We start from the raw sequence: 72089 nt of genomic DNA, 5'->3' as shown, positions 1-72089 counted from the left end.
ATCCCAGGGCCAGATTCTGCTTTGATTAAATGGAATAAAGCATGGTCATGGTGATTTGAGCTAATTATTGACTTAGAAAGTCATTATGTAAATAATTATTAAGTGTATTCAGCCATTTAATGCTATGATTTTGAAGACCAAAATGCAGCATAGTCAATCTTATGCTATAATGAAAAGTAAATACAGTCAAATGAAAAAATGGTATATATACTGTGATTGCTAATATATAAAATAAACATAAAAAAGACTATACAGAGAAAGTAACCAAAATTAACACCATAATAGTAGAATTATGGGTGATTTTTTAAAATATGAATTTTCTCTGATAACATTTTAAAACTTAAAAATGTAAATAGAGGAATGAATATTCAAGTAAAAGTCAAAGCATAGTAAAAATTTAATATCAGATATTAAAAACTAATTTTCTCCTGCTGACAGTATGTAATGCATTTGTTTGTCAACATTTTGCAAAATTTTTTATAAATTAGACATATAGTTATACACAAAGCCCTTACCTCTGTAAGTCCAATTCTTCAGCTTTGGACTTCTAAAACCTTACATGTTTTATTTTTAATTTTCTATGTAATACTTTTAGAAAGAATTATGATTAATAGTATCATTCCAAGGATTTTTTGAAACGCTATTCAATCTATAAAGCATTGTATAATTTTTAAGATTTCATATGTATTAATAAACACATATGTATATATATATCTGTATATATGAACAGATATATGTGACCAAGGGTATATATGAAAATCTATATTTATACTTAAAATGGTCTGAACTATCCTTTGATGTTTCTCCAAGTATTTTATTTAGTATTATTAGCTGATTGTATGAGATACCTGCTCCTGCATATTTTTCAACTATTCAGTTACAGTACATATACTTGATGGTGAAGTGAAATGCCTTGACAAAAACATTAGCAACTTCATGGAATCAATAGAGGAAAAACTGGAAATCCATGTATGTTCTGAATAAGGTATTAGATTGTACAATACTTTGCTCTCAAGTAAAACATTCTGTAAAGGAATGACAAGTAGTGAAAAGTAATTTTAAGGATAACATTAAATACTTCTATTATTAGTCCTCTATTTCTACGTTGCTTACCCAACTACCAAGTATTTATGGATTTTAATCATGCTGAACTTTCATTACATGTGGTTAGAAGATCATTCAACTCTTGTTCTCATATCCTTTATTTATTTATTTATAAAAATTGGTCTGCTTCTCAAATCCTTTTTAAATCTCATTCTAGCCACTGCCAAAATAATCTTAACAAGCCAACTTATTCAATATGTCAATATGGGGCTTCCCTGCTGGCGCAGTGGTTGAGAATCCGCCTGCCGATGCAGGGGACACGGGTTCGTGCCCCGGTCCGGGAAGATCCCACATGCCGCGGAGCAGCTGGGCCTATGAGCCATGGCCACTGAGCCGGTGCGTCCGGAGCCTGTGCTCCGCAACGGGAGAGGCCACAACAGTGAGAGGTCCGTGTACCACAAAAACCAAAAAAAAAAAAAAAATGTCAATATGCCCTCCATATATTTACCATGCTTAATGTAACATCCTTTGAAAATAAAGAGGAAAATTGGTAAAGATTATAGCGTTTCCATCACCAATATTTATTATAAAGAAGCAGCTTAAATATGATATATATATATCTCATAAATATGTTATAGTCTATGTATCATATCATATCATACATTAAAAATTTCATCTCTGAATTCCCTACTCATTTCACCATTTTAAAGAAGACAAGGTCATGTTATCTGGACTTTTGTATATTTCCAAACTTTTGAAGTTAGCTCCATTTCCATTCATTGTTTACACCTGGTCAGCCTATATTAAACACCCACAGGAGAGTATATGGTTCCTTGAGGACAAGTCTACTGTATACTGCTATGGAACATTCATTCACAGTCTTCAGCAGAGACATGGAGTAGGCATATCATAAATACTCACTGATAACTGATCCTTTCCTGTTAAAACATTTCTCAGAACTACATCATTAGCATATTGAAACAGAAGCAGAGGTGTTACGAGTACCTAAAAATCTTAAAATCTGTTGACAGTGTACAGAGATATGTCTGCCCTCTATAAGTATTGGTAGTGAATGTTTCTGAGGATGTTCAAAGTTATATTAAGTTTTTCATTATTTGGTTTTATTTCATGTTTTGATTTGGGAATCCAGTCAATCTGGTCTCCTCTGTGGAGGACTAGGGAAATGGCTATGTTTCAGTAATAAAGAAAAGGTCTTGGGAGGGTTTAGAAGGTCAGAGCTTCTTGATCCCTGACAAACAGATTACTGAAAGTGAATTTTCAAACTCCACCACTTTGGGAACAATTAGGCAAATAAATCTAGAGGCTGAGGGAAAAATAAGATAATATGAAAATTAAAATAGTATTTATCTTTCTATTCCCCTATTTTCTTTCCCTTGTATCTAATTTTTAGTTTGGCATCATGTAGTTTCATATATAGATCTTTATTCTGGATAAATGTAATCTCAAAATGTATTGATATTTTATAAAATATCAGTAATCATACTTTCAGGAAATCTATTTTCCAGAATATTTGATCAGTAAGACAGTGCATAAAGAAAGAGACTGAGTGGACAATTAAAGTGATTATGTAGATCATCTAAAGAGGAAAGAAGGTGCAGAACTGTAGCAGGACTAGTGACTCAGAGGCCTCAATTGTCCAGTGTTGCAGTTATGCTGTGCAAATTTTCCAGTTAAAACCTACATTCTACATTGAGTGTGCGGGTACCACCAAAATGCCACTTCAGTTTTGGGGTTTTTTGAAACGGAAAATAGTTTACTAAATTTCATTGTTACTCATTTGTAGAAGTGTAAGACCACTGTTACCAGGAAATTATCTAAAATAAATTATTAGATCATATTTATAATTTCCAAACAATTGACAATGTTAAAAGGAATACTGATGAAAATGTGAGAAAGTACTATAAATTCCTAAGACAAATAATTTTATTGCAAATTATCTTCCAGTTCTGTCCATACAATTGTATGTTTGATAATATTACAGTCATATAATATATTATGCTTATTCTGTACATTTTTAATTGTCTTAAAACATGTTTGCATGATTTTTATTATCTTGATAATGATTTTTAACAGCTTAAATTTTCTGTCCTACACATTTAAAAATGAGATGCTGAACATGAAGAGCTAAACACTAAAGATCACTATTTTTAGAGTATGTTGATACAACATGAGTACACCATCAAGCCTCTTACTTTATATATATATTAAACAAGCATTGAATATTTGCTGATGTTCATGGTGGTATCAAACTCTGGGAGCCAGTGAGTGTGTATGTACATGTAGACATGTGTTTGCATATCTCTATTGTAGGGGGTACAAAATAAATATTTGTACAGCAATGTAACTGAATATCAAATTAAAAGCCATTAGTACACATTAGACACATTTTCATATTCTATTCTGTTAATGGACCTGGCTCAAGTGTCAATGCTGAACTACACATTAGATTATTTCTTTAAGCCTCACTTTTATCATCTGTAAAATGGGAATGAAAATGCCAAACTCAATTTAAAAAATAGCAAACTCACATGATAAACCAAAATAACAATAAGACACAATATATCCTGTATATATCAGTTAAATCTAAATGCTGATGGTTACCAATCGACAAAAGTAGATACTATATTACCTGGCTAATTGCAGCATAAAAAATAGAGAATAGTGTTGATTTACTTATTTCAAACATTTGTGATCCTCTAGGAAAATTGATATCAAATTCTAAACCTTAGGTTAAACCCAAGAATAAATGAAGAAACTCCAAATGATAGGGATAGTTTTGATATTTGAATAAGATATTTATTCTAAAGAGAAAAAAATGGCAGAAGCTATTAAAGCTTGGACCTTTATATCAGCTCAGCTGCCTTCAATCACAAATAATAGGCCATCAATTCAAATTGGCTTAAACTATTAGCACATTTTCACATAACGAGAAAAAAAAAAGGATAGGAGTGCTCTTTGATTGGTTAACTTAGTTGGTCAGAGACATTATCAGGGATCCAGATTCTTCCCATCTCCGTAGTCTGATATCCTCAGCATGAAACTATAGGCCTCAGGATAGCTCTCTGCAACAACGCAAGGTGGCTCTAGCACTTCTAATTATCATGTCTGTATATGACAACATCCAGTAAAATCCAAGTGCACCTCTTCCTTCAATTCATGAGGAACAAAAATACACACACACACACACACACACACACACACACACACATATATATAAAATAGGGATCTGATTTGATACCACCATATATAGTGGATCTAATTTAATCTTGGACTAATTTGCCATACTTTTGTGTCCATTCCTAATCAATATTAACAGAGGAAGTGAGATGACCATGACTGGCTTAATACAATTGAAGATCTGTTTAAAAGAAGTATGGGACTTCCTAGGGTGTTATATACACAACTCAGACAGCTTTATCCAACCTGAAAGCAGTATTTAAAACCGATTCATTCCTTTGTACAGCCAGTTCCAAAGAGCAATAGAAAAAAGATTATGGGTAAAGTGGTATGCCAAAATTACTCTATGCAAACGAATTAAAAAAAGAGGCTCCAGACTTTCACGTATTTTAAGTTATAAAATATCATAATTGGCTTGATTAATTAGAAGACCTGATTTATAACATTTGCTGATTCCCTATGTATAAATGCTCCCCCTAGGGTCCATTTCAAGCTACTGAAATGAAGGCAGCTCCCCAGTGAGCTGGTTCCAGGACCCCACTGCCTCCATTAATAGGTTGCCCAGCCTCCACCATTGCCTGCTTGTCATACACCCTCAATGCAACTGCCAGAGTGGTCCTTTTAAAGTTTGTCAGATCATTTCAGTCCAGAGCTCAAAATGTTCCACTGGCTCTCTGTATCATCAGAGACTAGAATTCTTACAATGGTTTACAAAGTTCTACCTGGTCTTACCCCTGTAATCTCTCTAAATGTCTCTCCCATCATTCTCCCCTATGTTCGCTCCATTCTAGCTACATGACCTTCTTGCTGTTCCTTGTTTACTCTTGACTGGCTCCTCATTTAAGGCTTCTGTATGAACTTAGCTGACATTTTCACCCCCTTTAAGTCCTTGTTCAAATAATAGCTTCTCCATGAAGCTGACCTAATCCAAGGTCCTATTTATAACTTATTGAAAATTACAAATTTCTCCCTTTGTAACCTCATCTTTATCCTGCTCTCTTCTCCTATCCTTGCTGTAACATCATTTTACATACTATAAGATTTGCAAACATGCTTTTTTTTTTTTTTTTTTTGCCTCTCTGCTGTAAGCATTAAGAGAATGGAGGTGGGAGTGGGAGTTTGTTTTTTTGCTTCTCTAACATATCTCAATTTCATAGACCATGGTTTGGCAGACGGTAGATATTTAATAATTATTTTTTCATTGAGTGAACAATAATTGATTTCTAATAATGCAAATAATGTTTAAAGAATACTTATCTTTGACTCTTGACAACTGCTGTTCTTCCCAATGGTCTTTTCTGTATAAGTGCAGTGTATCCTAGAAACCATTTGGATCTCTGATTCACATTTTCACATGTTCCACCATACTCATTTCAGATGTGAAATTAAACAAACAGTGTTATGATTTTCTTCTTAGAAGGCACCTATGAAATACCTGCTTTGATACAAATAAGTGAACTTTTTATCCTTCTTGTATATGTAGCCAAACTCAATCTTCAGAATTTTTTTTAGGTGTTTGTGTGGGGAGTGGGTTGTCTTGCAGTGAAAATCAAACACATTATGAAAGCTTCCTTCCTTTTCTCAAAATACATAAAAATCATGGGAAACAAACACAATTTAATTTCATTCTTGCAACAATTATTTTAATTTCAATAGTTTCTCCTTTAGAGTATATATTTTTACTAACTTGGATAGTGTCTTTCAAAAAATAATCAGCAAATTTTGTTGTGTCTTTGTTACTTAATTTTTTCCATACATAAGCTTTTGACTTGTATATATCATGTATGCTATCAATGAAATTTCGAAGAAAAAATTGGAAATTTCTAGATTTAAAATTAATTTTCAAAGATGTTTTTCCTCTTAAATTCAGGTTTTAGGAATGAAAATCTGAAACTAGTATCTCACATATCTGGAATATGATGTTACAATCTAGGAGGGTGGGGAAAAACTGATGTTATATTCATAGAGAAAGAATTGGTTATGAACAGAAGCCATGAATATAATTTGATGATATTTGTCCTTATTCTTAAGATCTCTTGTTGAATTCTTCAACTATTTATCCCTGTCTGACTTACTCTAGAGACAAATTAATTATTTTGTCAAGTAAAAAGAAAATTGCATTATCCTTTAAATATGCTTCGTGGTGGATCAGTCACAGCCATTTTACTTTGACTCAGGCATCTAAATACACAAAGTAGATCAAAATGTATTTCCCACTAAGTTGTCTCTAAAATACTTTCAGTTTTTATTTTTGTTTTTTTCCCTAAAGAATTAACACTTTAGACTTCCAGTTGTCAGTTTCACATGTTAAGAGTTTGGAAGTTGTCACTGTCCTAACAATAGTAAAAAGCTGAACACATTGAAAAATCAACTCTTCTTGGATCCATGAGAGATGGACATAGGACAGACCACTGCCCTCAAGACTGAAGATACAGACAGGCAAATACAAGAAGTCACTCCGACAACCCTGCGAATCAGCGCCAGATGGGGTAGGAAAACCTAAACTATAATTGACATATTGCTGGAAGTTCAGTGTGGACAACTCTGAGAGTTAAAAATGCCAGGAGAACCTAATCATAAAATGGTCTCCCACAATATTGTGAAATTTACCTCAAGGAGCTTGACCAGGATCCAACAGTAAATATCTGACATAAGTTCTTTGTACTGCCAACAGGGAAGGGGGAAAGGAACCAAACTGAAATATACCAAAGTTCTCTGTTCTTCTTAACAAAGACTGATCTCAAGGGAAACTAGTTTACTAGAGTCTAAACCCTGCTGGGGTATTATCAGGGCCTAACTGATCTGGGGCAAGAGAATTATCCACTCCACCTCAATCTAACCATGCTGTCCCATCTAAATGGAAAGAAAAAAATATGAAACGCTTGTAAAGTTCACAGTCCAGAGGCAAAGGCTCAATAAAAGACTGAGCCCTAAACATAGGACTATTGAATGCTTCCCCTCTCTTCATAACTTATCACCACATTACTAAAGGACTATTTACAGTATTTTTTAAAAATTTTACACAGCACATCATGTCCAGCTATCAAGAAAAAATTATAACACATACCAAAAGGCAAAAAACATGGGCTTCCCTGGTGGCACAGTGGTAGAGAGTCTGCCTGCTGATGCAGGGGACAGAGGTTCGTGCCCCGGTCTGGGAAGATCCCACATGCTACAGAGCGGCTAGGCCCGTGAGCCATGGCCACTGAGCCTGTGCGTCCAGAGCCTGTGCTCTGCAACGAGAGAGGCTAGAACAGTGAGAGGCCCGCGTAACGCAAAAAAAAAAAAAAAAAAAAGGCAAAAAACATGATGTGAAGAGATAGAACAATCATCAAAACCAGACATGGCAGGGATATTGCAGTTATAAGATGGGGGATTTATTTATTTTTTTTTAAAATAAATTTATTTATTTTTGGCTGCCTTGGGTCTTTTTTGTTGTGCACAGTCTTTCTCTAGTTGCAGCGAGCGGGGCTACTCTTTGCTGTGGTTCATTGGCTTCTCATTGCAGTTGTTTCTCTTTTTGCAGAGCATGGGCTCTAGGCACACGGGCTTCAGTAGTTTCATTCAGTCTCAGTAGATGTGGCTCACCGACTCTAGAGTGCAGGCTCAGTAGTTGTGGCGCACAGGCTTAGCTGCTCCACAGCATGTGGGATCTTCCTGTACCAGGGCTCAAACCCATGTCCCAAGCATTGGCAGGTGGATTCCCAACCACTGCACCAGCAGGGAAACCCCAGGTGGGAGACTTAAAACAACTATGATTAATATACTCAAGGCACTGTGGATAATTCTGAATTATTGCCACAGCTCTTCCAGATGGAGCTGGTTTATATATATATTATATATATATACATACATATATATAATATATATATAGTATTATATATATCTTTCAAAATTGTTCAGTAAAACATCACATTATGACAAACTTTTAGTTTATGGAATTTCATGTAATTGCCTCAGAACAATGATTAGTTGTTATAATTATTTAGTAATATAGCAATTCTACTTTCATAAATAAATTAAATTATTTTTGTTTTGTCTAACAGTAGTAGTAAATCAGTTACTACACTAGGAAGGGAATAAACTATTATGCTGATTTTTTTAAATTGATGATAGCATTCATCAACTTAATTTCCTTCAGCTTCTTCATTTATTGTTAGAATTGGTCTTCTACTAGAAATTTTTTTTTCAATTAGTTTACCAATCCTTCGTTTTTCCTCAGTCTTCAGATTGAGGTTTCTTCAGAGGTTTGATGTATATAAGGAAGATATTTTAAAAGAGAAAAATATAAAAGATTGCTTTAATGCCATAGATTGATTCCTAATATGAATTTTAAACAATATCAGTGTTCAAATTCAATTGCTATTCTGATTTCACTCATTTCATAATAATGCTCTACACTGATACTCTCAGAGAAAAATATTCCATAGTGTGATGTTTCTAATTTTTATCCTATGATAGCCACATTTAAATTGACAGCCTGCTGACATTTAACCAATTGCTTTTTATTCAAATAGAAAGTTCTCAAATCAACTGTGCTTTATCCTAAAGAGTCACATTGGAATGCAACTCTAATATCTGGGTTACCTTTGAGACCATTTGATCTGCTATTTGTGGATGAATCTCAGTTAGGAAAGAAAATGTGATGTGATTAGAAAGGTTGCTTTTAGATTTTAATTCTGTCACTTTTTAGCTGGGTATACTGGTTATTTTATCAGTTCATCAGTAAAATTATTACATTACTTCTTGCTGCAGTTATAAATAAGGATGCCATAGCTACAAAAGCAGAAAGATACAATCAAATGAATGAATCAAACAATATGATTTTCCAACGTGGTTTAAAGAAAAAAGAGACCTGAAGAAATTGTATCCGTAGTTAATAATTTTCTTTTGTTTAAAAAGAAAAGCTCAGATTATTTTATCCACAAGTAGTACTAAACAATTGAAAACCAAGCATTTCTCATTTTTTTCATGAATATATCAAAAAGGAACAACTCTCCAACTCATTTAATAAGGTGAGCATAATTTTTAAAAACAAAACCTAACAGAGAGTAAAAATAAAATGAAAATTAGGCTCATTCATCCATAAACATAGTTGCAGAATACCATAAGCAAAGTGAATCAAGTAAAGTATGAAAAAACAGTGTATTATAACAAAGTTGGGTTCATGCCAGGATTACAAGAATTTACTTTCCTAGATAGATATAAGAATGGAAAATATAATAATGGCAGATCAATAATCCTGCACAAAACAACTATACATGCTGGGTAAAATATAGAAATTATTTGATTGAAAGCAGCAGAGAGGTACTCCAGCAATAAGAACTAGGGGAGCTAAGCCTTTTGAGAGGGAAGAACTTCAAGAAGGGAGCTGACTTTTGTAGTTGATATTACTCTGGGGGCATTCAGTGATTCTAGGCATAGTAGGGAAGCTAATAATCTGAGGTTTACATCCTTAGTGGGTCACTGCTGAGGGAAGAAGAAACAAGCCAATATTTTGAAAAAGACTTGGAAGGCTTCAAGCCATAGTCCATTTTAACCTAAAGACACTTGCAAAATTCTGGAGATGCTTGAGGTAGGAGAATTAAAACCTAAGCAGAAAACCAATAAAATGTAGAGAAGATCTTTGCTCAGTCTAATGTGAAAAACCATACAATTTGGGACCCACCAAGGGAGAAGACTCCAAAGAACACATTAAGATATCAGCTGAAAAGTACTAGGAACAAAATACAAATCACATTAGCGAGACTGTAAACAAACTTAACATAAGGCATTCCTTGGAGACATTAGGTAATCAGCCATTATGTTCCCTGCCTAGAAGAGACTAGAGCAAACCATTTCTGGGGCAGCTTTTATTATTTATTTATTTATTTTTGATTTTTTTTTTTTTTGAGATATAGTTTATAAACAATACTATATCAATATAAGTTACAGCTATACAACATAGTGATTCACAACTTTTAAAGGTTATGCTCCATTTCTAATTATTATAAAATATTGGCTATATTCCCCGTGCTGTACAATATATCCTTGTAGCTTATTTATTTTATACATAGCAGTTTCTATCTCTTAATCCTCTACTGCTATTTTGCTCCTTGATAAAGCATTAGTTTGTTCTCTGTATCTGCAAGTCTGTTTATTTTTTTTTGTTACACTCACTAGTTTAGTTTTTAGATTCCACATATAAATGATGTCACACAGTAGTTCTTTCTCCGTCTGACTTATTTCACTTAGCATAAAACTCTCCAAGGCCATCTATGTTGTTGCAAATGGCAAAATTTCATTCTTTTTATGGTTGAGTGAGATCTAATTGTGTGTGTGCATGTGTGTGTGTGTGTTGAGTGCATGTGTGTATCACATCACATTCATTTGTTGATGGACACTTAGATTGCTCCCATACCTTGACAACTGTATGTAATACTGCTGTGAATATTGGGGTGCATGTATCTTTTTAAATTAATGTTTTCATTTTTTTCAAATACATACCCAGGAGTGGAATTGCTAGGTCATATAGTAGTTATTTATTTATTTATTTATTTATTTTGAGAAACTGCCATACTGTTTTCCACAGTGGCTACACCAATTTACATTCCCTCCGACTGTGTATGAGGGTTCCTTTTACTCCACATCCTCGCCAACGTTTGTTATTTGTGGTCTTTTTGATGGTAGCCATTCTGACAGGTGTGAGGTGATACCTCTTTGTGGTTTTGATTTGCATTTCATTGATGATTAAAGATGTTGAGCATCTTTTCATGTGTTTGTTGGCCACCTATATACTGTCTTTGGGAAATTGTCTATTCAAGTCTTCTGCCCATTTTTTAATCTTTTCTTTTTATTTTGAGATGTTTGAGCTGTATAAATTTTGGATATTAACCACCTATCTGTAATATCCTTTGCAAATATTTTCTCCCATTTGACAGGTTGTCTTTTCATTTTGTTGATGAATTCTTTTGCTGTGCAAAAGCTTTTAAGTTTAATTAGGAGCATTTGTTTATTTTTGCTTTTATTTTCTTTGCTTTAGGAGACAGATAACAAAAAGCATTGTCATGATTTATGTCAAAGAGTATTCTGTCTATGTTTACTTTTATGAGTTCTATTGATTCTGGTCTTACATTTAAGTGTTTAATCCATGTTTTTTTTTTTTTTTTTTTTTTTTTGTATATGGTGTTGGAGTGTGTTCTAATTTTACTTTTTTACATGTAGCTGTCTAGTTTTCCAAGCACCACTTATTAAAGAGACTGACTGTTCTCCATTGTATATTTTTGCCTTCTTTCTCATAGATTAATTGACCATAAGTATGTGGGTTTATTTTTTGGCTCTCTATTCTGTTCCATTGATCTATGTGTCTCTTTTTTTTTTTTTTTTTGCCAATACCATACTGTTTTGATTACTGTAGCTTTGTAGTATAGTCTGACATCAGGCTATTCTGACATCAGGTGATTCCTCCAGCTCTATTTTTCATTCTTGAGAATCCCAATGCTATTTGGGATCTTTTGTGTTTCCATACAATTTTTTTTTTTTTTTTTTTTTTTCGGTATGCGGGCCTCACACTGTTGTGGCCTCTCCCGTTGCGGAGCGCAGGCTCCAGAAGCCCAGGCTCAGTGGCCATGGCTCACGGGCCCAGCTGCTCTGCGGCATGTGGGATCTTCCCGGACCGGGGCACGAACCGGTGTCCCCTGCATTGGCAAGTGGATTCTCAACCACTGCGCCACCAGGGAAGCCTTTTTTTTTTTTTTTTTTTTTTTTTTTTTCCATACAAATTTTTAAATTATTTGTTCTTGTTCTGTAAAACATGCCCTTGGTATTTTGACAGGAATTGCACTGAATCTGTAGATTGCCTTAGAGAGTATGGTGATTTTAACAATATCAATTCTTCCATTCCATGAACATGGTGTAGCTTTTCATCTGTTTGTGTCATCTTCAATTTTTTTTTTTTTTATAAGTGTCTTATAGTTTTTAAAATACAGATCTTTACCTCCTTAGGTGGGTTTATTCCTAGGTATTTAATTCTTTTTGATGCAATTGTAAATGAGATGATTTTCTTCATTTCTTTCTGGTAGCTCATCATTAGTATATAGAAGTGAAACAGATTTCTGTATTTTAATTTTGTATCCTGAAATCTTGCCATATTCATTGATGAGCTGTAGCAGTTTTCTGGTGACATCTTTAGGATTTTCTATGTATAGTATCACGTCATCTGCAAACAGTTTAACTTTTTCCTTTCCAATTTCGATTCCTGTTGTTTCTTTTTCTTGTCTGAGTGCTATGGTTGGGATTTCTAATACTGTGTTGAATAAAAGTGGCAAGAGTGGGCATCCTTGTCTTATTCCTTATCTTAGAGAAAATGCTTTGGGCTTTTCACCATTGAGTATAATGTTAACTGTGGGTTTGTCACATATAGCTTTTACTATGTTGAAGTATGTTCCCTTTATGCCCTCTTTCTGGAGAGTTGTTATCATAAAGGGATGTTGAGTTTTGTCAAATGCTTCTGCATATGGGGGAGCTTTACATGGAGCATTTACAATTTTACAAATAATTTTTGAATTTCAATCTAAATTTATTAAACATGTCAAAGAAAAGAATGTATGGCTAAAATCCAACCAAAAAAAATACAATTTAGTAAAAGGATGTGATATAATCTAGATTTTAGAGTCAGTTTGGAAGTTATTAAATAACTATGGTTAATATATTTTTAACAAGGTGAAATATTAGACAAAATGAATAAAAGATGGGGAATTTTACTCAAATAACAAATTAATAAAAATGATTATATAATAACTTTATAAATGAAAATGATATTAACAGGAATTAAAATTCACTAGACAGGTTGAAAAGCACATTAGAAACAACCTAAGATGTTATTAGAGACCTGGAAAAAAGACAAATAAAAATATACATAAATTTATAAAAACAGAGAGAAGAGACTACAGGAAGGTGGCAGAATAGAAAGACACTGAGCTCACTTCCTCAAATGGGTACACAAAAATTACAACCATTTACAGAGCAAGTATTGATGAGAGATTGGAATCTAGCAGAAAAGATCATCTGCAACTAAAGATATAAAATAGGAACCACAAGGAGACAGACCATAGGACATCTCCTACAAAAGAGCACTTCTCCAATGTTGGGAAACATACCCAACCTAACAGACACATAGAAATAAAAACAGCAAATTAGGCAAAATGAGGCAACAGAAGAACATGTTTTAGAAAAAGAAACAAGATAAAACCCTAGAAAAACTAAGTGAAGAGGAAATAGGCAATCTACCCACTAAAGAGGTCAAGGTAATGACTGTAAAGGTGATCAAAGAACTTGGGAAAAGAATAAATAAACAAAGTGAGAAGTTAGACATTTTTAACAAAGAGTTAGAATATATAAAAAGTAACCAAAGAGAGATGAACAACACAGTAACTGAAATGAAAATACACTAGAAGGAATTAACTGTAGATTAGATGACACAGAGGAATAAATCAGTGAGCTGGAAGGAAGAGTAGTGGAAATCACTGAAGTGGAACAGAAAAAAAGAATAAAGAATAAAAAGAAATGACGGCAGTTTAAAAGACCTTGAGAACAATATCAAGCATACTAACATTTACAATGTAGGGGTCCCAGAAAGAGATGAAAGAGGGAAAGGGGCAGAGAACATATTTGAAGACATAATAGCTGAAAACTCCCCTAACCTGAGAAAGGAAACAGACACCTAGATCCTGGGAGCACAGAGTCCCAAACCAGATCAACCCAAAGAGGTCCACACCAAGACATATTGTAATTAAAATGGCAAAAATTAAAATTAAACAGAGAATATTAAAAGCAGCATGGGAAAAGCAATAAGTACAAGAAGATTCCCATAAGGCTATCAGCTAACTTTTCAGCAGCAACCCTGCAGGCCATAGGGGAGTGGCACAATATATTTAAAGTGATGAAAGGGAAAAACCTATGACCAAGAATTCTCTACCTGGCAAAGCTTTCACTCATATTTGATGGAGAGTTCAAAAGTTTTACAGAAAAACAAAAATTAAAAGTTTCATGACCACCAAGCCAGCTTTAAAATAAATGTTAAAGGAACTTCTCTAAGTGAAAAAGAAAAGGCCACAACTAGAAACATGAGAACTATGAAAGGAAAAAGCTCATTGGTAAAGGCAGATATACAGTAAAGTAGTAAATCAACCACATAAAAAGTTAGTACAAAGGTTAAAAGACAAAGGTTTTAAAATCATTTATATCATCAATAAATAGTTAAGTAATACACAGAACAACAAGATGTAAAATATGATGTCAAAAACAGTAATCGTGAGAGGAGTGTAGTAAAAATGACAGATGGTTAAAATCTGTTTGAACTTAAGAGTTAAGTAACTTAAAATTATATATGTATGTATATATATATTATATATATATAATATATATATGTCATGGTCATCACAAACCACAATTCTGTAAGGGATACACACTCAACATGAGAAAGGAATTCATACATAATACTAAAGGTAGTCATCAAATCATGAGAGAAGAGAACAAAAAGAGAAAGAAAATAGAACTACAAAAACAACATAAAAAACATTTTTTAAATGGCAATAAGAACATACATATCAATAATTACTTTAAAGGTACTAAATGTTCCAATCAAAAGATAGAGTAACTGAATAGATACAAAAACAGCACCCATATATATGTTTTCTACAAGAGACTCACTTCAGATCTAAAGACACACACAGACTGAAAGTGAGGAGTTGGAAACATGTATTACATGCAAATGGAAATCAAAAGAAAACCAGAGAGCAATACTTATATCAGACCAAATAGACGTTAAAATAAAGACTATATCAAGAGATAAAGAAGGATATTACATAATGATCAAAGGATCAATCCAAGGAGAAGATATAATCATTATAAATAAATATACATCCAACATAGGAGAAACTAAATACATAAAGCAGGTATTGACAGAAAAAAGGGAGAAATTGACAGTAACACAAAAATAGTAGGGGACTTTAACACCCCACTTACATCAATGGACAGATCATCCAGACAGAAAATAAATAAAAATATATTGGTCTTAAAATGATGCCTTAGATCAGGTGGACTTTCCATCCAAAAGCAGCAGAATACAATTTTTTTAAATTGCACATGGAAAATTCTCCAGAATAGATGACATGCTTGGCCACAAAACAAGTCTCAGTAAATTTAATAAAATTGAAATCATATCAAGCAAACTTTCCAACCACAGAACCGTGAGACTGGAAATCAAGAAAAAAAAAAAAAAAAAAAAAACCTGCAAACAAGTGAAAGCTAAACAATATGCTACTAAACAACCAATGGATCACTGATGAAATCAAAACATATGTGTTCCAGCAGCCTACGCCCCTCTGGTCATCAGCGCTATGTGCTCTAAGGGTACCCCCTACATGGACTGTGTACGTCTATCTGTTGTGGTGGGCTGACTACTGTGGGTGGTCTGGTAGATATGGATGGCCCCTGGTCTGGTTGATTGCCAGACTCTGCCTTGTGGAGAGGCTCTTGGCCACTGGTGCATGGGGTCAGGTCTAGTGGCAGCTGGCTATAGAGCCCAGGGGCATCCTGGGTTTAGTGTGGGCACACTGGTGGGTGAAGCCTAGTCCTGTGGCCAGTACCTGTCCAGTGGCATGCAGAGCTGGGTACTATGGTCTCTGGCTGCAGGGTCCAAGGGTTCCAGTTTTGTAGCCCATTGGTGGGTGGAGCCAGTTCCTGACATAGCTAGTTGCAGGTTCTGGGGTGTCCTAAAGCTTTTATCAGTCCACTGATGTGCATGGCTGTATCCCAAGGTGGTTAGCTGAGAGGCTGAAAGTATCTCAGAGCTGGTATGGCCCTGCTGGTAGCTGAGGCTGGGGCCCAGGAATTCCCAGAGCTAGTGCTAGCCTGTTGGTGAGTGCACTGGGTCTTGCGCTGGATCCTGTGACTCATTCTTTTCAGTGGCAGGCAGAGCTGAGTCCTGGGATCTCTACTTGCAGGGCCCTGCTGTTTCAGAGCCTGTGTTGGCCCGAGTCTGGGTGGGGTTGGTTCCTAACACAGATGATGGTGTGATTTGGAGTGTCCCAAAGTTTCTGTCTGCCTGCTGGAAGTAGGACTGTATCACAGGGTGGCTGGCTGAGGGGCTCAATGTGTCTTATGGCTGGTTTTGTCCAGCTCGTGGGATGGTGCCTGCCCACTGGTGGGCAGAACTCTGTCCCAGGGGACCTGGATGCAAATCCCTGCGGTTTCAGAGTTAGCACTCATGCATTGGTGTGTGGGGTCAGGTCCTGCTCCTCTTGGTGGACATGGCCTTGACCTGGCATGGCTGTGTACTCAGGAAGCCTTAAAGCAGTCTGCCTGCTCATGGGTGGGACTTTCCCCACCTAGGTAGTTGCTTGGCCTGAGGTGTCCCAGGACTGGTTCTGACAGGCTGGTGAGTGGGGCCAGGTGCTGTGCTAATAAGCTAGAGGAAGGATTCCAAAATACTACTTACCAACACCAGTATCCATGTGATAAAATGAGCTCTCCAAAATGGCTACTACCAGTATCTACGTCCCCAGGGTGAGCTCCAGTTGCCTAATCCCTCTCTGGGAGACACTCTAAGACCACCAGGTGGGTATGACCTAGGCTCCTTTCAAATTACTGCTTCTGCCCTGTGTCCTGCAGCATGTGAGATTTTGTGTGCACCCTCTAAGAGAGGAGTCTCTATTTCCCACAGCCCTCTGGGTCTCCCCAAAGTAAGCCCCACTTGCCTTCAAAGTCAAACAATCTGGTAGCCAGTCTTCCATGTTTAGGGCCCCCAGGGTTGGGGAGGCTGATGTAATACTCAGACACCTAGCAACTTGGGGAGAATCTCTGCAAGTGTAAAAAAAAAAAAAAAGTAAAAATTATTCTACTGTTTGTGGTTCACCCATACCTGGAGACAAATGAAAACAAAACCACAGTGATCCAACATCTATGGAGCAAAAGCAGCTTTAAGAGAAGTTTATAGCAATACAAGCCTACCTCAGGAAACAAGAAAAATCTCAAATTAACAACCTAACCTTACACCAAAAGAAACTAGAAAAAGAAGAATAAACAAACCTCAGAATTAGTGAAATGAAAGAGATCATAAAGATCAGAGCAGAAATAAATGACTAAAAAAATAAAAAGAAAGAAAAGATCAATTAAACTAAGAATTGGTTCCCTGAAGAGATTAACAAAATTGATAAGCCTTTAGCCAGACTCATCAAGAAAACAACAGAGAAAGCTCAAATCAATAAAATCAGAAATGAAAAAGAAGTTACAACCGACACCACAGAAATACAAAAAATAATGAGATTACTACAAACAACTACACAGCAATAAGATAGACAACCTAGAAAAAATGGACAGTTTTCTTGAAATTTACAATCTTCTAAGACTGAACCAGAAAGAAATAGAAAATATGAACTGACAAATTACTAGTAATGAAATTGAATCAGTAATTTAAAAAAATCCTAAAAAACAAAAGTCAAGGACAAAATGGTTACAAGGGTTAGTTCTTCCAAATATCTAGAGAAGAGTTAGCACCTATCCTTCTCAATCTATTCCAAAAAATTGTAGAGAAAGGGATGCTTCCAAACTCATTGTCTGAGTCCAGCATCATCCTGATACTAAAACCAGACAAAGATATCACAAAAAAGGAAAAATACATGCCAATATCACTGATTTACATAATTGCAAAAATTCTCAATAAAATATTAGTAAATTGAATTCAATAATACACTGAAAGAATCATACACCATGATCAAGTGGGATTTATCTAAAGGATGAAAGGATGGCTCAACATCTGCAAATCAATTAATGTGATACATCACATTAACAAATTGAAGAACAAAAACCATATGATCATCTCAATAGAGGCAGAAAAATCTTTTGACAAAATTCAACATCAATTTATGATAAAATCTATCCACAAAGTGAGTATAGAGGGAATATACTTCAATATAATAAAGGCCATATATAATAAGCCCACAGGTAATGTCATACTCAACAGCAAAATTCTGAAATCATTTCCTCTAAGAGCAAGAACAAGACAAGAATGCCCACTCTTGCTATTTTTATTCAAGATAGTGTTGGAAGTCCTAGCCATGGAAATCAGTCAATAAAGGAAATAAAATGAATCTAAATTGGAAAGGAAGAAGTAAAACTGTCACTGTTTGCAGATGACATGATACTATACAAAGAAAATCCCAAAGCTGCCACCAGAAAACTACTACAACAGCTCATCAATGAATTTGGTAATGTTGCACAATACAAAATTAATATACAGATGACTGTTGCATTTATACTAACAACAAAGTATCAGAAAGAGAAATTAAGAAAATAATCCCATTTACCATCACATCAAAAAGAATAAAATACCTAGGAATGAATCTAACTAAAGAGGTAGAAGATCTGTACTTGGAAAACTATAAGACAGTTATGAAAGAAATTGAAGACATTGCAAACAGATGGAAAGACATACCATGTTCACAGTTCGGAAGCGTCAATATTAAAATGACCATATTACCCAGAGGAATCAGCAGATTCAGTGTAATGCCTATTAAAATAACAAAGAAATTTTTCACAGTACTAGAACAAATTATTCTAAAATTTGTATGGAAACACAAAAACAATCTTGAGAAAGAAGAACAGAAGTGGAGATATCACGCTCTATGACTTGACTATACTACAAAGCTACAGTCATCAAAACTATGTGACACTGGCAGAAAAACAGACACATAGATCAAAGGAACAGAATAGAGAACCCAGAAAAAAATATATGTTAAATTAGTCCATGACAATTATGGCAAGATTATACAATGGGGAAAAGACAGTCTTTTTAATAAGTGGTCCTGGCAAAATTGGACAGCTACATATAATACAATGACATTAGAACATATTCTCATACTGTAAATAAAAATAAACCCAAAATGGATTAAAGATCTAAATGTAAAAACTGAAACCATAAAATTCTTAGAAGAAAATATATACTATTACATCATAGCAATATTTTTTGGATCTGTTTCTTAAGGCAAAGAAACAAAATAAAGAAATGGGACCTAATTAAGCTTAAAACCTTTTGCATAGCAAAAGAAACCATTGAGAAAACAAAAGACAACCCACTCAATGAGAGGAAATATTTGCAAAAGATATTACTGTTAAGAGGTTAAAATCCAAAAATATATAAACAGGTCATATATAACTCAATATCAAGGAAACAAACAACACAATTAAAAAATGAGCAAGGCTTCCCTGGTGGTGCAGTGGTTGAGAATCTGCCTGCTAATGCAGGGGACACAGGTTCGAGCCCTGGTCTGGGAGGATCCCACAAGCCACAGAGCAACTAGGCCCGTGAGCCACAACTACTGAGCCTGCGTGTCTGGAGCCTGTGCTCCACAACAAGAGAGGCTGTGATAATGAGAGGCCCACTCACCGTGATGAAGAGTGGCCCCTGCTTGCCACAACTAGAGAAAGCCCTCACTCAGAAATGAAGACCCAACACAGCAAAAATAAATAAATTAATTAATAAACTCCTACCCCCAACATCTTCTTAAAAAAAAAAAAAAGAGCAGAAAACCTGTATAGAATTTTTTTCCAAAAATGACATGCAGAAGGCCAACAGGCACATGAAATCATGCTCAGTATCACTAATCATCAGTGAAATGCAAATCAAAATCAAAATGAGATATCATTTCAAACCTGTCAGAATGGCTGTCATCAAAAAGAACAGAAATAACAAATGTTGGCAAGGATGTGGAGTAAAGAGAACACTTGTAAATTGTTGGTGTGAGTGTAAATTGGTGCATCCACTATGGAAAACAGTAATGAGGTTCATCAAAAAACTAAAAATAGAAGTGTCATATGACCCAGCAATTCCACTCCTGGTTATATATCCCAAAAGACCCCAAAATACTAATTCAAAAGGTTATGTGTACTCCAGTGTTCATAGCATTATTTACAATTGTCAAGATACGGAAGCAACCTAAATGTCATCAACAGATAAATGGATAAAGAATATGTAGTACGTACATACAATGGAATACTACTCAGACATGAAAGAAAATGTAATTTTGCTATTTGTAACTTGGATGGACCTGGAGGGTATTATTCTTAGTGAAACAAGTCAGGTACAGAAAAAAAAAAAGTACTGTATGATATCATTTATATGTAAAATCTAAAAAATAAAACAAATGAATATAAAAAAACAGAAAGAGACTCAAAAATAGAGAGAACAAACTAGTGGTTACTAGTAGGGGGAGGCCAAAGGGGAGGGACAAGATTGGGGCAGAGAATTAAGTGGTACAAACTACTATGTATAAAATAAGCATGCTACAAGGATATATTGTACAGCAGAAGGAATATAACCAATATTTTATAATAACTTTTTATGGAATATGTAAAAATGTTAAATGACCATTTTGTATACTTGAAACTATTACGGTATTATAAATCAACAATACATCAATTAAAAAATGGAGAGGAAAACAAGTGACCATAATATTTAAACAAGACCATTAAAAGTATAGAATATAATGAATAGATTTAATGTACACATATAATTGGAATCCCGGGAAGAGAGGCTAGAATATTTGAACAGCAATGACTAAAAAGTTTTAAAAACTGATAAAAGCCATCAATCAACAGTTTAAAGAAGCTTTGTAAGCCCAAGTAAAATAAATACAAAGAAAATCACATCTAGGAATATCAGTAAAATTACTCAAAACTAAAAACCAAGAGAAATCTGAAACTTAATCAGGGGTGGGGGGTGGGGATATATATATTAACTTCAATGAGAAATATTAAAAGTGAAAAACAATTTCTCAAAACAACAAAAATAATGGAAGCCTAAAAACAGTGAAATAATTTTTAAATGTTGAATGAAAATAAATGTTAAATAGAAAATATTGGACACAGACATAGAGAACAAATGTATGGATACCAAGGGGGAAAGGGGTGGGGTGGAAGGAATTCGGAGGCTGAGATTGACACATATACATTATTGATACTATGTATAAAATAGACAACTGATGGGAACATACTGTATAGCACAGGGAACTCTACCTAATGCACTGTGGTAACCTAAATGGGAGAGAAGTCCAAAAGCGAGAGGATATCTGTATGTGTATGGCTGATTCATTTTGTTGTGCAGTGGAGGCTAACACAACATTGTAAAGCAACCATACTCCAATAAAAAATAATTTATAAAAAGAAAATATTGGACAAAAATACCCTTCTAAATTAAATTTACATAAAGCATCTTCAAATGAACAAAAGCTTTTAGAATTGTTTTCAGAAAAACTTCATTAGAAAAGGAAGTTATAGATTAATTTCTCTCATTAATATAATCATCAAATTCTTAAACAAAAGATTTGTAAATTATATATACAAACATCAATTTGTTAAAACAACATAGAAGTTTATATCAGTAATGTGAGGCTTGTTTCAACATTTTAAAAAATCAATTAGTAGACTTCAATAATTTCTGATCCATCCTGTAAGGATCTTAGAAGTCACCAATCTGTCCTAACTAGAAGCAAAGAGTTGGACAATCTGAAAAATTGATAACTCTTCTTAGATCTGTCAGATAAGTCAAGTCACAGGAGAAACCACTGGCCCAAAATTGGAAAGACAGGCACATACAGAGAATCACAACATACTAGAGCAGAAATCCATGAGCAGAAACCTTCATGGGAACTAGTACCTGAGTAGGATGATCTGAACTGTAAGTAAATGCATAGCTGGTGGCTCAGTGTGGAAAATCCTGAGAGGTCAAAAGCCTAGGGGGACCCAGTCATCAGTTACCAGGGACCAGGGTGGGAGGGTGGTCATGCACACTTTCGGGAATTTGTCTCATGGAGATCTATCAGGTTCTCACAGTGAAGATTAAAGAAAATTCCCCTCAGACTTTCAGCAAGGGGAGGGAAAAACTAACCATTATGAAATATATAAAAGCATTCTGTTCCAATTATCAAGACCTGGATTCAAGAGAAACTATTTTGCCAGAACCTAAACTCTTGAAGTTTTATCAGAGCCTCATCAACCAGTAGAGAAAGAAATATCCAAATCCAGCTCCCTCTAGTCATCTGTATCACCTAAGGGAGTGAAAAAAAAATTTGAGAAGAACCTGAGAATTTCACTGTCAAGGGGCAAGGGCTTACCAAAAAACTGAGGCCTAATGATAGAAGTATTGAATGCTTCTTTTCCCTTAAACCTGACCACTACATAGCTAAAGGCCTACTTATCACAGTTCCTTCTATCCAGTATGTCATGTCTTGCTTCCATAAAAAAATTACAACACATATCAAAAGGCAAATAACTCAGTTTGAGAAAACAAAGCAATCATCAAAACCAGACTCAGGTATGACAAAGATGTTGGAATTATCAGACCACAAATGTAACAAAACTATGAATAATATGCTTGCACTCAAATGGATAAAGTAGCTTACATGGGGGAAAAAAGGGTAATGTAAGAAGAGAGATAGAAATTCTAAGAAAGAATCAAAAGGAACACTAGAGATTGAAAACACTGTAACAGAAATAAAGAATGATTTTGATGGGATCCTTAGTAGATTAGACACTGCTGAAGAAAAAATTCCTGAGTCTGACGATTTGTCAGTAGAAACTTCCAAAACCAAAAGCACGGTAAAAAGTGGAACAATATCCAAGAATGTTGGATAATTACACAATGTGTAATGTACTGAAACAGCAACACCGGAAGAAGAAACAAAAGAATATTTGAGCAGTAATGACAGAAATTCCCGAATATAGTGTCAGACACCAAAACACCGACTTGGGAAGCTCAGAGAATACTGAATAAAAAAAACAAACAAAAACAAAACAAAATAAAAAACTAGTCTGGGCACATCAAATTTGAAATGAAGAAAATGAAAGCTAAAGAAAAAACCCTTGAAAGAAACAAAAGAGGAAGAATCACCTTGATAGAGGAGCAAAGATAAGAATTACATCTGACTTCTTGAAACCATGCAAGCAAAAGGAAACAAATAATAAAACTGAGAGCAGAGACCAATGAAACTGAAAACAAATCAATAGAGAAAATCAAGAAACTAAAAGCTGGTTCATACAAATGATCAGTAAAATTAATAAGCCTCTAACCAAGCTAACTAAGAAAAGAAAAGAGATAAGACAAAAATTAGTAATATCAGAAATAAAAGGAATATTACTACAGATCCCATAGTTAGTAAAAAAATTAGTAAAGAAATACTATACACAACTCCATGCCCACAAATCATAACCTAGAAGAAATGGATCAATTCCTTGAAAGACACAAACTGTAGAAACTTGTAATGGAACAAATTAAAAATGTCAATAGGTTTATATCTATAAAATAAATCAATAAATGATATTCCTCCACAACAGAAAGCATTAGCCCCAGATGGGCATACTTGTGAATTCTACCAAACATTTAAAGGAAGAAATTATACCAATTCTCTACAATCTCTTCAAGAAGATAATATCAAAGGTAATACTTCCAAACTCTTTCTATGAGGCTAGAATTACCCTAATACAAAAACCAGACAAAGACATTACAAGCAAAGAAAACTACAGACCAATATTTTTCATGAATGTAAATGGAAAAATCTTCAACAAAATATTAGCAAATTAAATCTAATGATGTATAAATATAATTATGCACTGCAACCAAATGGAATTTATCCTAGATGCACCAGGATGGTTCAGTATTGGAAAATCAGTACCATCCATCACATCAACAGGATAAAGAAGAAAAATCACATGATTATGTCAGTAGGTACAGAGAAAGCATTTGACAAAATCCATCACTCACTCATGATAAAAATGATCAGCAAACTAAGGATAGAGGGGGCTTCCTCAACTGGATGAAGAACATCTACAAAAATGAAACAAACAAAACTTGCTAACATCATACTTAATAGTGAGAAACTTGAAGCTTCCCTGCTAAGATCATGAGCAAGACAAAAATGTACTCTCTCGGGGCTTCCCTGGTGGTACAGGGGATAAGAATCTGCCTGCCAATGCAGGGGACCCAGGTTCAATCCCTGGTCCAGGAAGACCTCACCTGCTGCAGAGCAACTAAACCCGTGCACCACAACTACTGAAGCCTGTGCACCTAGAACCCACACTCTGCAACAAGAGGAGCCACCGCAATGAGAAGCCTGCGCACCACAATGAAGAGTAGACCCGCTCACCACAATTAGAGAAAGTCCGCATGAAGCAACGAAGACACAACACAGCCAATAAATAAATAAATAATTTTAAAAGAAAAAAAAAGTCCTCTCTCATCACTGCTTTCAACACTGGACAGGGAGTCCTAAGAAATAGCAATTATTCATACTGGGAAAGAAGAAATAAAAATGTTTTTGTTTGCAGAAGATTTAATTGTCTATGTATAAAATCCTAAAGAATTGACCAGAATAATTCTGAAACTAATAAACCATTATAGCAAGATTTCAGAATATGTTTAATATATAAAATCAATAATTTTCATACATACCAGAAATGAACAAGTGGGATTTGAAATTAAATACATAATAGTATTTACATTAGCACTCCCCAAAATGAAATACTAGGTAAAAATCTAACAAAATATGTATAAGAACTATATAAGGAAAACTACACAATTTTGACGAAAGAAATCAAATGACTAAGTAACTGGAGAGATATATTATGTTCATGGATAGGAAGACTTAATATTCTCAAGATGTCAGTTCTTCACAATTTGATCTATAGATTCAATGCAATCTGTTCAAAATCCTACCAAGGCATTTTGTAGATAACAACAAACTATTTGTTTTGTCTTTTGTTAATATTTATTTATTTATTTGGTTGCACCGGGACTTAGTTGCGGCAGGCGGGCTCCTTAGTTGCAGCATGTGGGCTCCTTAGTTGTGGCATGCAAACTCTTAGTTGCAGCATGAATTTGGGATCTAGTTCCCTGACCAGGGGTTGAACCCAGGCCTCCTGCATTGGGAGGGCAGAGTCTGTCCACTGTGCCACCAGGGAAGTCCTTCAACAAACTAATTCTAAAGTTTGTATGGAGCGGCAAAAGATTCAGAATAGTCTACTCAATATTAAAGAAGGAGAACAAAGACAGAGGACTGATACTATTGATACGTGATTTCAAGATTACAATAGAGCTACAATAATCAAGAAAGTGTGGTATTGGCAAAAGAATGGATCAAGTTCTATTTGATCAATAAAACAGAATAGGGAACTCAAAAACAGACCCACATATATATATATATATATATATATATATATATATATAGTCACTGATCTTTGACAAAGGAGTAAAGGAAAAACAGTGAAGAAAAGTAGTCTTTTTGACAAATGGTGCTGGAAACAACTGGATATCCACATAAAAAAACAAAAAAGTAATATAGACAAAGATCTTATACCCTTCACAAGAATTAACACAAAATGTATCACAGAGTTAAAAGCAAAACACAAAAATCTATAAAAATCTTAAAATGTAACCTAAGAGAAAACCTAGATAATCTTGGGTATGGCAAGGTCTTTTTAGATACAATACTAAAGATGAGTTCAATGATATAAATAATTAATAATGTATAAATGAAATAATTCTGCTCTGTAAAAGACACTGAAATGGAAATGAGAAGACACATGACAGAGTGGGAGATAATATTTGCAAAAGACACTTTGATAAAGGACATTTATCCAAAATATACAAAGAATTCTTAAAATTCAACAATAAGTATATGGCCCCATTAAAAATTTGACACAAAATCTGAACAGATATCTTATTATGAAGATATACAGTTGGTAAATAAGCTTATAAAAGATGTTCAACATCAGGTCACTGAGGAAATGAAAATTAAAACAACGAGATACCACTGCACACCTGTTATAATGGCCAAAATTGGAACACTGACAACAAATGCTGACACAGAGGTAGAGCAATAGGAAATTTCATTCATTGCTGGCAGGAATGCAAAATGATATTACCACTTTGGAAGACAGTTTGGTAGTTTCCTACAAAACTAAACATACTTTTTCCATAGTATCCAGCTATTGCACTCCTTTTGTTTAGCCAAATTTGTTGAAAATTTATGCCCACATGAAAACCTGCCCATGGATGTTTATAGCAGCTGAATGTCCTTCATCAGGTTAATGGACAAATAAATCATGGTGCACCCAGACTATGGAGTATTATTCAGCACTAACAAGAAATGATCTATCAAACCATGAAAACAGGGCTTCCCTGGTGGCGCAGTGGTTGAGAGTCCGCCTGCCGATGCAGGGGATACGGGTTCGTGCCCCGGTCCGGGAAGATCCCACATGCCGCGGAGCGGCTGGGCCCGTGAGCCATGGCCGCTGAGCCTGCGCGTCCGGAGCCTGCGCCCCACAACGGGAGAGGCCACAACAGTGAGAGGCCCGCGTACCACAAAAAAAAAAAAAAAAAAAAAAAAAAAAAACATGAAAACACAGGAAGGAAACTTAAGTGCATATTACTAAGGGAAAGAAGCCAGTATGAGAAGGCTATATACCTTATGATTCCAACTATATGACATTCTGGAAAAGGCAAAAACTACGTAGATAGTTAAATGACCAAGAGTGGGCAAGGGTTAAGGGTAAAGGAAGATGAGTAGTCAGAACATAGAGGATATTTAGGCCAGTGAAACTTTTCTGGATGATACTGTAATGTTGGATACATATCATTATACATTTGTGGAAAATGCATAGAATGTAAATACAACACCAAGAGTCAAATTTAATGTAAACTACAGACTTAAGGTGATAATAATGTGTCAGTGTAGCTTCACTGATTGTTATAAATGAAATGCTGTGGTGTCATATGTTGATAGTGGGGACACTGTGTACATGGAAGGGCGTTGGAGATAAAAGGGGACTCTACTTTCTGTTCAATTTTGCTATGAACTACAACTGTTCTGAAAAATAAAGTCTATGTAAAAGGGGAGAAAAAAGAAAACCTTGCATCAAAGACCATAATAACTGGATAAAGATTTCCAATGTATATGAATGAAGGAGTTTTATTATCTTAAGTGTATAAATCTTATTCAAATCAATAAGGAAATGAGGAATAACTTTAAAAAAATGTGCAAAGGACAAGAAGCAAGTCATGAATATAAACACAAATGGTTAAAAGTCCATTTCATTCAATCTCAACCTCACTGATAATTACAAAAATACAAAATCAAACCACAATGTGATTTTATTTATGCCGTTTAGATTGTCAAAACTTTAAAAGCCTGAGATTACCAACCACTAGCAGATATGAGGTACAATGAGCACTCATACTTTGCTCATGGAAGTACAAATTGGACAACTGATTTGAAAAATAATTTGGTAATATCTATTGCAAATGTAGGCATGCCTACCCAAATAGATAGCAATTACTTTTCTAGTTATACACACAAGAGAAAATATGCCCACATCCATAAAAAGACATTGGTAAAAAGTATCATAAAAGCATATCATGTAATGATAAAAAAGGGTATGAAACTGCCTAAATGTCAATAGAAGAAGAATTTAGAGATAAACTCAGTATTATGTAAGTGTGTGTGTTTGTGTGTGTATGTATAAATTCCATAGGTAGAGCATTAAAAATGAACTAGAATACTTGAACTGATACAGTAGAATGTCAAAAATATTTTGAGTGGAAAAGTAAATTGCATTAGACTACTGAATACAATGACCTATTTTTGATTGGATATACAATTTTTTAAATGTGGTATAAAAGACTTTGTTAGGACAATTGTATACAATTAGTACAATTACATATTGATTGTCTATTAGATAATTAAGTGATATAGTTAAACTGTTTTACATGGAAGAATTCACTTGTTCTTCAGAGAGGAAAGTACTGAGGTATGAAGTTGTCAAGTTCACATTGTCCAAATTAAAGCTTCTTAGAAATATTAGTAAAATTTGTTGAAATGATAGTCATAATAGGCAGTTTGAATACAACTATATCAGAAAGAGATAATTACACAAGTGAGCATGTATATTTTGTTTGGAGGGTCTTTATGCCCTATAAACAGAAAATACAAATGTATCAATCCATCCTTGGAATAGTTATCATAACTGATCATTCATTTGGGCCAAAATAAAGCATAATTTATAACTGAAAATATAAGTTGAATTCTCTAAAAATATTCTAATAAAGAATAACATCAATAACAAAAAAATCAAAAAATTACTTAAAAAACCAGCTAACCAAATCAAATTTAAGAGAGTCTTCTAATGAAACAAAGCTCTAAGGGAAGAAGCAAATTAGTACAACTATTTTTTCAAAAATGTGTACATATTTCTAAAAAAATCTACACAACTCAGGAGGTGGGAGAATGGGGATAAATATTTAGGTGACTTTCAAAAGTGTGAAACATATCTGGAAATCTTGTGGAAAGGTGGAATCCTACCTATCCATATGGAGAAAAACACATAAGGCTTTGTGAAAAATCTTACATGGAGGAAAATATGTGAATGATGAAGAATTTCACATTTTTTATTTTACTTTCCTTTTGTTAGTCACATTTTGCAAAATGAAAATATAGGATTTTGTATTTTAACCCATATTAAAGAACTGCTTGGTGAAGTGGAATTGACTGGAAATTTGGAAGAGATTTACCCAATTGTATTATAGTTTATAAATATAAAAAAATAGATCTCGATGCATTACATACACCCTATAGTTTAGTAAAACATTTTTTAAAATTAAAAGATTAACCATGTAACAAAAGTGTATCAAATTGGTAGAATGCTATTGAACTGATAACCTAAATTACTCATGATTCCAGGAAACTGAAAAATAGGTATAGATATTCAGAAATATTCATATTTCTCTGGTAAGCTTAGAATTTAGAAGAGCATGTACAAAATATACAAAAAAGGGTATATATTGAAGGACAAGACAAAGAATAACAAAATTTTATAAGGAAAGGTAAAAGAAAAATATATCCTAGTATAAGCTAACACTTGACGGAGGGAAATACTTAAGGAAACAAACAACAACAACAACAAAACCTTTGGGTTATGTTGGAAGTAAAAGTAAAAAGAAAAAACAAAGAAAAGTTAGACATATTTCTAAGTGAAATAGTACAATATTAACAGATAACAGTGAGAAAACAAAACTGTTCAACTTCCTTCTTCTCTATTAAAGAACATGATTTTAAAATTGGAAGGAGTTGAATAAAAATTGTTTGAGTGGACTTGAAAAACCTAAGATAACTACTCATACCCATACCTTATGCATTTTCAGCATTTTTCTTCCTTTTTGTAGCAGTGATGAATTACCAATAGCCATCCATCTTCTCTCATCCACTTCCCATTTTGACCAATGACACTCATTTTGAGATGGTTATGTAGAAAATAATTTGGTTTATATGTGTGTAACAAATGTATAGAAAGGTTTAAATTTGTTGAGGGAACAAGGAGGAAACACCTTTACTTTTCTACAACTCCTGCCCTTCAAGCATGCTTGATTTGTTCTCTTCCTTGCCCTACGACAGCATCTTGGAAAAATCCCAGAGCTTTCAAGTGATGTTCAGGAATTAAAACAGCTTGCCATGCCCACATTTAAAAGTCCATTATATATAATGTGCAACTGATAGTTCTTACTCCTTCACCCCTCCTCTACTTCACTCCAGCTAGTGTCTGAGTCATATCTTAAGGATCTCCTGTAAATAAGAAAGCTTAATCCATATTCTGCTATTTCTGATTCTTTTAGAATAGAGTCAAGAACCATGAGAGGAAGCATAAAGAGAAACTTTGTGATTGGTATTCTGTAGGAGAAATATTGAAATTTTGTCTCTCAAACCTCTTAGAAACCTCCAAGGAATTTTCATATTTGATGATTCTGTAATTAAGCCATGAACCTTTATGATTTGATCCCCTCAGCTCCTGACCTCCTGCAGTGCATACTCTACAAAAGCTTACTGCTAGAAGCCTTCATCCCAATAGTCCCTTTTCTTGGGTGTAATACCTTTCAAGATGGCTTTAACCATCTATCTTCTTCAGTAACCGTCTGGTACATGCAGGGAAAACTGTGCATGCCTGTCATGCCAAACAAAGGAAGCTTGGCTTGCTCTTCTACTGCCTTTATTCCTCATAACCTAAACTCGTGAGCTGTAGCTGCCAGCATCCCAGCTGTTCAGAATTATATAGTTGAGAGGCATGTACCAGTCTCTCTTTACATGCACTCCAAACTCCAAGGACCACGTGGCAGTTTTCTCTAAGAGTTCTCACAGATCTCCACTCAGATGTATTGCCATAAGCTCATCAGTTTCTTTAGTTTAGCAAACATCCATTGTGGGATGGGTAATAAATCTCTTTTATAGAAAACATCTCCAGTGTTTATGAAATGATTCTCTGGAAGCTGACTCATTTAGCTTAAGGAGGCTGGCACTCTACCTCACTCCACAGAGAGAAGAGGAGAAATTTCAAAGCATTTTCCTGTAGGCCTACAACTCCAAGATCTCAGTTATCCCCTTCCATTTTCAAGTAATATCCTATATGGGCTTGTAGGGGGCAGTGATTTTGAGAGACACAGTACAGTGGTATCTTTTAAGACATTCTGGAGAAAAAAAGAGAGTCTGCAGTTAAGTGCCATCTTCTATAGAATTTGAGTGCACTTATTCTCTGCAATCCTTAAAAAGAGGACAAATTCCATTCAACATTACATTTGCTGCCTACATATCTACTTCTACATTTATATACTTAAATCTCTTTCAATAACAAGATGGGAATTGAATTTGTGGTACTAATTGAATGAGTATAGAATTCAGTCCACTTGAACTACCCAACTATAATTATGAAAAACTGTAAGGGAATTATAATTTCTCAGTCCTTGGATGGCTATACTTGTCTCTAAAAGTAGCTTCCTTCTAGTGTTAGGTCTCTAATTTACATGAATATATTAAAAGTTGTAAACATTAGAGTTAAGCTAATCTTTGGACATTCATTAAAATTCCTGGATTCCAATGACTAATAACTTTAAGCAAAACCCCTTTGGTTATTTTATTTTGAAGCTAGAAGCAGGGAATAGGAGTAATTTTGCAATTTAAACTTAGCGTACTTCAATAATTCAGAAACCAATGAACTTTAAAAACTGAAGATTTCCATGAGTCCAATTCCTTCTCAGCTAAGATTAGTTGAGAAATTTAAGCAAGGTATTTTTAATTATTTGAATGCAATAAGTTATGAAAATATTTGAGGTTTGTTTAGTATAAAACTAGATGATTATACTTTAAATATAGAATGTAATATTAAGTAAAGCTTAGCTATTTTGTGGCACTGTATGAGCAGAAGGGGTTGGTTATATATATTTAAAATATTAAGATATGGAAAAGAAAAGATCTTTATATTGATCTATACAAAATTCTCTAAAAAATGAGATTAATTAGGATAAAATTAGAGCATGCTGATAAATTGTTTTATTATATTTTAAATAAATATCAAACTGATTTTTATTATACATTATATGTAAACATTTAGAGTTCTTACAAGATTTTGCATTCAGTAAGGTACACAATTTTCATTTTAAAGAATGAAACTCTAGAACATCACTGTCCAATAGAACTTTCTGCAATGCTGGAAATGTCTGATATCTGCACTGTTCAATACAGCAGCTCCTAGCCATATATGACTACTGAGAACTTAAATGGGGATAGTGCAATTCAATAACAGGATATTTAATTTTATTTAACTTTAATTAATTAAAAGATTAATTCATTTAAATACCTGGCTGGTAGTATATTGGACAGCTCACTTCTAGAATAAAATCATCCTTAACATTCTCCTAATATGTGCTTTTGTATTCTTAAAAATTGTATCAATTATAGTACTTTGCAACTTTTGAATACACAAGCTGTTAAGAGACTCAGAAACTACTATTTCATTATTATCAAAATGCAATTTTATGAAAACAATACTTATGAAAAGGCAGCCTATATCATGAATATATCTAAAAATCTGCCAATTCATATAGATTATTGGTATCAGTCATCACTATAAAATAACACTCTATCACTCCATGTAATACAAGTTTTTCAGATTTCTATCATTTTTAAATAAAAATTTACAAGTCAGAAGATAATTATACAAACCTAGTATTTCAAACTGCAAAAGTACAGTATCTTTTAGATATTTTCATTTGACCATTTTCATCTTCCCATCTCTTTATAAATTTCTTTGTGGCTTTTTTAATAGGTCTGTAGCTTATTAAATTAGGAAAATAGTAATATAAAAATTCTAAAATTTGCAAAATGTAAGCAGCTTGTTTCTTCCATGACACATGTGTTCTTCACAGGGGAACTTTTTAGTGCTGACTTGGAAAAGATTCCATAACCAATCTGCCCTTGGGACTGTCTGTTCTGTTCTTATTTCAAAGATGAATGTTTTCTGTAGTCTGCCAAACAACAGGAAGGTTGGATTCATTCAAGGCCAAATTATTTAAAAGAATATTTTGCACACCTTCTTTCAGGGAAAAGATTTTTTGTTTGTTTGTTTTCTTTTGTTTCTTTTTGGCTGTGCTGTATTCATTAATGATTTCCAAGATAAAATCTATAAAAACAAATATGAATAGCATCTTAAATATTTAATGATGATATCAGTTAGGAAAGTGTGAAACAAAATTCAATCCATTCATTTTTATTAGAGTTAATAATAGTACCTTCTTTATAGGATTGTTGTCAGTATTAAATAAACTCATATAAATTAAGAATTAGTAATAGTACATGGCACATACAGTTACTACTAATCTTTTCATCTAAGGTAAAATTCTTATATATCCGCTATTAAATTTTAATCTGAGGAAAGTATTATAAATGAATTAGGATCTTTTCCATAATGTTGTACAGATGATAGTATTTCAAAGGAGAAGTAGTGCTTTCCAGAAATGCATCATTTTTTATGACAAATCTAAATAACAAAAATTAGTATTCTGTCTGTCATATCCTCAAGGATCTTAGTAAGCCTCCATCATTGGAGTCAGGGCTCTAAGCTATTTCTCTAACATGGGAACAGGATTTGTCCTGGTCCACACACATTCCACTACCCAGTCAAAGTCATGGTTTTGCAAGCATGCTAACTAGCGTTAAAAAAGCATACCCACTCCGCCAGTAATAATTAACTCAGGTATCATGGTCAGTTGACCTAAATCATTTCCGTCCTTTTCTATCTTTCAGTCCAGGTAGATCAAGAAAAGATGACAGGTTTTTAAAATTCTGGTTATTTCTTTCAGTTGACAAGCTATGAGTTGTTTTTCAACTCATAAAATTTTCTTAATTATAGTAAAGAAATATGTTAGCACAATAATATTTCTAGAATATTTCTACTATATAAACTAAAAATTTGTATACTAATATTCTCATATGACTTATTTTTCAAACAAAATTTAAGAGAAAACTAATTGAATGAATACTGTACATTTGTAGAATGAATATGTAAGTGCTATTATAGTATTTTCTATTTTACTTCAAAGTAGGGCATTTGTTTTTTAAAATAATACATTAATAGTGAAGTAATATTTTCAGAAAGTCAACTGTTCTAGGACATCATGGGAAAATAGAATAATTTTTAAAATCTTTATTTGCTTCAAAGACTGTAAAACTAAGGTGATATTCAAAACATACTCATAGAAAACACTAACAATACAGTGTTGTATGCAATAAGTATCAGCTTCTTACTTCAGAAAGTAAGTACAAAAGAGGTGAGTGGTGCTTCCCTAGTGGCGCAGTGGTTGAGAATCCACCTGCCGATGCAGGGGACACGGGTTCGTGCCCCGGTCCGGGAAGATCCCACATGCCACAGAGCGGCTGGGCCCGTGAGCCATGGCCGCTGAGCCTGCGCGTCTGGAGCCTGCGCTCCGCAATGGGAGAGGCCACAACAGTGAGAGGCCCGCGTACCACAAAAAAAAAAAAAAAAAGAGGTGAGTGGTTAAAGAATTTGGAACCATGCATGAAAAAGTGGTGTCAGGGAGAATGACATAAACAGAATTTTACAACAAGGATGGTAACAAAAATAGCATATTTGGTATACCTGCAAAACGAGGGATTTCGTCAGGAAGAAACACGTAAGGCAAGCAGATTGGTGTCTTTATGGGAAGTCTTAAATATTAGTTCTAGGAATTACAGTAAGAAATGAGTAGATATTGAAATTTAAAGTTTAGATTTTTCTGTATTGTGATTATCTTCAGAAAATTAATCAAATTGTTAAATGCAGGATGTATTTGAATAGTGAGACATTAAGCTAGGAGACAAGTTAGAATTTTTCAATGGTGGTGGTGGTAGTAGTGGGAGTGGTAGTGTTAGTATAGAAGTAGTAGTATAGTGGTAATAGTAACCATTGTATTTCATTTTACAGTTGTTATCTGACAAAGTTCCCTTTCAAACTTCCTCTGATGTGATTGAAGCAGGACTGATAAATGACTTATTTAGAGCTGAAGTAATAGGAACATGAAAAAAGAGATAAATAGAAGTTTAAAAATATAGCATAGACAAAGTGTGGCAGTACTGGGATGTAGAAGTAAGCAAGATACCACAGATAGGTCTAGGGTGATAAGAGAAATAGCAAAGAGAAAAACCGGAAATGGTTTGACAAGGAATCCTGTTATGTTTTTTTTTTTAGTGTTGAGTTTAAAGGGACAGCAAACTTTAAAGTACACATGCTCAGTAAGTAATTAAAACCTTACAACTTCTTATATAGTAGAAAGGTCAAGGCAAAAGATGAAAGTAAGTAATTCTTTATGAATATATTGAGAAAAATAAAATAATTACTTTAAGAAGAGAAAGAATGAGAGAATTTGGAAACCCAGGAAAATTTTGTGTCATAGATATCAACAAGATAAAAACAAAGAGAACATGACCAATAGCTTAGTCAAACTTTCAAAAATTCTAAATTTGCATGGTTGAAATGGGCCTTTGGGCTGGGAAGAACATTATTAATGATCTTAATGTGTAGACTTTCAGGTCCCGAAGTGCAGTAGAGATACAGAAGTGAAGGGTGGTAAGGATGTTGTGTCAGACAATATCAGAATAAAGACAAAAATGAATAAAGGACTAATACAACAGCTTTATGGAGATGAGAAGGTTTAAAGGCAAAGGGATAAGTGGTGAGGGTGAGATTCAACATGCTAGAAATAGAGGAGCACACAGATAAGCACAAGGTCCTTAAGGGGGCAGAGAATACAAGTTCAAAAGTAGAGGGAGGAAGTGCCTTTTACCTCACCTATGCATTCTTGATATAATTTCCTAATTAAAGCTTATTGCAAGTACAATACCAAACAAACTATTTTTTTCGGTAATCACTTCAAACAATAATCATTAATTTCATTTATAATATTTGAACAATATGAAAAAAGGAAAAGGTTGAGCTTCAACCCTCCTAGAAAATGCACACTTTAATCATAATGAGTTGTACAGTCATTCATATTTCCACATAGCATCATAGATCCCAAAAGTGGGTTCAAAGGTCAAGTATTCAAACCAATGATAAAGAAAATCCAGTTCAAAGGATTCCTGTATTACTAAGTCATATTTTATATTCACATCCTGATTCTTACAGCTTATAAAATTGCCTTTTTCAGATAACACACGAGTGGAATTTATAGTGTTTTGTTCTTAATACAAACCATGCTCCGTGCTTTTACTAGTTCTATCCCACGTTTGTTGCAATAGTCACTTCACTTCCTTCTTACCACATAAAGTGAAAATGCCTTCTTGTGAGGTGGAAAGAAATACTTAACACTAGTAGAACAATAAAGTTCTGTATACCTCAGAAAATAGAAGAATAGTGCTCCAGATAACTTCTTTCACCTGCATTAGTTTTCTATGACAGTTAACTGCATAGTATTCACTTTACAATATGTTCACACCAGTATTGTTTCTGAGTGAAACAGCATTGGCAATATTAATAACCCATTGAGATGGGAAAGTCTCTTTAGAAACAATGAGATGAGCTTTTATAAGTCAGTAAAAGAAAACTCACTGTTCCAAAAGAGGGCTTAAATAATAGTTAAGGTTAAATTTACCATCCAAACTTCCATAGTATCAAAGTCCTTGGAAGATCAATTTTCTTAGTCTCTTAGACCAAATGGTCTATAAGCTACTCTTCTCATCTTATTGAGAGCTAGGTTACATAGAGCTCTGGTATGAAAGTATAGTTCTTAACTGGACTTAACTTCTCTTCAAGTTTTTAGGACATGGAATATTTATAGCAAAATGATATTTATTTTCTTTCCAACATGGTGTAAAGCATATAATATTGATTAGAAAATGACATCTGTTTATTCTTACCCATCCATCCACTTACTTTCCCAAGAAACACAAGTCATTATGCCAATTCATGATCATCAGAAACACATTTTTCCAACAATATCGCTATTACTGGTCATTTTTAGCTCTGGTCCTTAGAACTAAATAAACAATTTTTTTCTCAGATTTAATTAAGTTTAATTACTATGTTTTGAATTAGTAGCATTGGCAAAATATGGGCACTATATGCCAACCTGTTTATCAGAGCTAAAAAAAATTCTATATATTTCACTTACAGTATGACTAATGCAATAAATTTCAAGAATTACTTGGAAAATAAAGAAAATAAATTACATTTAAGGGCCATTCTTAGTTATAAAATAATACTTTTCATCTTGAAAGGTTTTTGTCTATACCAAAGTCCTGTGGCTAAATCCTAGTTTCAATTCAACTAAGAGACCATTAGTGTTCCACAAAATGATTTAAAAGATGGACAGTGTTTGGCACACAGTGAGTGCTGAATAAATATTCAATAGTATTTTATTTGATAAAGAAATTTCAAAGTGATGCCATTCTTCCAGGCTAATCAAATCAAATTTTCTTTTCATTCAATGTAAGAGATATTGGTCTTAGCAGAGACGGAACAATAAATAGTATCACTAAAATTCTACAGCAGATATTTTATATAACATTTTCAATAAAGTAGATAATTTTTGCTAAAATATAATTTAGAGAAAATAGAATATAACTTTATTCACTGTTAATTTTGATGAGGCATTTTGTTTTTTGTTTGTCTTTTTAGTATGAAATTAGTGTAGTGAGAAAGCAAGAATATGAGAATGCACACTATGAAACAAGCCTGTATAAAATGTACTTGATTTCCACCCAAAATTGGACCAATTTCAATGGACTAAATAGTTAAGGAACACCCTTTGATATATGGAATTTCTGTTGATGTAGTTTGTCATTGAAAACATTAAAATGTCAACAGACTATAGCTGGGATCATACAATACCCCATCTTTGTGCTGAGACTTATAGCCCAAGAAATAAAAATTGATAAATGAAATTAAAATTAAAACTGTACTCACTGGGCATAATGATATACATCGTAGATCTCTATTCTTACTTCTTTCCATTTCTTTCCAATGGCAACAGTTACTTTTTCCCAAAGTTTTAATGTTAATTTTATTTCTCTTCATTCTCAGTAACTAATCCAAAGCTTTGTAAAAGGTAGGGATTTCTCTTTCACCTCCAGTCCTTATCTCTTTCCTTTTATGTCTAGTATTTCTTTCTTCCAAAGAGTTCATTTTACCCTTGAAGTACAGATCAACCACTCCTACTCCTCCAGTTCTCACTGCTCTACTCTCCTCCCCTCCTCTCTTCTTGTCTCTTTTTTCTCTTCTTCTTCCTCCCTCTCTTTAGCCCTTTCATTCTCTGTCCTCAGGAATCACTTCTCTTTATCAGACTCTCAGGAATGAATGGGGCAATGTCAGAATTCTTCATTGAAAGTAAGAAAGAAGAAGATTCTCAATGGGTGAAGACAGATTTGCCTTTAGAGGGTAAAAAATTGTTGTGTAGGGTTGGTATGCATGTGCATATTGTCTTGTTAAATGTTTTTGTCTGTTGTTTCACAAAAAGATTGTCAAAGTTCTTATATGGATATACCCAACTTTAACCTCAAGTCTCAAGGTTAAATTTAGGCTAGGAAAAAAAGTGATATTGAAATTGAGAGTTTAACGCTGTGCTTTACACCTCACAAGATTCTCCAGGTCAAAATAAGTAAAGCTCATTAGACATTATGAAGTCAGTAACCTCTCTTTCTATGTATATTCTATTTAAAGACTGAAATGGAACCATTTAAGTCATAACTATATCCATCTCCAGTTCTGGGCACCTAAGGACAATGTTTTCCATGGATAAAATTTGTTTTGACTTATTAAAAGGAAACATAGAAAAAGAATTCCAGTTTTATCTACATTCTGTGACAGAAAAGAGAGACTATCATCAATAATAATAGTTTAAACTTTCCTATACTTTGCAGTCTCCAAAGCCTTTTCACTCTCAGCCTTGGACTAACAGCACCCTGTGAGTTAGCTGCTATTATTTCAATTTCATAGACATGGTAACTTGAGCTCAGAAAGGTTAAATAACTTGCCCAAGTTCACAAAGTAAGTGACAACAGGACTTGAAACCTATGACTTGTAAAATTGGCTCCAAAGATATCTATTCATTTTTCACAGATAAAAACTGAGTCTAAAATTTATTATGTGGATAATGCGTTATTCATTGCCTTTTGTGTTTTCTCACGAGGAAGAGACACCAGGACAGAGACACTTGACATGTGGAAAGTGATGAAGAGTAAAGAGATCAAGCAAGTTGGTTGGATTGTTGGGCCTCTGTATTTCCCTATATGGTGCCTTATGAATACTACATGCCCTCTGCTACAATAGCCCTTGTACCTTGAATTCTTTTAACAAATGATAAAAGATACAATGATTGGTTCTATAACCATAGCAAATTGAATTCAAAAGCAAACTCTTTTTTTTTTTCTATCCAATTTGCCAGGAGTCATCCTATCATCACACACGCAATGGGGTTCATGGTTGAATCTCTGATTGAGGTTATGGCCACATGGGTGAGTGGCAGTAGGGCCAAAACTCACATGGTCACATTAACAGTTATTCTCCATTGCTGTGTTCTGAACACAGTAGCTGCCTAATAAAGGGCTGCCTGACTGAAGAATGAAATGAACACAAGAAAGTAGCTTCTAAAGCCCTGTCTACTTTGGCCTCTGGGCCTATTGAAGTGAGCTCCTTGAGATATTTATTCCCTCACATGTACAGTGAGTATTTGCAAGTTCCAGCTTAAGGCTCATCCTCACTAACCAAGTCACAACTCTGCATGACAAAATTTTTCCGGGTACCTTTTGGGAATCAGACTACAGTGATCAATGGTAAAGTGAGTTACAGAATGGTCTCAGATTCAGAACTTGACTGTAGCCTATGTCCTCATCGCTCTTTACTCTCTCCTCTTTTCTTTGTAATGTTTAGTTCAGAAACCAATTTTGTCTGTCTTTTTTCCAAGAATTGTTCTTTTTCTTCTCTTGTTTGAGTGCAAAAATGCCTTATCTTATGAATCCTCAACACAAACATACGAAGAAAAGGTTGTGATAGGGAAACATTTCCTTTCCATGTTTTTCTCTGGAGCAAAACTGCACTTAGTTTTAATGATTTGGCAATGCACTTGATAAAATAATTGACTTTAAAGCTGTACCTTCCTTGTTCATCAGTTCATTTTTTTTCTCCTGTAAATCTTTAAAGAAAGAATTTTCTTTGAGACCTATTGAGCCACATGAGTATGATACCACAAATTCATACAAGAAGAATTCTTCCATTTACAAAGCAATGTGACCAGCAAACATACCACCCAGAATCTCTCTACGTAAACAAAAATAATTAAGAATGTTATTTAGATGGATGTTCATCTTTTTTCTGATTAGTTGAAATTTTATAATTCTGGATAAAAGTTGGAAACCAAACTAATGAATACATTATATGAGAGGCAAACCTTCATGGGCTCATTTATGCAATGAACTAAAAATACATAGATTTTTGTAAACATAACAAATCAGAATGCTTTAATTACTGAGTTCATATGAGGTAAAATGAAAACATTTTGTGCTATGATTAGGGTAGCTTATGCTGCCAAATATAAGGATGTTTGTCATTTTGCTTAAACAGATGTTTTTGTATTCTGAGTTGGCCCCTCATTACGTAAGGAAAGTAATATTTCTTTGGTACTTAACAGCATTTCCATATTACTTAATTACTCCTTAAATAAGTTATAAATTTGGAATAGAAGCTATTTGAAAGAAAATCCTATTTTTTAATATATACTGTGCATATAATTTTGCTTAGTTCAAGTTCTTATAATTAATATATAAACAATATATAGTATACTGTATGACATCATATGTGTCATTTTAATCATTCATAGTTGGTAAAATATTTATTCATAGATTCAAATTACCTTCTAAAGTAGAATGAAATCTATATGTTTATGTATATCACATGTAAAAATCATCCAGAAATTTATTTTATATTGTGATATATTCTTTAATGATGCTTATATGTTAGCTGATTATTTTCTATTTTTCTGGTTTTATTTTGTGACTCTGTCCTGATTTTTAAAACTACTTTTATATTATCTTATAATTAAGTATCTACAAAACAATCAAATAAAAATTTTCAGATATTCATTTTTATGATTGAAATTATACTAATAATGGAGGACAATTATTAAATTAAAAAATGACATGCTCATATGACAGTGTAGATTATTTCTTTGAATAATGATGCTTTACACTTCAATGAGATATTGAAGATTTCAGCAATACCAATAATAATATTATAATTTTTGCTTGAATATTAATTAACTGAATTGATCAGGTATAAATCAAGCCTACCAGAAATTTTAAGAATCAGTAAAAATTGGATGTAGCTAAACTTATTGGCATGATATAAAAACAGATCCAGTGGAACCTCAAAGAACTATATCTAAGCAGCCTCTATTCCTCCTAAAACCTTCACCACTTTTCTCTACATTCTAATTCCAATGTCTATCTTCTTGCCTTTCATCCTCATCCGTTTCTCTCCCTGGCTCCCTCTCTCTATCTCTTATACATAAAATCTCATATATGTATTCAATAAATCTCTGTGTATAGAATATTTATTTATAAAATTTCTATCTCCCTTCAGCTGATGACCTTGTGTCATGCTCCCTAAAGAAATTGTACCTATGAACATTCATTCCTTCTACATCTTATCTCATCATCTATATTAATCTCTATCTACATTCATCTTTACCTTCTTTTCTTTTATAAGGGAAGTAGAGGGATTTACCCTCCTATCTTGGGTTCCGATGTAAAGTTTTTTTGTGTTTTTTTTTTTTTTCCCCTGAGCATTATTGCTTTACTCTATCACATATATTCAGGATTGCTTTACTCTGTCACATATATTCAGGAAACATTTTGCTATCCATCAACTATTTCTCTATCTTCAGTAATACCTTTCCACTAATGTTCTATATATCATAGAAAGTTGATGATCCATCCTTAATCCCCAAACAACAAACAATAATCTTTCCCTAATACCTTTGTACTCTAGCTCTAGTCTATTTTACTTCATTTCTTTATATCCATAATTCTTAAAGAGTCTTCATTTTGTCCTATGTATTGTTTCATCTTGCTATAAGATAGATCCACAGTTATCACATCAAATATCATCTTACTAAAATCATTAACAGTTTTTTCCAATTTAGTTTCTTTTCTTTTTTTTTTTTAATTGGAATATAGTTGCTTTACACTGCTGTGTTGGTTTCTGCTGTACAGCAAAGTGAATCAGCCATAAGTATACCTATATCTCTTTTTTGGATTTCCTTCTCATTTAGGTCACCACAGAGCACAGAGTAGATTTCCCTGTGCTATACAGTAGTTTCTCATTAGTTATCTACTTTATACATTGTAGTGTATATATGTCAATCCCAATTTCCCAATTCATCTTAATTCCCCCACCTTTCCCCCTTGTTATCCATACTTTTGTTCTCCATGTCTGTGTCTCTATTTCTGTTTTGAAAATAAGATCATCTGTACCATTTTTCTAGATTTCACATATATACGTTAATATATGATGTTTTTCTCTTTCTGACTTACTTCACTCTGTATGAAAATCTCTAGGTCCATCCACATCTCTGCAAATGACACAATTTCATTCCTTTTTATGGCTGAGTAATATTCCATTGTATATATGTACCAATTCGTCTTTAACCACTCCTCTGTTGATAGACATTTAGGTTGCTTCCATGTCCTGGCTATTGTAAATAGTGCTGAAATGAACATTGGGGTGCATGTATCTTTTTGAATTATGGTTTTCTGTGGGTATAGGAGTGGGATTGCTGGGTCATATAGTAGTTCTATTTTTAGTTTTTTAAGGAACCTCTATATTGTTATCCATAGTGACTGTATACATTTCTTCAAACTTAGTTTCTATAGTTCTTCTAATTCTGAGACTATTAAGCTTCAATTTCATTCCCTGAATGTTCTTTCTCATTCTGCTTCTTAAGCATCTTGTATTTTAGAGTTCTATATTTTATTATTTTCTATTTCTTTCCACAGTCAAGCTCCTTCACCTTAAGATTTATATTAGTCAACATAGCTGTTCCTTTAACTCAGATCTTTCTTCTTAGCTCCAGACACATGTAACCAACCAGTATGTCTAGTTCTATGTTCTAAAAGAATTTTTTATTCAGGTGTCCAAAAACTGATTTTACTATTCATTTTTTAAAATTACTTATGCCTAATAATGAGGTATTCATATTTAAAAGTGAATTACAAGTGATTTTTAAAGTTGAACTATAGTTGATTTAAAATATTGTGTTTGATTCAGGTGTATAGCAAAATGATTCATATATATATAATGTATATATGTATATATATTATATATATATATATTCTTTTTCAGATTCTTTTCCATTATAGGTTATTTCAAGATACTGAATATAGTTCCCTGTGCTATATAGTAAATCCTTGTTGCTTATTATTTTATGTATAGTGGTGTGTATCTGTTAATCCCATACTCTTAATTTATCCCCCCAGCTTCCCCATTGGTAAACATTAGTTTGTTTACTATGTGAGTCTGTTTCTGTTTCATAAATAATTCATTTGTATTAATTTTTGATTCTACATATAAGTGATATCATATAATATTTGTCTTTCTCTGACTTACTTCACTTAGTATGATAATCTCTAGATCCATCTGTGTTGTTGCAAATGGCAATATTTCATTCTTTTTATGGCTGAGTAATATTCCACTGTACATGTGTACCACATCTGCTTTATCCATTCATCTGTTGATGGACACTTAGGTTGCTTCCATGTCTTGCTATTGTTAATACTGCTGCTATGAACATTGGGGTGCATATATCTTTTTAAATTAGACTTTTTGTCTTTTCTGGATATTTGCCCAGGAGTGGGATTGCTGGATCATGTGGTAACTCTATTTTTAGTTTTTTAAGGACCTCCATACTGTTTTTCATAGTGACTACACCAACTTACATTCCCACCAACAGTGTAGGAGGGTTCCCTTTCTTCCAAACCCTCTCCAGCATTTATTGTTTGTAAACTTTTTGATGATGGCCATTCTGACCAGTGTGAGGTGATATCTCATTGTAGTTCTGATTTGCATTTCTCTTGTAATCAGTGATATTGAGCCTCTTTTCATGTGCTTATTGGTCATCTGTATGTCTTCTTTGGGGAAATGTCTATTTGAATCTTCTGTTGGGTTGTTTGGTTTTTGTTTGTTTGTTTGTTTTTGGTTTTTTTATATTGAGCTATATGAGCTGTTTGTATATTTTGGAAATCCAGACCTTGTCAGTTGCATCATATGCAAACATTTTGTCCCAATTCATAGGTTGTCTTTTCATTTTGTTTATTGTTTTCTTTGCTGTGCAAAAGCTTTTAAGTTTGAATAGCTTCCATTTGTTTATTTTTACTTTTATTTCTTTTGCCTTGGGAGACTTATCTAAGAAAATATTGCTGCAATTTATGTCAGAGAATGTTTTGCCTATGTTCTCTTTGAGGAGTTTTATGATATCATGTCTCATATTTAAGTCTCTAAGCCATTTTGAGTTTATTTTTGTGTATGGTGTGAGGGAGTGCTCTAACTTCATTGATTTATATGATGCCATCCAGATTTCCCAGCACCACTTGTTGAGGAGACTGTCTTTTCTCCATTGTATATTCTTGCCTCCTTTGTCTAAGATTAATTGATTGCAGCTGTGTGGGTTTATTTCTGGGCTCTGTTTCATTGATCTATACATCTGTTTTTGTGCCAACATCATGCTGTTTTGATTATTGTAGCTTTGTAGTATTGTCTGAAGTCTGGGAGGGTTATGCCCCCAGCTTTGTTCTTTTTCCTTAGGATTGCTTTGGCCATTCTGGGTCTTTTGTGGTTCCATATCAATTTTAGGATTATTTGTTATAGTTTTGTGAAAAATGTCATAGGTAATTTGAAAGGGATTGCATTAAATCTGCGAATCACTTTGGGTAGTATTGCCATTTTAACAATATTAATTCTTCCAATCCAAGATCATGGGATGTCTCTCCATGTTTTGAATCATCTTCTATATCCTTTATCAATCTTTTATAATTCTCAACATCTATAATTTTCACCTCCTTGGTTAGGTTTATTCCTTGGGTTTTTTGATGCAATTTTAAAAGGGAATTTTTTTTAACTTTCCCTTTCTGATATTTCATTATGAAGAATTACAAATGATTTCTGTATGTTAATCTTGTACCCTGCTACCTTGCTGAATTCATTTATTAGTTCTAATAATTTTTGTGGAACTACAAGTGATTTAAGTCAGCCTGTTGGTATGTATTGAATAATGAGTCCTTGTACTCAGTTATTCAATATATTTGTTAATTAATTTTATATTGTATTATGTACAGTTCTGGATGATATGCGAATTAGTTTGGTATTGATGCAGGTAAAAAAAATCCATATATAATGAGATAATAGAAGTAAAAGTATTTGTAAACTCTAAATTTCTCTATATGGATCTATTTCTTGAAAAATGAAATTATAGTGGAGATGCACTAACTTATTATTATATTATGAATGCAATTTTATGTGTCTAAATGATTAGACTGACACCACTGAAAACAAGGGTAAGTAGTTTATCATGCCAATTCAATATTTAAATTCAGAATGGGGTCCACTGAAGAAACATCTGAAGATAATCTAAGCAATAAACTCAAAATATCACTGTCCTAGATAAAACTTGCTCCTTTCATGGAGTTTTTTATGTTAGATTCTATCATAATGACAAACATCATAAATCTGTATCCCAGAAAAAGTGGACAGGACCAACAACAAAATGAAAAACAAAACAAAAAAAAGCACTCAATAGTGTACAGTGAGTACTCATTGCTCACTTGTGTGGAATTGAGAGGGTGTCAAATTTGTACCTCTCTAGATTTTAGCTTGGTTTGCTCACATATCTGAAAGCTGGATCTTGTTAAATTAATTAAACAAAGAGGCCATTAGAATGAGATAGCTTCCGTGGTCTGGCAGCCTACCTAAGCAAACCTAAATTTAAGCCTTTGAATGCCTCAAGGTTACAAAATGGAAACCTGAAGACAATCGATCAGAAACAGCCAACTAGGCTTTAAGCTACAGCCAATCAATAATTTTCTTACTTTGCTTCTGCCTTTTCTTTGTAAAAGTCTCTCCTAGAACTCCTGTCACCCTCCTACTGGTGGTGCTCCTAACAATTTCTGGTTTGGCACTGTCCAGTTCAAAAGCATAAATGGTAGCAGTTTTCAGACCTGCTACCTACTGACTCAAGGGGAATTTGAGTCTTCAGAAAGAACCCTTCAGGATGTACTGAGAATTTGATCCACCACAGTGTTGTTCTTCATAACACTACCTACCAAGAGGAAAACTTTATAGAAAAGGAGGTGTAACACTGGTTACTTCATCATGGGATCCATGGTTCTTATCATGTCACAACATAGAAGTCATTAATAAAGTGGTAGACCAGTTTCTTAAAGATGAAGCTATAATAACTCAGAGATAATATTCTGCAAAGGTGGAGTATAATCCCCAAGGATATATCCCAATTCAATGAGCATAATATGGTGCCACATCTCCAGAAAGGATGATCCCTGGGCTGCTAGACCAAGGGGTGGATGCTAGAGTGCTCTTATTTTACTCTCTGAACCATGTGAAGAATTTATGCCTCCAGTCTCCATAACTTTAGGCTTAGTGAGTATAGAAAATCTGATTCCCAGAGAGAACTTCTACTAAGGGATACAGTAAACTTTCCATTAAACCTTAACCTGTAGCTGTCCCTTTGTCACTTCAGGCTTCTCATGCCATGGAAAAAGCAGTCAAGAAAAAGAATCAACATGGAATTATTCATGGAATGAGTAAATGACTGATCATTAGCAGAAGGTAGAGCTGTAGTTAAAATCAGAAGGGAAGGGCTTCCCTGGTGGCGCAGTGGTTGAGAGTCCACCTGCCGATACAGGGGATACAGGTTCGAGCCCCGTTCCGGGAAGATCCCACATGCCACAGAGTGGCTGGGCCCGTGAGCCATGGCCGCTGAGCCTGTGCGTCCAGAGCCTGTGCTCTGCAACGGGAGAGGCCACAACAGTGAGAGGCCCATGTACCACAAAAAAAAAAAAAAAAAAAAAAAAAAAAAAAAAAAAAAAACCTTCAGAAGGGAAGATTATATTTAAAACTGAGGCCATCTACTGGAGAATCCTTTGATATTCCCTTGCCTGATTTTGATGGTAAATGGATGAAAATCTATCTGAGAAGGACATGGTAATCAGGAAATTAGACTCTTCAGAGATTGGCTCATTCCTTGAGGTGGCACATGGAGGTGCTACCTGAAGCTGATTGAAAAATCTAGCAGAAAATCTAGTAGAGGAAGCAGATGATAGGTATCAGCTTTGACCTCAAGCCAGCAACAGTGACAAGATCCTGTACCACTAACCTTTCTCATATATTTCTCCAAAAAAGGAGACAAATCAGGATCTTGGGGAATCTGTTTCTATATAAAGTAAAATTATAAGAAGCAGGTAGATCTATGTGGTACAATGAGCGGACTGCAATGGATACAGTGGTATGAGACCCATATCTTCCACCTAAAAGACTGAGGTATTTATTCACCCAGCCACTGTGAGGTCCTCCTCTAAATTGCCCTCCACCATACTGGAAGCAGCTGCTTTGCTCCAGTTCAACACTGTCCTTGGAGCTGCCTTTATCTAATGACTGGTCTATGTAGAAATACAAAGGAATGGACCTCTTGCATCAATTTAGGAAGCTCTGGAGATCATCCCAGCTCAAGGACTCTCTCTGTGATCAGTGAAGTCCTCTTTTGCATTGCATCATAGTTCAACTTCTCCCTCTGCCTGAGATTGCTTCCTCAGTTGATTAAATATATCATTTTTGAGTACAATCCTTAAAGCCTCCTGAGTGCAAACTCCTTCTCCAAGGTTGATTTTAGAAAATGTAACCTAAGAAACTGTGCAACTGTTTTTTATACTTGTCACTTGGCAACAATCTTTTTATTTATCCTCCCTTCCTTTCTTTTAACCTACTAATACTCTGTATTATGTTGTCTCATAATTTATTTAATAGTTTGGCTGTTTCAAAAATTTTACCTTAGAGAACATGGTGCTATAAGCATTTTTTTAGTCAAGGACATTATTGTTGAAACTTAGTCTAAGTCCTGGTTCCTTACCCACCAATAAGTAACCTTAATATATAAACCTTTGTAATTTCATGTTTCATTTTTTGGAAATGTAAAAAGTTTCCTATGTCTTTGTTTTCGATAAGATTAAGTGAAATCGTTTCTAAAGACTTTTAAAAAAAGTTATTAGAAGGTGTTTTATTTAGCCTTCCTGAATCTCCTACTTTAGTTTCATTTGTCTAGCATAAATTACATGATCAAACTTAAATCAAAAGCAATCATCATCAGTAAAAATTTCCTATTGCATCTTTTATTCTCATCCTCTGATAAATCTAACTGCTTGCTTATTTTTCATTTTTATACTTGAACTAACAAACATTGTTGGAGAAATATGACAAAACTCTTCTGATTGGATCCACAAAACGATGTGACCTCTTACTTTAACTGAAACATTAATCTTTTCAAAAATAATTGTATTCACATTTTTATTGAAATATACAGTAAAGTGCACGAGTGCACAAATTCTAAGTGTAAATTTTATTGAGTTTTACTTATAAACACACCAATGCCACCACCACATATATCAACATAAAAAGTTCTAACACCAGAATCTTTCCACATAATTTTTTCCCTTCCACCTCTCCATCCAAAGAGGACCATTTTTCTGATTTTTATCACCATAGTTTTCTCTATTCTTGAATTTCATATAAATAGAGTCAGAAAGTACATTCTCTTTTCTTCTCTGATTTCTTTACTCATCATATCTTTGAGATCTGTTCATGATGCTGTGTTTAAAAGTAATTTATTCTTTTATATTGCTGTGTTGTTATGAGGTGTAGAGAAAATATGTTTGTGTTTCTGCAGAGTAGGAGCTTTCTGAATAAATTTTACTGGAAACTTGGGATCCTGTACAGAGAGAAAGCCATGGGAATTACATTTACAACTATATCCAACAGAGAATTTCAGAGAGATTTAATTAACTCCAGAGGTATGTGTTTGTATTTCAACAGAAAAAGAGGCCCAAGACTTTGGAGACATCTCTAAGTTGTAAAATCTGAAGACACTTGGGACTCTCTGGCCCCTGGAGGGATTTTGTTTCTATTCCAAAAGGTTCGAGTGAGAATATAGAATCCTTTTGATTTCTTCTTCAAGGAGCAAAGGTTTTTTATCTCTTCTTTTGGGAGAAGAGAGTCATATATCTCACCTTGTTATAGCAGTTAAAATCAATTTTTCTCCACCTCTTTCATATAATATAGACTCTAAAGTTTTTATGTGTGGGACATTTGACCTGGTTTTCATCATACGACTCCAGGAGTAAGAATTGGATTATGGGAAACCGCAGAGTCATTATTAGCTTTTTAAGTGAATAATGATATTCTGTGTATAGTCCAGTTCACTTCTTGTGGGAATTTAGGATAAAATTAGTAAGTATTAAAATATAAACACCAAAACTCACACTAGTATTCCACTGCATGAAAAATAAGAATACATTTATCAATCCTACTTTTGATGATACTTAGGTTGTTTTCAACATGTAACTATTATGAAAAAAGCTGCTATGAACAGTCTTGTACATATATTTTGGTGGTCATATGCCCTCATTTTTAGAGGGATATACAGTTAGGAATGAAATTGCTGGGTTACAAGGAAGTTGCATATTTAGCTTTTTAATGTGTTGGCAAATAGCTTCCCAAAGTGATTTTACCAATATACAAGTGTTCTACTTTGTCCACATCCTTAGCAACACTTATTTATTCTACTTCTGATAGATACTTATATTTCAGTGCTATAAAAATATTATTTCATTATCTTCTGGATTTCACAATATTTGTTCAGAAGTTATCCAATATATTACTATTATCTCTTTGAAGAAAATGTTTCTTACTTCTCTGGCTACCTTTAAAATGGTCTCTTTGTCTTTGAACTAATGCGTGCTTAGATGTTTGTTTCAGTTTTGTTTATTTAAAAATTATTCTGGTCTTTTAAAATCTGGGATATGGTGTCTTTGAACACTTCTGGAATATTCTCAGTCATTAACTCTTTAAATATCACCTTTGATCCAGTTCATCTGCCCTTCTCTTCTGGGATTTCAATTTCCAAACATGGTAGTTTACAAAAATGCCATTTTTTTTTTTTTTTTCTCATCCAGATAGGCACACCTTTCTTTTATGGAGAATTTGTTGCTCTTCCCATTAAGAGGTTGAATCTGTTTCTCTATTCATTAAACATTGTTTTGACTATTTGAATGGCTTTAGACATTGGGCAATTATGGTGCAAGTGATGCTTGAAAAGTATTTGAGCTTTGGAACATGTTCTCTCTCATGTGCTTAGAACCCTGAAACCATCACATAAATTAATCTAAATTAACCTCCTGGAGAAGAAAATACCAGGAAGGGGAGAAATGAGATGCCCTAGCCAGCAACTAGACATCCCGTAACCTTCCAAATAACAGATATGGGAAGGTATACTAGATTATCTAACCACTAACTGATCTACCAGATCACTCCAGATGCATGAACTCTAGCCTAGGATAGATCACTTAAACCTGCCAAGACCCAAAGTACCATTTAGTTAACCTACACAATTGTGAAGAAATAATAAATGGCTATTGTTCAAAGCCTCTAAATTTTGTTATAGTAGGTTACTTAGCAAAATCTAAATTTCTCTATGATTTATAAAGTTTTTATGCTCTATATCTTCCTTTCTATTCTTTTTTTTTTAATTCTATAATTCACTTTGAATGTTTTCTATTGATCTGTCTGAGTTCATTAATCTTTTTTGTTTTAACATCAGTTGTTAAACTCATCCAATGAGTTCTTAAATTCAGATATTAAACTCTTTAATTCTAGAATGTCTTTTCATTCTTTATAGATTTCAATATATGTTGAAATTATCCATATATCTCATCCATTTTTTTCCATTTTTTCCTACCTTTGCTATATTAATATTGATATTTCAGTTATTGCTGCTAACTCTCATCTCTGGACCATGTTAGAGTTTGCTTCAATTGTTTATTGTTTCTTTTGATTGTCAGTCACATTTTTTTGCACCTTGCATGCATAGTAAATTTTTTAAAAATTTAAACCACACTTATCGTAAGAAATCTGTATAAGTATGGATAATATCTTCCACCAGCAAAAACTCTTTCTTTTCCTCTCCCAATAAAATAGAATGAAGGGATGATCATCTCATCAGGAATTGATCAAGGGCAGGACTGAGTTCCACTTTTAGTAAAATATCTGTCCTTTAACTTTCCACTTCATTACGCTCTCAATTTATGAGGGTCTCTAAGCTGGCAAATGTCATGAGGAAGATTATTTGTTTGAGTAAGGCTATTTTTCATCCACCCCATCAGTGTGACTTTGTCTTTTAGCTCCTAGACTTTCCTACTGCCCCAAATTTAAAGTAGTCATGTATGGAAAATCAGCCTTTGTTAGGGGATATACTTTGATTTCCCATCCATGTACCAGTTCTATGTGATATTAAAAGTGACCATTGTTTTAATGGATACTTAATGTTTGTAAGGAAGAAGATATTTTCCCCACTGTTGGGGTTAAACTGTCTATTTAAACAGAAATCAGTTTGTCTTCCTGATTGGAACATCAAGTACTTCAAGTACTCCCCTATTGGAATAGATAGATAGATGGATAGATAGGTAGATAGAGATAGTATTTTCTCCACGATATCTTTATCTCATTTTCTTCCCCCTGTTTTTTAAAATATATTTGGTTTTAGAATTTATCTAGTTTCCTCTTTATTTCTTCTCCACTCTTACTGAATTGTCTATATATTATTCCTCAGAGAGCCTACACACCTATCCAGTTTCAGCAATCATCTTTATACCAATTCTAAGTCTTTATATCTAAATGTTTTTCTTAGTTCTACTCTTAATGGTAAAACTGTTTATTACTTGTCCCACTAGGCTGTGCTGCTGGTTTCTCAAATTTGAGCAACCAGGGAATGACATACACTAGTTTAAAAGATGTCATTGAACATATTTAGATATACATCATGCTGCCTACTCTAGAATTTCCAATAAGAATAAGTTTAGAGGCAGCAATCTGGTTTCAAGGTCATTTCAGAGAAGAGCAAGCGAACTATCTTAAAACACAATGTTTATATCAAGTTCCTCATTCATTCACTGAAAAATATTTACTACACATATTTTCTTATAAATATCCTTCTAAGTGATGGTGACACATCAATGAACAGAACAGAATTAAATCTTTTTTCTTATAAGGTTTATATTACATTTGAGGAGATAGACAATAAATAATAAACAATAAATAATGAATAAATATGTAACATAAATATACTATATAATGTTAGAACATGATAACTTTTATAAATAATAAATAAGCAGGCTAAGGAGGATTGGAAGTATTACACTCTAGTGCTCAGATTTGGCCTCACTAAGAAGTTGAAATTTGAACAAAGACTTACTTAAAGTAGATAAATGAAGAGTCTATCAGATAGGTTTTCACTATAAAACAGAACCAGTAGTGTGTGTACATGTGTGTGTATTCTCTTTGAGAGAGAGAGAGAGACTATGAGAAAAAGACAGAAAAAGATGTGTGTGTGTGTGTATTCAGTACCCTTGTTCATGGATTTGTGTGTGTGTGTATAAATATACATATATTCATGGGTATATGTGTATACTAATCATAGGGGTATATGTGTATGATCCTCATTATTTATGGATTCCATATTTTCAAATTTATCTACTTGCTAAAATTTAATTGTAACTCACAAATCGATACAAAACAATAATCATGGCACTGTTGTGATCATTCACAGACATGCACAGAGCAGTGAAAAAGTTGAGTCACCTGACACACATGTTGCCAGCTGAAGTCAAACAGGGCAATACTATGCCTTCTTGTTTTAGCTCATACTGTAAACAAGTCCACTTTTCATGATCTAATCAGTACTATTTGTTTTTTCTCATTTTTCTGCTTTTTGTTGGTGATTTCACTGTTTAAAATGGCCCCAAAACATAGGATTGAGGAAATATCTAGTTTTCTTTAGTGTAAAAAGTCTGTTATGTACTTTATCGAGAAAATACGTGTGTTAGATAATCTTCATTCAGACATGAGTTATAATGCTGTTATTTTGTGAATTCAATGTTAACAAGTCAATGATATACATTAAATAAGGTGCATTTAAATGGGAACACACATAAAATAATGTTTGATCAGTTGATGAAAATATTGTGACTAGAATTTAACTCTCTATTTCCCCTAAGAGCAATGGTCCAGTATTCTCTAATTCAGTGTTCTTGGTGACTTTATAGAACATCATTCCCATGAATAACAAGAGCTGGATGGAGCTATAATATATATATATATATATAGTTTGTTCGTTAGTTTTGGTGGTTTTTAAAACTTTTTTTCATGGTTTTTGTTTTGCTATTCATGGTAGTGATGGTTTAGTCTTTTTTTATTCATGGTAAATCCATCATATCATAGTGATACATTTATTTCTTTTCTTTTCTTGTTTTTTTTTGTTTTTGTTTTTGTTTTTTTGAGAGAGATTTATTGCAAGGAATCAGCTTACACACTGAGGCAAGAGCTGATGCTGCAGTCCACACGCAGAATTTCTCTTCTCTAGGAAAAATTTAGTTCTGCTCTTAAGGCCTTTTAACTGATTTGATCAGGCACACTCAGATTATCAAGGATAATCTCCTTTACTTAAAGCCAACTGACTTTAGATGTTAAATACATCTACAAAATACCATCACAGAAACACTTAGATTAGTGTTTGATGGGATAACTGGGTACTATAGCCTAGCCAAGTTGACACATAAAACTCACTGTCATAACAAGTAAATCTGGATCTATTTGGGAGAGGAGTATTCCAGGTTGATAAATGGCTCACTGACTAGTGAGCCATTTTAAGGACTCTGACTTTTACTATGAGAGAAATAGGAACTTACTGCACAGTTTTTGAACAGGAGAGTTTGGTTTATATTTTAACATGATCAGTTTGACTGTGGTATTGACAATAGATGGAAGGACAGCAGGGCAGAAACAGGGAACACATTTAGGTAAGAGACTATCGAATTTGATCAGAGTGGTAGCAGTGATTGTAATAAGAAATGATCAGATTCAATATATTGTGTAGTTAGCATCAACAGCATCTGGAGAAGAGTAGTGAAAGAGAGTGGCCAAAAAATGACTCCATGAGTTTTGATATAAGTAACTAGAATAATGGAGTTGCCTTTAACTAACATGGGAAGCTCTGAGTAAAGATGGCTTGGATTGAGGATGGAATCAGAGTCGTAGCATTGAAATATCTTATCAATAACTAAAATGGAGACTTTGAGAGGCAGTTGGATAAATGAGTCTAGAATTAAGGACCCTTAATTTGGTATAAATTTGGAGTCTTCAACTTATATTTGGTGCTTTAATCCATGAAACTGGATTATATCACTAAGAAGGATTAGGCAAAAAGAGAAGCCACCCATGGGCTAAGCCCTGGAATACCTCAATGTTAAGAGGTTGGAGAGAATGGAAAAAAAAAAAATCATAAGACAGAGTGTACATTGATATTAGAGAAAAACCAAAGATGTGGGGTTATTTGGAACCCAGGTAAAGAAAAAGTTACTTGGAAGGGAGAATGATCTAATGCTGCTGATAGTCAGTGAATCTTGCACAAACAATTGCTTATTGGATTAAACAATGTAGATGACCTAGTGAAAAACAGAGACTAAAACATGATTGGAATGGTTTTAAGAGATAATGGGAAAAAAGGAAATATATACAGGGAGTGAAAACAACTCTATTAGTTTTGCTGCAACATGAAGATAATAAATTTATTTGGAAATATAAGGAGATTTGATTATTGGCTGAGGGAGATAAGCTCCTTCCCAACCAGACTCAAGTAACCATAACTGGATGCTGGTCTTTGAATATGTTCTATACTTCAACGAGAATTCTTTTGCTCATATAGTTCTGCATAACTAGAGTTATCTCCATCTTTCAAAGTATTCTTTTCTGACTAATTCCATCTTGTTAAAGCCATCTTATTACTTAATTACTTATTACTTAATTACTAATTATTTATTACTTAATCTTCTCAAAACTGTAATCTATATGGTAACTTTTTGTTACTTTTCTTATTTCTGCTAGATTAAAAACTACTTCACGATAGGAAAATTTTCTCCCTCATCATTGTATTCCTTATAGCACCTAGCATGATGTTTTGTATACAGTATGTTTTGAGTACTTATTTGCAGAATGAATCGGTAAACATGATAGTTCCTATTTGTTGAATGAATAACAATTCCTGGGAAAAAAGAAGACAAAAAATTGGCATCAAAGTTTAGTATGCATTTTAACTAACTCTTATAAAGATAATATTAAAACACTGAGTTTAGAAAAAACAGCCATTGTTTTTGATATTTTTGTTGTTCAATTAATTTGCTATATTTCACTATCTATGAATATGTTCAATTTGGTTCTTTTTGACTTTTTTGCATTTATACAGTCATATTTAACTCAGACCCCTATTCAATTTGTCATTACAAGCAGTAGCTTAAAGGCATAATGAACAACCTCATTTCCTGTAATTTTTAAAATAAGTTAAAACTATTAAACTAAAATCCACTGATGTGGTTCATTAATAACCATGCTTCTTTTAATATTTTATTATAGCATCTTTGCAGATGATATAAAATGAATGTCCAAAACTTATAATATTCCTTTTTCACATTACGTAAAATGTATGATGTCTACGAAAAAAAGCATGAAAGACCTAACACAAGACATAGCAATATAGATTATTTTGTTTGTTTAAAAACATAAAATTAGTCCAGTGAGACACTGTCAAAACATGTTTTATCATATATTATTATGTGAATCAAGTTTCTTTTGGTTTCTAGTAATAGAAACAGACTATGATTAGTTTAACCTAGAAGGTGCATTTATTAGAAGGAAACAGAAACTGGAACTCTTGAGAGGAGGGAAGTATGAGCTTCATCATGTGTTGGAGGTCTTTCTCAGTAGAATGCAATAAAATATGATTTACCTCTAACAATGCCCCAAACTTCAAATTCCTAGGAGGAAGCATCCCATTAGCTTAGCCTTCATCAATTAGCTATAGCAAATTTTGACCATTTAAATTTTATCTTTATATGTCCAGAGTAGTTCACAGAAAATCAGAAATCATTGCTAGCCAGGGAGGCCATTCTCAGAGATAGTTTAAAATGTTATTTAGGGCTTCCCTGGTGGCGCAGTGGTTGAGAATCTGCCTGATAATGCAGGGGACACGGGTTCGAGCCCTGGTCTGGGAGGATCCCACATGCCACGGAGCAACTAGGCCCGTGAGCCACAACTACTGAGCCTGCACGTCTGGAGCCTGTGTTCCACAACAAGAGAAGCCACGATAGTGAGAGGCCCATGCACCACGATGAAGAGTGACCCCCGTTTGCCACAACTAGAGAAAGCCTTCCCACAGAAACGAAGACCCAACACAGCAAAAATAAATAAATTAATAAACTCCTACCCCCAACATCAAAAAAAAATGTTATTTAAAGTTATTTTTTATTGTAAAAATGGATTTACTGTATATTGACTGATCTTACTTCCCCATTAATATTTTAATGAAATTCTTCTCATCTATCCAGTTTTCTTTTCATTCATTCAGTTATACACCAAACAACTTATGCATATAGTCTTTGCATCATGCTCTTGGCTACACACTAAGGATAGAGGTCAGAGACAAACTTCTTACTTTCAAGGAGCTTTTAGTTGAACACGTGTGAAAATATGTACACAAATAATTATAAAATAATATGTTAAAATTTGGGCAAATTGCTGAATATACACAGAGAAGGGAGTAAATTTCTTTGAGGGGTACTTTTAGTTACTTTTAACTAACAAAAAACATAAAATCTCTAATTTGTCCAATGCTGGACACCAAATAGCATTAAGATACCAATCATTTTCAATCATTTTCAGATATTTGATAAAATTTGGGAGAGTGACCTGAAGTGAAAAGTTCGAAATCCCGTTACCGTTCGGTAAGCTTCTCAGTCTCTGAAAAAAAATTTTTTTTTTTGATGACAGTTCTTCTGTTCTACAAAATGATAAATAGCAAAATATTACTGGAGTTTAAATATTTCTGTGAGAGCAATTCTTCACTCCCTGCTGTTTACAAGTAAAACACTGTCTACAAATAATACATTAAATTAGCTGTCTTCTTTATCATAAAGCCATGTTGAATACTTGTAACATTTATAAAAAGACACCAACTGATTGCAAGATGAGCGTTACCCTTGAGCAAATTATGAACACATTTATTTCAGTCTTATGCGTTTGAAACTAATTTTCTGGTAATATGAAAAGTGTTCATAGAATTAATTTCCTGTCAGTTCAGCAGTATTCAAGTGAATATTTTATGATTTTGCATTAGCTGTATTTGTCTAGAGTTGTGACATGATCGAGTCATTCTCTGAGGGAAACACATTAATAATTAAACTCTGTCCAATGTGGAGTGCTAAAGATGACAGCATAATTGTACATTTCCAGAGACCGTTTCTCAAAGCAGAGGAGAATTGCCCTGCCACCATTTAAATGTCAATTTAGAACTTCTTTCTAAACTAAAACAGAGCTTCAATAAAAAAGAGGGAGGGGGGAGTTGGTGTCACATTTGGAAAGTGTTCTCTTTACTTTCTATTTTTAAATGTGAGCTAAATGCAAATAGCCTCCTTCATTCTTTCCTTCTCATGCTGAATAAACTGTCAGTTAGAAGTTCTTTCTTTTGACTATATAACATTGTCAATGGTCTTTGAACCAGGTCTGTTTAAATGATAAATACTACTAGCATAGATAATCTCTGTAGGAAATAGTGCAGCTGACTTGAGAAACTTTGATTGGTTTTAGCTCTTATATTTGAGTCTTTTTTAACTTAGGTAACTGCAGCAATAATTTAAGATTTTAATCTACTTCCAAGTCAAATAGTTGTGGATAGATCACTTTATGTGTCCTTATTTATGTTTCCTATTCTGATCCTTAAAATAAAGTTATTGGATTTTTGGAAGTGAGATTTTTAAAAAATTTCTGAGGGATATATATTATACATATTAGAACTCACATTTGTGTTACCTTCTTAAACAAATTGTGATTAAAAATTGTGACTGGAGAAAACTTAAAATTGAATTCAACAGAAACCGTGACAAGAGGCATGGAAATGCTCCCCAAATAATCTGAGTGGAAGTTTGCTTTTGAACAGAGAGCCTAGAAGCTAACCCCTCAATGAACTTCAGTATATTTCAGATAGAGACCTTCCTTAGCAATAATAGATATTTTCTCATTATTTAATGTTGGCTGAACAATTACATAGTCTGAAAAATCCTACTTCCTGGTGTTTATCCTAAAGAAATAATTCCAGGTGATTAACCAAAATGCAGTTCCTAGCAGCACTGTTTATAAAAAGAAAAACAGAACAAAATTAATTTAGTTTAGTGGCTAAAAATAGGAGATTCATTAAATAAATTATGATGTATTTATATCATTAAATATTCTAATGCTGCAAATAAAAACCTTCAGTGACTAGGAAACTGTTTTTTCATCTGTTTTTTCCTATTAATTTATTCATTTCACAAATATTCATTTAGTTCTTATTAAGTGCCAGGCAGTGTTATTGATGTTGGAGATAAGGCAGTGATGAGAACAATATCCCTAGTTTCATGGAGCTAGCATTCTAGAAGGGAGAGTCTGTCAATAACCACAGGATGTAATGTGCCACAATGTGTGAAGCTGTGAAGAAGAATCAGGTAAATTAAGAACTGGATTGGAGGATGGGGTTCTTCAATTGGGTGGCCAATGAAGACCTCTGAGAGCTGAAAATAACAAGTTAGACAGTAAGGCATTTGGAGGCCAAGCATGCTAGGATAAATGACTAGGGAATTTAACGCCTCAGGTGAAGGTCACCTTGGTGTGATTGAGAAGCCATAAGGAAGCCAGCATGACTACAGTGGGTGAGGAAAGAAGCAGCAATGAAGTCAGAGAGCAGCCACCAGCATTTAGTGCCTGTAGGCCAAGGGAAGGGCTTGGGCCTTCTGAATCAGATAGGAAGTCACCGGAGGTTCTGAGCAGAGGACTGGAATGATCTCTCTTAAAAATAGTCCTTGCATGATATATTAAGTGGAAAATAAGCACCTAAAAAAGAAGTATGTATTATACAACTTCTAATGTATAATGAAGTAAGTGTTGATTTTTATTTTGTAATATCTGTTTTCCCCTGTGAATTCTAAGCTTCAAGGGGGCAGAAACATATGCCTATTTTTTCTTCACTATGTAACCAGCACTTAGCTTGTCACCTGGTTTATATTAGGCACATAGCAAAATTTGATGGATGAATGAAAGAATAAATGAGTAAATGGACAAATATTTTAGAATATTTTAAAAGGTTATATGTTAATAAAACACTTGTTTTCCTTTAATCATCTGGTTGTAACATTAATAGTTCTTTTTGCTCTCTTGAACTGGTACACTGGATTTCCACAAGGTTTATTCCCAGGAGTATCCAGGAAATATATTTATTATTAATTTACTTATAGTGTTTTTGAAAAAAAATTTTAAGTTTGTCTATGAGGTCCATAGTAGAGTGTGGTATATGAGAAAAATTATATTCTATATTTTCAAAATTTTCAATAAAAACTATATTGTTCTTATATTGACAAAACAGGAATAAACCATAAAAAACTTTAAAGGTAACAGGCAATTTAATAAGGTTGACATTTTAAATTCACTTTAGTAATCAAATATTTTTAAAAATGTTTCTCAAAATTTACTTTTTTAGAATTTAGAGATTGGATTGACATTTCTTCTTTGCAGTAGAGAGCATAAAATGAAGCTTGTGAAAGAGGTGAACCATGGAAACAAAAACCCAAGGGACACATCTATATTGCTTTTTAAACAAACCAGCTCCAAGTACTGTAAAAACCACAATTAATGAAACTTCAATCTCAGAATATTCAACTGTTAGGAATTGTGATTGCTATTTTTATTTTGCTTTTTCAGCACCAACATCTAGAAGAAAGAGGCATATGACAAAAATACCTCTGGGCAATTTTTGGAATTCAGAAAAATATCTTCCAGACTATATTATGCTGTCAAAACACATTCTTACTTTTCTCCACTTCCTACATCTCCATTGTACAACTATGCAGTGATCACCAATGTTTAAAAAAACCTAGAGGTCCTAGTTTTCATTAAGATCATTGGACTTAACTAATTTAGGAGAAAATGTGAAACACTGAATTATAGAGTTACCTTCTCATATTTTGAAAATTAAACTACATTTTCCAAAAGATTCAATTAGTGAGTATGTACTCAATTCTGAAAGCTGCCATTACAATTTTTCTGTAGTCTATGAGTTTCCCTTTCAATATAAGAAATATGTAGTAATCACGAAGTTACCTATCATACTTGGAGAACTAATTATCTGATTATTTAAGAAAATGATTTGTCTGAAAAGTAACATATATGGCAACCATAAGTTAACAATCCTCAGAGTATTCATATAAAATAAAATCTTTAAAAATAGACTAACAGTAAATATTTATTTGATTATTTATAAGATTCCTCAGGAATTTGAAGGCTTATTTTGAAAATTTATCATGATGGAACCATATTTAAGGAAGCCCTAATAAATGCAAACAGAGAACAAACACAAGTATCTACTAGAATATCTAACAGGCAACATTTTATTAACTTACCATCAAGTTATTGCATGTGTTTGATATCACTGTAAAATCAGGATTTCTTTGAATAAAATACTGTATATATCACCCCAAGTCCAAATTAATGAAGTTTTGCTCTGTGTTAACTCTATATTAGGTTTAGAGTAGTCTACATAGGATCATAGCCCTGAAAAACAGATTTTGGGGAGAGAGTTTTAGAAAACGAATCAATAGATTTCATTGATTTTTGAATCTCTCAGCTAGTTTTTTTACATTAAAATTATCTTTGTAGGTCATGAAAATGATCATTTGCACTGTAATGCTAGTGGTGCATTACTAAAGTGTCACTTTTTTTTTCCTATTTTGCTTTTTTCTTTCTTTCCTTTTCTTTTCATTGAAGTGTCAACTTTCTTTTAAGAACAATATAAGAACCTTCTGGAGCAAGAAGTACCATAGTCATAATACTGGTCAATTTAGAAAACTACTATCAGTATCTTTCTCAGTCTTTTTATTTCCTACGTATTACTTGAATATCTTTCATTTAAGGGCTATTCTATTTTTTTTTTTTTTTTTTTTTTTTTTTTTTGTGGTACGCGGACCTCTCATTGTTGTGACGTCTCTCACTGCAGAGCACAGGCTCCGGACGCGCAGGCTCAGCGGCCATGGCTCACGGGCCCAGCCGCTCCGCGACGTGTGGGATCTTCCCGGACCGGGGCACGAACCCGTGTCCCCTGCATCGGCAGGTGGATTCTCAACCACTGAGCCACCAGGGAAGCCTAAGGGCTATTCTAGATACTATCTTTGCTGATTCTTTGCATTCCTGCCACAACCTAATCTTGGCAGATCATTTTAATGTATATAAAATGTTTTAATTTAAAAAGCATGCTGGGCTTTCCTGGTGGCGCAGTGGTTGAGAATCCGCCTGCCAATGCAGGAGACACGGGTTCGTGCCCTGGTCCGGGAAGATCCCACATGCCGCGGAGCAACTAAGCCCGTGAGCCATGGCCGCTGGGCCTGTGCGTCCGGAGCCTGTGCTCCGCAGCGGGAGAGGCCACAACAGTGAGAGGCCCGCATACCGCAAAAAAAAAAAAAAAAAAAAAAAAGCATGCTAACATGTTTTTAAAAAATCACAGTAATATTCTTAAAAGTTAAGACCGCTTAAAAATACCTCTCTCTACTCCTTATTATACTCAAACTCCAGGTGAACTTCCCAGTAAACAATGTTATTAGTCTCATATATTCTTATAGAAATTTTCATATGCATATATATCTTTGGTAAATTTATATCTATACATCTTCTTTTTCTAGATTAATAGGAGTATTATATGTATTGTTCTGTACCTTCTTTTTTTCACTTATCAGTAAAGCTAGGTTATCTTCCCACACCAGTGCATATCAATCAACCTTATTTATCTATTTATTTTTAACGAATGGCATACTATCTCATTGTATGGATAAAACTGAGTTTATTTAACCAATCATTTATGTATGGAATTGTGGGATATTTCCAGTCATTCCTATTGAAAATATTGCTGTAATAAATATTGTATAAAATGTTATGTGAACATTTCCGGTATTGTCTTCCTATCCAAGAACAAAATGTTTTTCCACTTATGCAAGCCTGCCTTTCCTTCCCCTGTCCTGAGTGTTTCTCAGGAAAAAGTTGAAGTGTTCTTCATACATATCTCCATATATGGAATGTTCTATGACCACTCTATCTACAAGTTGATCTTCGCTACTAAAACAAGTCCCCATACACTTTGGTTTGTATCCAGCTCTACCTGTTACTAGATCATCAGCTTCAGAGAAGTTACTTGACTTCTCTGTGCCATAGTTTTGTTATCTGTAAAACAGGGATAATGATAGTACCTACTTCATGGGCTTGCATACAATAGATGAAGGAGTGATTACAAGTGCCAGGCACAATAGTAAGCACTTAACCAACATAAGTTATCAGTATTATAATCATTCCTACTATTATTATTCTATGTGAACCTACTTGATGTTAAGGAATACTAGTTTATTTGTATTTTATTTAGATGTCTTAATGAAGGATACATATTAAAAGTTTTTAAATTTCTTCTCAAAATCGATTGAAATAAACTTTAATTATTTTTCTTTACCTTCTTAGGTATTCATGATTTAATTGGTCTGCAGTTATTTTTTTCTTTATTTTAAAAATGACCTTTCCTAGGTTTGCATTAATCTCATACCTTCTTTACAAAAAAGGTGTGGTGGGTTTCTTTTCTTTTACCTGTGGTCTAGCAAACATTTTAAAGCATTAGATATACATGTCAATGGACACTTGTTAACATTCCCTCTGGATTCTTTTGGGACTTGTTCTTTATGGCTGGCATCTTTGTGACGTTTTCCCACTTTGTTTTTTTTTTTGTTTTTCTTCCTATCACTTGGGTCAGTTTAGGTATTCTACTGCTTTGGTAAACAATTATGGAAATTTGTATTTTCTTAGACAAATATTTGTTTCTTACAGTTTATGAAGTAAATTTTATTTACAGAGGGTTGAGTTAAACTGTTATTCTTTTAATATTCTTTTTTCTGACTTTTCATCCCCTTTCTTACTAATTTTCTATACTTATATATGTTTCTTTTCTTCTTTTTTCAGAGTATTTTCTCAACAAATGTGCTGAATTCTCCACATTTTTTTTTTTCGTCTTTGAGGAAAGCAGAAATCTGCAAGACACTCTGTGAACTCTCCTTACCACAGCCCACGCCACCCCTTGGAACTAGAAGATATTTCTGTGCTGATCTGCAATTCCGTGAGTCATGCCAAGGACACTGATGACCCAGACAAGGAATTCAGTCACCCTTTTGTATCTCTGATTTCAAAATACCGCACTTACTTAAGATTTGTAGAGTCTATTTTTTCTACCTGAGCCTGTCCTTGGTTTGGTCTTTTATAGTATTTGACAATTGTTTCTTGTAGATAGAGGTTTACGGTTGTGACTAGCTGCTGATTTCATTGTTGGTGATGAATTTTTAACATTTTTCTTGTTAATTTTCTTATTGATATTTTTATTTGGCATTATAGAAGGAAGTGAAACAGAATGACTTTATTGCATCATATTCAACTATAAGTCTTATTTTTTCGTTCTTAAATTTAATTTCATCAGTTTAATCCATTTATTTAAGGAAACTTTCTAAAATCTCACTAGGTTAGGAAAGGTATTATTTAAATGCTTATCATATTTCCCCATACCTTCCTTTTTATCTCTCATTTCTTATAATTTTTTGTTTGCTTCTCTTTATCCCAAAGTGGGTAAACTGAGAGATCAGAGACACTGTCTGTCTTCACAATTATATCCCTAAAACCTAGCATATAGTAGGCTCTTAATAAATATTTACTGAATGACTTCTTTCTCCCATGGTTGTTTGTTATTTCTGCTGTTGTTTAGCAAATTATTTTTAGTATAACGGACAATATTTGATTTCACTCTTTGATAATAAAACATTGTCGGTTGTTAATCAATGAAAGTTTCAGGTATTAGAGCAGTCTATTAAATATAGGAGGATGTCACAGGATTTTGGATGATCACAGCAGCCACCTCACTCCAATCACCAGTATTCCAAAGCACTATCATGTATCATATCACTGCTATAGATATTCTTCCTTTGGATCATCAACACTTTCATCTTAAATAATCACACACACAGACACACAAACACATTATGTGAATGAGTCCTTCTTTTGCAGTTATAATATTCTGAATTCAGTTTGTAGAAGCTGGCTGACCATTATTCAACACAGCATTGCCACTAACTGGCTCTATGAACGTAGGCAATTTATTTAATGTCTCTAAATCTTAGATTTTTCATTTATAATACAGTCATAGTGGTATTCCTACTTTGTGGGATTGTGTGAATTACATGTAAAATGCTAAATGCAATATCCAGCACATTTTAAATGCAAAATAAATGTTTTTATCAGCAATTGTGTATTTAAAGAATAGCAAACAGAGAAAGCTTCTTGAAAAGGGATTACATCACAGATAATCATGACTAGGTTTAGGGGAGAAAAGGTGATTTGATCAGAAAAGTGAAGGAACTTGTACACCTCTTTCTTGATTTTGCCAAGGGCTCACCCTGTTAGCACAAAGTAAATAGGACAAAAGCAGTGGCCTCCAGCAATCTTGGGTTCCCATTCCTTTCTCACACTTATAAAGTTCTAGTGTTTTTTAAACAATCATAGCCTTAACCTTCTTTAATATTGCATTAGAACCATTTACTATGCCATGATTTTTTAATGCAAACTTCAAAATGTGCAGAAGGGAAATATACGGCTATAGAAGGTTAAATCATAAGAAAAGGTGTTGCCGGACATCAAATGGTGTCTGCAGCAGCCAGGAAAATTCCTTTGTCACTGGCTTCTCAGAGCTATCCCTTAGGCTAGTTTCAACTTTACTCCTATGAATTCCATGCTTTCAAACAACTACCACTGAATCACTCAGCAGCTGAATATCCAGATTTTGTATTTTCCTTCTTCAGCCTGTATGAAATCCTACAGGTTACAGAGTTAGGTGATCTTCCTAATAGAAAAAAAGCAGAATAAAACATAAGCTTTTTAATTGGTCCATATCACCATTTTATCTCTATAGCTTAAAACAAACAAACAAGATAGAAGCAGAGATCGACTCTATAGGTTAAACCAAAATCTTGAAATTGATTTATCCAGTAATTTCCCCATTGCAGAAATGATCACGTCAATGTTTCAGCAGTATATTGTGGCACTGAAAGCACTGCCCCCATAACACTGTGCTAGTTGGGGAAGTTTTTAAAATATCTTTCTTTCCTAGTAACAAATGAAAAGGAAAACTTTTAATGTCAGAGACCTACTTTAGTAAGGGATTGAATGCAATATCTCTCATTTTATAGGCATCTACTATAGTACAAATTGAAAGTAGAAAGATTTAGCAATGTGATAACTAGACTACTAAGCATGAATACAGAGCAAGATTCCAGGGTTGGATGGAGAGGAAAATTAAGAAGGAAGAGAGAAAGGTTAGAGACACAGAAAGACAGATCTAACAAATGACAGTAAGCTGCAGCTGGAAGATGATATTGTCCGGTAAAAAAGTCCTTTTGGTGGAGTGGCTGAAGAGCATTTCAAATATGTGTCCAGTATTCACTTCTAAGCTAGTTCAGCTAAACCATCTCCATGCTTCAAAACTCAGCAAACCTGTTATATCAAGGCCCAGTGAATGTCCTTGGGAGAGGTGGGGAGGTGGATAGGGAGAACTAAAATATGGGTTTAAATCCTTCTTTTGGTCAGTGGTGAACAAAAAGAGATAATAATAACAGGAAATGAGATGCTGGTGAAATATAGAGTTCACTGAAGCAAAAAATTAAGAATCTGGAATTAGAAAAATAAGTAGAGAGGGAGATCATTGGATATCCCATAGAATATTGGCTAAGGAAACTCTTTAAAATTGAAAAATAAGATATCTCATAAAACATCTGGTATATAACAGTTTAGTGTTTCCCTCCTTTAAAATAAGAAATTAACTACAGTGAGACAGTTAAAAAATACTGTTAATGAAAAGAGAACTTCCCTCTCTCTCTCTTCTTTCCCTCTCTTCTAATCTCATTTAATTCCCACATATTTGCCATGTACCAGAATCAACATTTAGAGTAACTCCAATTGCAAAGGATCTTATAAGTGTATTAAAGCATCAAGTAAATCTTTAGCAAGGATACAGTTAATGATTGATGAAAGAAATGGACTAAAGTAGATTTAGGAAGTAAAAGTATAGGGAAAGAGGTGATCTCTATACCTTCTGATCTGCAGATACTTATCAAAATTCTTCTCTCCTCCAAACACAGTAATCTGTCTAAATGACTCATTTTCTCCTATAGTTCTGTTTGCCCAGTGAATAAACCTGAAAAGGTACATATTTGAAAAGAAAAACATGACAGTTAATTAGACACTATAGATTTGGAGAAAACACAAATGTGTTAATGGTAGTGGCAATTTCTACTAATTATTCTACACCACAATTTATTTATCCTTTTCCTTTGGGTGGATGTTGGATTTGTTTCCAGTTTGGGGTTATAAATAATTTTCCTGTAAATATCTGTGTATATAACTTTTGGTGAACATATATACTAATATATTTTGTAAATATAACTTGGAGTATGACTGGTGGGTCATAGGTTAGGCACATATATAACTTCAGAAGGTAATACCTAACAGTTTTCCAAACCTATTTACCATCCCATCAATAATGTATGACAGTTCTAGTTACTCTACTTCCTCTGCAATAGGTGACATTGACAGTCTTTTTGAATTTTGTCTAGCATGATGAAACATAATGGTATATCATTATGGTTTTACATCATATTTCCTCATTAAGTAATGATGTCAGGCCCTTTTCATGTCACTATAGGGTATCTGAATATCCTCTTTTGAGAAGTGACTGCTCAAGTATTCTACCAATTTTTTAGTTGGGTCATTTGTCTTTTTCTTTTGATTATAATTCTTTATATAAATTATTTTTCAGTTATAGGTATTACAAAAATCTTCTTTTAGACTGTGACTTGTTTATTTCTTAATGATATATATTTGGTAAACAGAGATCATAATTTTAATTAAATCCAAGTTATCATTTTTAATAATCAATGCTTTTTTCTGTCCATTTATGAAATATTTGCTTACTCTAAAGTAATAAAGACATCCTTTTCCTTTGAGAAGGTTTATTGTTTGTTTGTTTGTTTTCTCACATTTAGTCCTGTAATCAACATGCAAGTGAATAAACATTGTAGTTTACTCATACAATGGAATACTATACAGTAATAAAAAACTACTTATATATTACAAGAACATGGATAAATCTCATAGATTTCATGTTGAGCAAAGGAGCCCAGAAATGAAGAGAATATACTGTTTGGTTTCATTCATTTCAAGAATGGGCAAAGCTGATCTATAATTAAAGAAGTCAAAATAGTGACTATTGAGTAGAAAGAGATACAAAGAAACTTTCTGGAATGAGGGAAATGTTCTATATTTTCATCTGGGAGTAGGTGCACACACATGTAAATATTTGTCAGGCGATGCACTTACAATTTATATACTTTATATGTAAACTACACTTCAATTTAAAACATAAGTGCCTCAATTAAAATATTCAGGTGCTTTCTTAGATTAGCTGATTTACTTATCAGAATCTTCCTTCAAGTTAAGCATTTTTATGACCATTTTTACACCTAAGGCTCAAGGGTATTAAAGGGTTTGCTTAACACCACAGCACTAATAAACATGGACACCTTCCTAAGTTTGATTATAAAGTCTGACTTTTCAAAGCATTTTGCAAAAAGAGACCATAAAGAAGAAATTAAATAGATTTGCAAGTATATCTTTCAGTGTAGCTTTTGATATCTCATAATTGATTCTTTTCAGGATGAATTTTTTTACATGTTAAATATCATCCATTTAATTTGTCACTAGAGCTAGCATTTTAATTAGTGATTATTTTTTAAAGATTAATATTTATTTAAGAAATATTCACACGTTTCCAAGTTGTGACAGACTATCAAGACCTCCTCACAAGAGTATAGAAACTTGGCAAAAGACTATATCATTGGTGATAGCTTCAGTTTTATGTTCTTAAATTAAAAATAAAATCAGGAGACTGGAGACATGGTGTATTAGCTTGCAAAGGCTGTGGTAATGAAGTATTTACAAATTGGGTGGCTTTATGCAACAGAAATTTGTCTCTCAGTTCAGGAGGGTAGAAGTCCAAAATCAAGCTGTTGCAGGGTTGTTTCCTCCTGAAGACTGTGAGAGAAAAATTTGTTCTAAGCCTCTTTCCTTGGCTTGTAGATGGCCATATTTATGATCACATTGTGTTTTCCCTGTACATGTATCTGTGTCCAAACTTCTGTCTTTGAGAAGGACATCAGTCATGTTGGATTAGACTCCTAACCTTACTCCAGTATGACCTCATTTTAACTTAACCAATTACATTTTCAACAATCCTATTTTCAAAGAAGGCTATATCCTATCCTGAGGTATTAAGGGTTAGGACTTCAACATAAGAATTTGGGGAGGGGCAAAATTCAACCCCACATGGCTACAGTGTCATAAAATCCAATTCAGAGAAACTATGGAGCATTTTGAAGAGATTTTATCAATATATTAATGCAATATTAACCATTTTTTATGAAAAATTTCTTATATATATTACAAAATTTTTCCAAAGATGCAGCTTGTGTGTGTGTGTGTGTGTGTGTGTGGTACGCGGGCCTCTCACTGTTGTGGCCTCTCCCATTGTGGAGCACAGGCTCCGGACGCACAGGCCCAGCGACCATGGCTCACAGGCCCAGCCGCTCCGCGGCATGTGGGATCCTCCTGGACCGGGGCACGAACCCACGTCCCCTGCATCGGCAGGCGGACTCCCAACCAATGCGCCACCAGGGAAGCCCCAAAGATGCATCTTAAGATATGCAAAAGAGTAGTTTATCAGGCTTCTAATTATGAATCATTATCTATATAGATCAAATGTCCTTGTCTTGCATTTTTCAAATAGCTACACTGAAATGAGTTTATTCTGACCTTTGATTAAAATGATATATGGAAACAATTAAAAAGGCAAATAACTCACATATGAAATTAAGCAGAGATACCTAATAATATCCTAAAATTTGATTTTGGCATAGAAGTACATACAATTTATATTTCCTTTATATCCCTTTCCCATATTTTATTACAATGAAAGTTCTTGTTCAATGCTTTTAGTATTTACTGTGAATTAGATCTCAAGACTTTACATTTGTCCATAATCATAGACACATCATAGTGTTTTATATAGTGAGAATTACATAATAAATTTCTCACTTTACCTCCTCATAGCTTATCTATCTAAGAACGAAAACACCACCACATATAGTACTATAGTAGTTATTTACTATTAATTTGTATAAATTAATAAATGCATAACTAGAAATAATTCAATTCACTTATGAATGCAAACAGAAAGGCTGTATTTGGCCAAATCAATGTTAAAACAAATAATTTTTAGAGAGTTTTTTTAATCTATGATCTCACAAAATATAACATTTTGCATTATTTTTTTTAATTCAAGTTCTTCTCACATTCATGTGTGTCAAACAACTAAAATGTATCCATAGTATAGTCAACATTTACCAAAAATCTCTATTTTCTTATTATAAAAATTTGGAATGGCCTGTCAGAATTTTTTAGGGCCATTTTCCATCATCTTTATTTACTGGTACCTCACTTTTTTTTTTTCCTGCGAGACACATATCAAGGATTGTACTTACCTCAGTTATCTTGAAATGAAAGGAATCAACAGAATAAAACCATGTAACAGCTAAATATAAATACAGACTAGTAATAAATGGTTGAATTAATATAAAGAAGTAAAAGTGTTAAAACAGTTTGCTATGCTGATCAACCCAAATGTCCTTCATTGTAGTATAACCCTCCTCCACCACCCACACATTCACTCATTTTCTGTTTTTTATTGCCTAGGTGATTGTTCCCAATGATATTGACCTTAGGATTTTCTGGAAAGCCATTTGTTACAGGTTGAATTGTTACTGCCCAAAATTCATTTGTTGAAGTTCTAAACTTCAGCATCTTAGAATGTGACACTATTGGGAGTTAGGGCCTTCAAAGAGATAATTAATGTAAAATAAGGTCATATGTGTAGGGGCCTATTCCAATATACTTAGTGTTCTTATAAGAGGAGATTAGGATACAGATAACAACACACTGACCAAAGGATTACTTTGTAAGGACAGAGAAAAGGTGGCCATCTCCAAGCCAAGGAGAGAGGATTTTGGAAGAAACCAGACCTACTGACATCTTGATCTTGAACGTCTAGCTTACCAAACTGTGAGAAAATTAATTTCTGTTGTTTAATCCAGACAGTCTGTGGTATTTTGTTATGGCAGCCTTAGCAAACTAATATATTAATTTTTTTTTCCTTTTAACAGAAGCTGCTCATGGATTCTTGTTAGAAAAAACATCAGTAAAACCATCCTCTGTTTTTCTGAGACATGCTTCATGCTCACTGTTAAATTATAATTGAACTTTAACAGCCCTGTCCCTTACTATTCTCTACACAATAACTGGATGTATGTAGTTCTTTTCTTCCTGTAGACTTATAGCTCCTTCAAGGGAACTCACATCATTTTACTGATGGGGAAACAGAGTGGATAGATAATTTCCCCAATCATAGAGCATGTGACACACACATATATGATTAAGACAAATAAATTAATCCTATTCAGGATTGTTCCTTAATAACACTAGCTTTTATTTATTCTTAGAAATTGATGTTTAGAGAGCTTACATAATTTATAAGAGTGAGATAATTAGTTAGGATTCTAAACTAGGTTTACAGATTCCAAAGCCAGTTTTGTATATACTGCCCTAATTCACACTGACTAATGCTCAGACATGACCATTTGTGTTTTCAGGTCATTACTACTTCCACAGCAAAAGCCGGTATAAATTCTACCTTATAAGTCTTCAGAAGAAATCCTCAGTAGATATTTGTTGATGCTTTGGGTACTCTATATGCCGTTCTATTTCCTTACTTCTCGGTTCTAAACATCTAAAAGAGATGTCAACACAAGGTAAAAATGTATTTAAAACAAATGTCTGAAAACAGTCCACATCAAGCCTTCTTCATAAAGGATTAGGAATAAGTAATGTATCTAGAAGAGGACCAAAATATTGAAAGAATTCTGAGATCCCAATTTACAACAAACAAACAAGAGATTGGCACATGTAAATAAGAGCAAAATGTGTTGCTTTTTTAAATTTTAGGAAAATTTAAATTGTTGATATCAAAGGAAATCATCAGTCTCAGATGGACATTATTCATTTGAGGCCATTAAAGGCCAATGCTAGAGCATTTTAAATTGCACACATCATTCAGAATTGGGAGAAACAAAAGTACTTGGGTTAAGTGAGGCTTTTCTGATGACTACAAAGTATATCAGAACATATTGTTTTAAACAAAAGCCAAACAAAAATTAAAGCATCTGGCTTGTAAGAGCGTACCCTTCTATAATGTAGAACTACTTTATAGACCTGATTGCTTCCTCCCTTAATAATATGTCTGGATCGGAATGCTGTTTTATTTATTGGTTCTGTAGTATTTAATGGTATTTTGGTTAAGCTAGTATTTTATTAAAAAGGTACAATATTTATCCAAGCATCCAATCTATGTTTAAATCTATGAAATAAAAGGGCTTCTTGTAAATACTCAATTTGATTTATGGGGCACTTCAAGTAAAACTCTTGTTATAAATATGGTAGGGATAACTTAGACAGGGGCAACAATGGAATGAGAACGTCATTCCTGATCTTTGTTTTTGTACTCATCTAATTTAGTGTAGGCTTTCACAGCTGGACTCCCCACTCTATAAAATAAAGTGGAGGGGAGTGAAGTAATCTAGCTATAAACTAGAGAGGGAGGGAGAATAGTTTCCCATGACCCAATGTGAGCAGAGCCTTTAATAGTAGCGATATTACTAAGTAGAATATTCTAATTCTACTTAAGTCTAATTCTACTAAGTAGAAATAGTTACTGACAATTGTACAGAATTTTATCACTTAAAAAATTACTTCAAAATATTACTAATTTCACTTCCACAAATGTATTACAGAATACATATATTTATTCTCATATT

The sequence above is a fragment of the Kogia breviceps genome, chromosome 1 (genome assembly GCF_026419965.1).
Source record: "Kogia breviceps isolate mKogBre1 chromosome 1, mKogBre1 haplotype 1, whole genome shotgun sequence".
Classification (NCBI taxonomy): domain Eukaryota; kingdom Metazoa; phylum Chordata; class Mammalia; order Artiodactyla; family Physeteridae; genus Kogia; species Kogia breviceps.
The sequence above is the reverse complement of the archived record's forward strand: the minus strand, read 5'-3'. Positions refer to the sequence as shown.